General features: G+C 39.6%; 1 protein-coding gene and 1 long non-coding RNA gene across 13 annotated transcripts; one reads left to right on the top strand and one right to left on the bottom strand.

The window, feature by feature from the left end:
- Positions 1-10,041: 10,041 nt before the first annotated feature.
- LOC106030738 (uncharacterized) lies at positions 10,042-52,207 on the bottom strand. Of its 7 annotated transcripts, none has more exons than XR_010830635.1 (13): positions 50,429-52,207; positions 44,830-44,903; positions 39,977-40,099; positions 36,528-36,665; positions 35,405-35,511; positions 34,458-34,594; positions 32,964-33,212; positions 29,723-29,812; positions 25,642-25,802; positions 22,284-22,498; positions 19,501-21,929; positions 18,256-18,345; positions 10,042-14,151 (listed from the first exon to the last, which is right to left on the bottom strand). It is a non-coding gene; the product is annotated as an uncharacterized lncRNA (long non-coding RNA). The 7 variants fall into 7 exon arrangements; XR_001203922.3 differs by lacking the exon at positions 10,042-14,151 and having other exon boundaries at positions 19,501-19,557; positions 21,801-21,929; XR_010830634.1 differs by lacking the exon at positions 10,042-14,151 and having other exon boundaries at positions 19,501-19,760; positions 21,801-21,929.
- A 1,400-nt stretch (positions 52,208-53,607) lies between these two features.
- Positions 53,608-59,724, top strand: MYCN (MYCN proto-oncogene, bHLH transcription factor). 6 transcript variants are annotated; one of them, XM_048052953.2, is made up of 3 exons: positions 53,608-53,744; positions 56,241-57,082; positions 58,211-59,724. In XM_048052953.2, the coding sequence occupies exons 2-3, from the start codon at positions 56,344-56,346 to the stop codon at positions 58,807-58,809; spliced, it is 1,338 nt and encodes a 445-aa protein (XP_047908910.2). In that variant the 5' UTR covers positions 53,608-53,744; positions 56,241-56,343; the 3' UTR covers positions 58,810-59,724. The 6 variants fall into 6 exon arrangements, with proteins under 6 accessions (XP_047908910.2, XP_047908914.2, XP_047908912.2 ...); XM_048052957.2 differs by lacking the exon at positions 53,608-53,744 and adding an exon at positions 54,651-54,724; XM_048052955.2 differs by lacking the exon at positions 53,608-53,744 and adding an exon at positions 54,735-54,956.
- The last annotated feature ends 12,365 nt before the right edge of the window (positions 59,725-72,089 follow it).

The raw sequence follows: 72,089 nt of genomic DNA on the forward strand, positions 1-72,089 counted from the left end.
ATAGTTTTGGCTGGAAAAACAACAACTTTGAGATGTTACATTAACAAAACTGCTGGATAAGGAATCAGCTACCTTTCATCTGTTGGTTTTGAAGCTCTCCCAACTTTAATTCTCTGGATTTCCTCTTTTTGAGGGATGCTGAATGCACATCTCGACAGACGGCTGTAATACGTAACATCTTGCAGTGTGTTCTCCGGGGCAGCGTTCCAGGCTAGTCCCCGGACCCAGCCTCATACACAAAGCATTCTTGTTGACTCAGAGCATATTTAAATACTTAATGGAAAAGGAATCTGCTTCAACAGGTGGGACTGAGGAAAAACCAGGTCAAAACTAAGTACAACCAGGTGGCAGAGAGCTCCATATTGGAGGGGGAAATGTGAGGTCAAGATCCCTCAGTGAGAGAAGGACCACATCCTGTTTAGTCAGCCCAGGACAGCTTTGAGGTTTTAATCTTTGGCTTTTGCTTGTCTTTTTGGAATATTAATTGATAAAAACAAGTTCAATAATTCTGTTAAACGTGAGATTATTCCAAGGCTGTTAATTGTTAATTACCTAGTTTAAACACATTCCCTACACCATATAAGAACAGTTATGACTTAACCCGTATACAAGAAATGATTTTGCTGCTTAGTCAGCAGTGCATGCCTACCACAGAATCCGTATGAAAAACGTCCATATAGGGCTGGACCTGAGATTCATACTATACAGCAGGTTAACATGACATAATTTTTCTCCCAACTGACTAACAATAATCTGTTTGGGCTGCTTTGGTTCATGCCCTGTATTTTCCTGGGACTTTCCATTTCCTCATTTAAATTAAAAAAAAATTCTGTTGCTTCTGAAAAAGTCAGACATCACCATTGGATAGAGCAGCATTTTTCTTTGTACCTTGCTTGTTAATACTTAGGCAGGATCATCAAAGTTCTGTTTCCCTGTTTACAGTGTAAAGGAAAACAACTTCTTCAGTACAGGATTTGAAAGATCCATGTCTCACTAATTAATATATTGGTTAAATTCTAAGTTAATAAATTTTGTATCCGTTTGGCAGGAGCCTGGCATCTTCTTCTGCTCCCTATGATTATTTGTTTCTTTTCATATATCGGTATTAAAGTTTTACTATGGTAAACTCCAGAATTTTAATTATTTTCCTGCAGAACAATAATATGATTCTTTCTTTTCCTGAAAACACCTGGAAAAAAAAAAAAAAAAAAAGCTCTACACTTTGGGACTAACCAAAATATCACGACTGAAGACCCGCAGCCCATTGCTTCTCCTGTCCGCATCCATCTACTTTCTGTTGTTCTATGTAGGCATTTCATGATCTTTTGTTTCTGTTTGTACAGCATCTTACTGAACCAAGCTCTTCTCTGAGCTTGACATGTTACATTATGACTTCACTGATAAAATGGACAAAGAGCATCAAAGGCCATGCTCCAGCATGCTCCAGTTGTGTTCACAATGTGCAGACCTTGGCCCTAAGTCTTCTCAGAGCCCCGAGAACTGATCCTGTATCTAGAGTGCCTGTTTTTCAATTGAGAGTACCTGAAATAATGTGGACATATGCTGGTTTTGTACCATGAAACCAATATTTGTTTTACACAAACTCGATGAAGCATGGTGGCATGTAGGGGTGTTTAAGGATGCAAAGTCTGCCTGAATAGTCCCGCATGACAGTGTAAGGTGGAAAGAGAAAAATCTGGAGTTCCTATAGTGACTTGAAGGGCTGTCTTGAAGAGAACTTTTGGCATGGGCCAAGCTATGCCAGCATGTGTGCTGAGTTGGCGGTGGAACAGCAGGAAAGATGACTTCTCCACTTCTGGAACTTGTTTTTTGGTCATGCTTTATTTAGAAGTAAGATGCAGCATTAGGTACTTACATTTTAATAAATATTATTATTAATTTTCCATCTTATGATTTCTAATCTCCATCTCCCGTTGCTATATTCTCCAAGGAGTTTGAAATCAGTTGTATTTTGGTACTGATTCTACTTCTACCTCATCTACTTGAAATGACTTGAGAATGCATCTTTGTTCCAGGATGAAAATGACCTCAGCTGTTTCCAAGTGTTGTTAGTTTGAGACATCAAAGAATTGTCTGATGGAATATCTAAGCACTATATGAAGATAGCCAAAACTATCCTTTGTCATCACTTTAATAGACATTGTTAACTCTTTCATGTCCTTCAGGCCTTGACTTACAGAAGTTGAAGTACACGCCTGGAATTAAGGAGGCAGATAGACCCACTCACCTCAGCGGAGCTGCTGAGGGCTTAAAGATAAGCATGAATCTTATTTAACCAGGGCCTTAAGATGCTCTTCTGGGCCAGTGAAAAGCATTCTAAACCTTCAAGGTAGCCCTGTTCTATCTTACAAACAGATAGCTCTCTAACTCTCTCTAACCTCACTAAAATGGTTTAGTAAATGGTTTTGTGTCTACTTACCTCAGAATAATTTGGAGTGTTGTGCTCCCTGTCCAGTCAGTCAGGGGTCTGGGTGTCTGTCTTCAGTTTGAATGCAGCTGTGCACTGCTGTCAACCACTGAGTTGGATGAGCAGTGAAGTGTCTTCGGAAAAGATCTGTAGCTGTGTCTGCACAGAACTGCGTGGCCATGATTCAGCCTGGTCAGTTCGTGTAGCATTTTTTTGAGAACTATAGTCCTACTGACTTAGGTCAGCAACACTTGAGGTGCTTCCAAGACTGTCATGCAGTGTACTTTTCTCTGCAAGCAACATGTTCCTGTGTGCCAAACCTCTGCTCATAGGCCCAGAGGAAACCTGGAGCCCCAGGGCAGGAACATGCCCATAGCCTTGTTTCTTACTAGCACAGAGTAACTCAGTGCTGGTCCCACTGGAAGGGATGGGGTGGTCCCACTATCTGGGATTTGTGTGGGGCTTCCCCTTTTCCATTTTTACAGTAAAGACTCAGTGAGCAAGTCTGAGTCATTGTGGCAGCCAGTAACCACTGTTCTTCTTAGCATCAAAGCCCAAGCGCATGGAGCACTCTGCCAAGAAGTGCAGACCTGGTTTCAATGCCCTCCTCATCCTGAGGACATTTTAGTCCCCAAAGCTGAGGATTTTGAGAACGATATAACCAGGCAGGTACATGTCAGTCTGGAAAGCTCTCTGAAAATAGTTTAGCTGTCAATCAAAAAGTGTCAGACTGAGCTGTTTCATCTCCTTCATTCATTTTCTCACTTAATTTTATTTAATTTTTTGTATTAAACATTTTTAATATTTATGTAGTAATTTCTAGCATTGCTTTGTCTCTATGAAAAGACTTCTTGCCCTTTGGAGCAAACCATTGACATTTTTTCAATGGCAAATAGTTACATAAATAAACTACTTGGAAATATATATTTTTTTTCAATTTTCTTTACTGGAATTTCCAAATTGCAAACAAGTAGAAATCACAGATATTGTTCCAATTTCAAAATATATATATCTATATATAAATTATTTTTTTTTTTGCCTCGGTAGAGTTTAGAATTCCATGGGGCTTTTTTAAGGAGCAATCCAAGCTGGGCTGAACAAACCATTCTGCTCAGCGGTGAACTCAAATAGCGCTTAAATCCCCATGGTGCAATGAGCTGTGTTGTGCCATTTGCATGTGGAGCAGCCACAGCATCTGATAGCTCCTTCAAGGATGTGTGGAAGAGCACCCTTTAAGATGAGAGGATAAGGTTTACATGTGTCCTGCATATAAATAATTTTAACAACAACTTTTCCCTGCACGTTTTTTTTTAATATATATATCAAAGACAATGATCAGAGCCTGGGAAGCACAATATTAACTTCTGCTTTTAATAAAAGGTAAATACAGAAACAAAATGCAAATGAAAAAAAATTGGTAAATCTGCCACAAATGTTCTGAGATCTGGTAAACATTTCATTTCTGGATTGTATAAAAATACAACAGCTGACAAAGATGTTCATTATGGGGAAGACTGAGTGTGGAGGGCTGAGCAAAAATGTAACTGAAAGGTTTTTATAAAGACTCCCAGTTTGAAAGCCTGTTGAACAAAACAAAATAGCATGGATGTCTCCACTTTGAAGTGAACTAAACAGTGTAAGTGCATTTTTTTTGTCCAGGTATCTAGAATTTTACCTAATTCTTAAACAGCTGCTTTGTTTGTTTGTTTGTTTGTTTGTTTGTTTGTTTCCTATCAGGTTCGGAAATAATCCCTGCCTTCAAAAATTCTAGGTCTAAAGGGAAGAATTCCCTTTTTTGCCTATATCCCAGCTTTGTTTGGCAGCACTGTCATTCAGCATCCTCTGATGATACTTGTGGAAGGGGGAGGGCTGCATCATTTAATGCCTCCTGCTGGGGTTGCTGTTTATATTACAGTGTACTGGAGCAGATCAGCTAAGTTTTGTCCATGAGAAAGGCTACACATGGCATGACAGAGCTAGCTAGGTACTGTGCGATGCACATAGCAACTGATCCAGAAAAGCGAATAAACCAATGTGCAAATGAATGCACATGGGCATGAGGCATGGGAGCAGTCCCCACTGCAGCTTAAGGAGCAATTTTTGTGCCTAAAAAGCACACAGAGTGTATGTTTAGTGAACCATGTCACATTCTTGTTACAGGCTTAAAATTCCAAAGTAAAATGTGTAGACAAGCCTTGTGCGGGAGCCTATTTAAGGAAATTGTCTCTGAGTCCTGGAGCCATCTGTGATATAAAAGTGTACTGCACGGACTCCTTGAATAAAAGGATTCACTGCCAGGGCTTGTTGGAAGTCTCAGTCAGAGATGCTTTTCATACAGCAGGCATATAGATCTTTCACATGATGAATCAGATTTACTAAGACCGTCTGCTGTTTGGAAGTGATTTCAGGCCTGAAGAATGTCTCAGTGGAGGCCTGATTTGATTCGGGGAGGGGAGCGGGGGTCACATGCTGCTGAAGTGGACTATATGTTCTTCTGGGCCGACCTCTAGAAATAATAACAAGGAAGAACCAGTTCAAGGGCTGTAGGCTAGTGCCACTCGGAAACTAATTGCAGCTCTGTTGTGCACAGCACTGAGGTTTCCCTCTTAGGCTGCAGCACTGATTTAGCTGGTATGTTAATACGGAAGTCTAAATTAAATCAGGCTTGTGTCAGTGCTATCGAAGAGGCACATTCACTTAGCCCTGCAGTTTTATAAAATGCAAAGAAAGAAAACCATATGGCAGATTAGGGCAAATTGCTTTAAAATTGTGGCTGAGAGCCAACGCAGAGAGAGCGAGCCTGAGAGAGTGTTCACGTCTGTTTGAAATATGCCCACTTTCACTCTGCTGCTTTACACGCTTGAAAGTGGAAGGCTCATTTCCCTGTGACTTGAAATGTATTAAATACTCCTCATGTCCTAATGAAAGTAATGTGTCCAGTGTTTGTGGAAGTTACAATCAAAACTTGTTTTTTCTTTTTAAATTGGGATTGCACTGCCTTGTACTGCTGAAGGCTGAATAAAAGAACTTCGTGCAAACCCAGGAGCATCAAGGGGTGAATGGACACATGTAATAAGCAACACTTAGTAGACAGTCCTGGCTATTACTACTGCATATATAGTGCAACAGTGACTACAAGATTTATGTAGGAACTGAGATCATGTAGCACTATAAATATAATAATGATCCCTGTCCCAAAGAGCTTTCAATGAAGTTATATTATCTGAACCATATGAAACTGTAACAAGGAAATGAAACAGGATGGACAATAAAGAAATAAATGGCACTTTGAAAATATCTTTAATTTAAATAACCTAAAACAATGTCCTATAATTTGCTTATTCAGAATAAGAAGAAAAAAAAAAAACACTTTGCATTTTCTTTGTAAGAGTTTGGCTTTCTTCCACAGTTCTCTCAGTCAGTGGGTTGACTTTCTGTGGACTCCCCATGGATGCCAGGAACCAGGACAAGGTAGGCTCCTGAGGAGCTAACACTGCAATGTATATCAGTGCATGAGTACTGAAATGCACAGTGATCACAGAGAGAGCATCTGAGACACCAGCAGTGCTCACCGCAGTGGCCAGCATTACCCTCCAAGTTGCCAGGATGGCTTTCCTGTCTTCACCAGGATCCTCTGCATGAAAAGGCTCCTCTCTATCCCATGGGTCCTAAACCCTTCTCCCCCAGCAGCTTCAGGGGCTATGAGTCTGGACCAGTGCAGATAATTTTTCTGAAGCCTCCTCTCCTTGAAGTGCAGTCAGGACTGTCCAGCCTGTGGCCACGAGGGCTATTACACCCATCCCTGGACAGTGAGGGTTCACCTTGCACCAGCTCCATGAGTGACTCCACCAGCTGCCCCCCTACTTTCACAACACAGTGTGGCCACCCTACAAGCCTCCCCCAAACCCGCACACAGCTCTGTTCTCTGAGCTTCAAAAAACTCTTGGTCTAACTGCTGAAATGCTCTTAGAGGCCTACGTCGTGTGCACTAGGCCGTACCGGGCTGAGCTGCCAGTGTGGAGCACCCAGCAGAGCGCCGTTGTTTCCATAGCAACCCTCTGTGCACATTGATAGTCTCTTACTTACTTACAGCCTTCATTAGATTTAACATTCAAAGAGACGTTGATTAAAACATGACATTCCTAACACACCGAAAAAAATACATTTTCTACAAAACCCTATTATAGGGCATAGATAAACTCGTTGATGTCCAAATTAGTTAATAGAACTTTTCAGATGACATTGGAACAGACCACAAAAAGGATAAATTCACATAAAGATTAATGTCTAAGTGAATCTCTCACAAACACAGCAGTGCAAACTGGACAAGTGTGGTACATGGGTCTATCAGGGACATCTCAGGTAAAGCAAGTCTGCTGAACCTAAATTTAACCTGAAATGATCTCATTTAAACCTTTCCCAGTACTGGTCTTAAAAAGTACCAAGGTACAATAGAACAAAGATGTTTCTGTATCTGGGGAGGCAGCAGTATCTTGGAGGACCAAGGGTGTCTCTTTACCCTGAAAAATTTCAATTCCTCAGCTACCTGGATCTTGCTGGGGACTAGGACCTTTATATGGTGGACTTAATTCTATGATAGAAATTGCTGTGCAAAAAGGCTCTGAGTTTCCAGCTTTGATTCCCTGCTCCTGCAAAATGTCTGTTCACCAGCTGCAATTCCACGACTTTCTGCTCTTCACCTATTATCCTACAGTACAAGGACTGTTTTCATTCTTCATTCTTACCTTTGGGCTAAAAAGCTCCACTAGTTATCTCCCTGATCCTGGACTCTGCTCCATAGAGACCCTATGGAAGTAAGACTGCCCTAGTCTGGGAGGGGACAGAGCTGTGCATGAGAAACTCAAGGCAATAGCACAGAATGGGTTCACAGAATGATACGACTAGCATCTTGGTACCATAGCTGAAAAAAGTAATAAAATGTACTGTTATAGTACAATATATACCTAGAATAAGCAGAAGTATCATGGTACCGGTGCATTGTTAATTTCTAGTTCAACCCCATAATTATATTTATTTCCATCTACCTCCTGCTTCTGCCTATGTGTAAGTACAGGTGAGAAATACATGGATTTTACAAAATTGTAAAACCATCTCCCACCCAAGGTAATGCATTTGCACAGCCTTTAAAGCAGAACACAGTCATAAGTCTGGCTGGACTCTAAGGGGTCATCTAGCCCACTGTTCCTCAACTCTTTTTAACCCTACTTCCAGATAACCTGTTTGAAATTATGCCAAGGATCATCTAGTACAGTACTGCCATGATGGTTTTCATTTATATGTGAATAAAATACCGCTACCCTGGGAAGAGTCTACAGTGACTTTTATTTTTCCCCATTTTGTTTTCTTACTTGCATGCCTGGAAATATATGTATGTGCATTTATATTTAAAAGCTTTTGAAGTTGCTTCAAAACAATTGTGAAATCACCTTGTGATGTCTTACAGATCACCAAATGGTCCACAGATCGCAGTCTAAAAAACATTCAGCTACATTTGATGTCTATATTGGAAGGAGATGAATTGCACCTTAAGGCTATCTCTACTCTAACAAATTAAACATGGCCAGGAAACAGTCTGGGCATTGGCCCTCAATCACCCCTACCATAAAATTGCTAGAGCAGTTTCTGGTGCAGCTTTGGCTTGCACCAAACATCGCTTTACCAAATAACTGCTGAACACAGCTCAGGGGGCAGCATGGATGAGGAGCCATCCCCAGTACTAAGTTTCCAGGTGGTTGTTCTGGTTTGGAGGATAAGGGGAACTGTAGGCATTGACCTAGTCAGAATGATCCAGTTTGGCCTCATTGTGAGGGAATAAACCTGGTACAGTTTCTTTTCAGAAACATAGAATCATAATCATATGGGTTGGAAGGGAGCTCTGGAGATGATCAAGTCCAACCTCCTGCAAAGAGCAGGTTCCCTACAGTAGGTTGAACAGGAAAGTGTCCAGCCATGTCTTGAATGTCTCCAGAGAAGGAAACTCCACAATCTCCCTGGGCAGCCTGTTCCAGTGCTCTGTGACCCTCACTGTAAAGCAGTTCTTAAGCATGTTTGTGTGGAACTTCCTGTGTTCCAGTTTTTGACCATTGCCCCTTGTCCTATTGCTGCATACCACTGACAAGAGCCTGGCCCTGTCCATTTGCCTCCCACACTTTAGATATTTATAACATTTATCTCATATTTTAATTGACATGGTAGACAATTAAACATGGTCAGATGCTATACTATCTGCCCATTGTTAGAAGGTGCCACCACATTTTATCCTGTCACCTGCCACTACAGAATCAGAAAATTTCGTTAACAGCTAAATCTCAGTGGTAATGTCTCCACCAGATACCATGGCCTCCATCTGTCATATTGTTTCCATTAGACATCATCTTCCCTTCCTTCAGTAGGTTTAACTAAACATTTCTTTCATGAGATTTAGGAGTTGATGGGTGTACCAGAAAAGTTAGTAAGACCTTTATGGGAATTCATTTTAGGTCTATTAAACAAACAAACAAACAAACAAACAAAAACCATGATAGTCTAGGCTACTAACACAGGAACACAGGCTTTCAGTGTACTCATGGAGGGTGGTGATCTCCTCCAGTGATTCCTGCCAGATGAAGTAGACATTTGTGAGATACAGAAATATTCACTCTAAGGAGCAACAGACACTCCCAGTTGTCACAAATGGACACAAAGCCATATTTTCAGGTGAAATAAATTTCAATCATGTAGTATACATTTCAAATAGAAATAGTCAAAAGGAATTTCAGAGAGGAAGTGAATAACTGAAACAGAACAGAATATTTAAGAAAGCAATGCTATCAAGGCTGCAATGATTTTCCCCATACATATTTGGCTTTGATTTAAGCTAAAAGCTGTACGATTTATCTCCATAGCAATGAAAGATAAACTTATTTAAAAGACTGAGAAAAAAAATGGATTTGAATCATAACTGTCTTCAGCATTCTCATAAAAAAGGGGATGATAACAACATTTACATCTTTCTACACTTTGAGCAATTCACTCTTTCCAGCATTAGTTGTTTACAGCAAGGAGTCTGTCTATGTATTTGTTCACTGGACAGTGCAATAGTGTCTTCATGGTTGGCTGTTCCCCAAGGTGCTACCATAAACAGCTACAAATAAATAACAACCTGTGCTTTGTCTCTCTGTGTTTTGCTTAGCTAACAATACCTTAACTTAGATTTTTCCTTAGGAAGATTTTCTATGATCACACAAAACTCACAGGGGAAAAAAAAGAAAGTCCGTAACTCAATACTTGCTCAGATTTCCATCTGCTCCCAAATCACTGCTTTATATCTTGAATACATCTCCTGTGTTGCCTTTATTTTGTAATTGAGCAGAAACAAGATTTATCCAATTGCCAGATTAGTCCTGTGCATAGCATGCACATAGTTCAAGAGCCCTTATCAAGTTTTGGAGCAGTTTATCTCGGAGAGTTCAAATGGTTACCATTCATTATGCTGCATCTGTATTCTCCCAGAATACAAAGGACTCATGAGTTTCAGTACAAACCAACACACAATCTTTCTTGGTTAAGAAAAAATGTACTTTTTGTTGATATTTTCCAATGGAACTGAATGAGGAAAAGAAAACAGGACTTGGGCAGATGGTCGGGACAGGCTGAATGCTGCTTATTCTGCTTCAGAACATCCGTCAGACACATTGCCAGGAGCAGTCCTTGCTGAGAAATGGTGTTTCTGTGCTATTTCTCAAACATTATTTTCAAATCTTAGAATTCTTGATCTAACCTGTGAAAATGCCAAAGTCTGAGCTTGGTAAGGCTTCTCACCCTCAGTGACACTCAGTGGCTGGAGGCTGGGCTGCCTTACCATAGACATGGGCAGCAGAGAGGCCATGGCCAAGAGCAGGAGCTCTGTTCAGTGGCAAGTGAGCTCATTCAGCATGCCAGCTGATCCAGTCCTAGAGACTTGATGCTTGCAGCCTTTCTTTTGCACCGAACCCAAAAGCAGTGCAGGCATGAGTGAGCTCTGCCCAGGGCAGGAGGGTTGTGAAAATGGGCTCAGCTGTGAAGTACCAACTCTCTGATATTGCAATGAATGTCACCAGGGGGAAATCATCATTGCAGGAGTCTGTAAGCCATGTCCCTCCATTATATCTGGTTTGAATATATTTGAATAATTTTAGAAAGCAATTCATTTCAGCAGTAGACAGTACAACATAGTCAATAAACAATAACACTATGCTTTTCAGACCTATTAATTGTACTCAGAGACTGAAATAAAACACAAGGATTGCCAGTTCTAGCAGTGCTGAGCTGTTTCCATTTTCACAGGGCCAGCTCATATATATAAAGGTGATGGACACGCTGTTGAACCCAGCACTCACCTTTTCCCCTCCCAGTTTCTCTCTGGGAGCGATCACTTGCTTTTTCTTTTTGCATTCCCACTCTTTCTTTTATGCCTGCCGCAGGCTGTCAGTGAGGCACTTGACCTCCCTCCAAGGGCACAGGTATATGTGGTTTCCTGTGCAGCTGGTGCCAACACTGCTGCTTCGTGGATCACTTGACAGGGGAAATCCCGAGAGCTGGCCAGCTGGCACCATCTTTGCTGAAAACGAAAACTGTCGTCTCAAACTTTTAAGCCCCTATCTGGAGACTCGTAAATGCTACGCTCTTGTGCCGGCTAAGATAGCATGCGTAACAACATGCAGCTTGCTTGAGTTCACTTGGCGAGAGAAGGGGCAAATGCTTTCCAGGGAAGTGTGCCACAGATGTAAAAGGCTGTGCATAATGTATTTTCATTGAAGCAACCTGGATTTACCAGTAACATTTCTGTCTGAACTAGTTTTGCATGTGGTTGTTATGAGAAAAAAATTACTTTAAAAGGAAGAGATTTGAGAAAATAAAATATTGTTTTTCTGTTTATTTCAGCCTGTTTATTTCCTGAATTTGGCAGCTTTTTCTATATCGTCAGCAATGTAGTTTCCTAAATCCTCACAGGATTATTTTCTCCTATTGTCTGTTTGAGTCTTTCACATAGAAACAGGAAAGAGAAAAATGTTTTTATTTCTTAAAAAAAAAATGTTCAAAGCTTGCAAAATACAAACAGCAAATTGTTGTTATTCTTGTCCTTCTTCCTCTCCTTCCTATAACCTATTACATTTTTATCACATTACATCTGCAGACTTTGTCTACATTTTATCCGCCATGCTGATATAGCTGTCTAGGTGAAGCTATGCTAGTATAATCCCCAGTGTAAACAGCTTTGCTCTACTTTAAGCATGGCTTTTCAATTTAACTTAAACCTCTTCTTAAGAGGCATAAACAGACCAAAAAAGCCACTCTGATATTGGATTAAGACTGATCACTTTGAGGTTTATTTGTATCCTACTCTCAAAACCTTTTGCATATAGACCAGACCATATCTGAAGCTCTTTGAGAGAAACCGTGTAAGTTTATACCACCTTCTTTGGCCAAGTATAAGCTTGCATTTGTCCATTTTCTGAGAAGAAACTATCTAACCATATTATATGATGTTTAGCCCAAGCTAATAAACATCACTGAGGCACAGAGCTTAATTGATTGTAAGTGTGAAAGCAGATATATATATTTTTCTAATCCTCTTGGAGTAAACACAATTAATGCTATTCATGATATAAAATATAGACATACCTGAAATCCCTAATTGATAGCTACAACAATCTTTAAAGGAACATCATCAGAGCAGAAAACTCTATGAGTTATAGCAGAAGATCCTTATGTCTAGCAGTAATTTATATCTCCTTGGAAATTGTGGACATAAAGCCATAGCATACAAGCACAGGACTCTGTACTGGACCTGATTCGAGTTCAGTGCACGTTGGATGCATCTGACTTCTTGGATTTGCTGTGCTCAAGTGCAACTGTCTACTAAGTCCAGTGTGGCTTACAAAAGACCTGATGCTTTTGAAGTAGCTAATGTTGCAACTCAGGCTGCACAGACCTGCTCCTGGGATGCTGGCAGCTTTGGGTAATTGGCTGAAATGTACCGGCTCTGGCTTCTGCTGCTCTCCACTCCTATTTTGCTCAAGTGTAAGTAACTACATAAACATATAAACAGTTCTGTTGGCCAGATTCACTAGAAAACTGTGCCGACTTCATGCTGTTCCGGAATAAAAGGATATAGAACATACCCATGATATCTGAGCTGCAGGTACACCTCTAATTATTGGTGAAAATAGGTCCAGAAAACATAGCAGAACCAAGTCATATACTCACTGTTTCTTTTGTATCCTAGCAAAATTCTTTTTTTTTTTTCTCAATAACATCCTGAACTGCCACATTTATTTATTCATTTATTTATTTATTTATTTATTTATTTATTTATTTATTTTATTTTTGGCCTGAAAGCAGCAGGCCACTGTTTAAGTAACTGGGTAACTTAAGAGCTTGTCTCCTTGAAGGACCTGCAAGGACAAGCTACTGACTGTTTTCTGCCTGCTGCAAATGTACTTATTTACAAGTCACTCACCCCTGGCTTTTGTTTGACATCCCCGATAGAGTGGGACAACAGTTCTTGGAAAAGAAGTAGACTGCTGAATATATTCCAAATATTAAAGGTGGAAGAAGTTTTATTTCTCCTCAGTCAAGACTACCAGGGAATTTGAACACAGAAAGTAAAACATAGCAAAGATCATAGCTTCTCTGCATGTGACCATGTGACAAAGCCTGGAAACTGAAACACAACCAATGTCTAGCTGTGGATATATACATTAAAATACATACTTGCTATACATGAAAATCTACATGTGATTCTGTGTGTTTTTACATGTATGTGTATAATTTTTAATATGCATTGTAGCTAGAGACGAAATTGGCTTTCAAAGCTGGGCTTAGAGCTGGCTAGCTAATCCAATATGTTAGGGTACGATGTTTGTATGAAAGGTCTCTTCGCACGGAGCTGCCCTCCTAGTTCACAGGCTGTTTAGCCTTGATGACTTGGAAGAAATATGTTGTCGGCTGGATGCCTTGTCCTGTGCACAGCAGACGAAGCATTCTTCAGTTGTATCAAGGCTGCTTTTCTCCGCTGGGATTTAACAAGCTCGCGTGTTCACCCCAGGCATGAGTGAATAACCTGATTTTCAACCTATATGTTGTGTTGTATGTCAGGACGGTTCTTCCTTACAGATCTGCTCCTTCTTTCATTCACAGAAAACTTTCATTAATTTCAGCAGGACTGGGCTATGCTTTCAGTCCTGTGAGATAACTAAAATGACAATAAGGTAGCTTACTGCTGAAGTGTAATTACCATATCTATGACAAACGTTTTTAGCATATGACCCAGCATACCATATTTGGGCCTTGAGACAAAAACAGTGATCAGTTCTTTATAATGCATTATCTAACAGGGAGTAGAGATATGATAGATTTTAGGCACCAATGATATGGAGAGGTAACAACCTTTAATTAGGCTTCCCTTTGTTCACCTCATGTTTAACGAAGCAGCAAATTCACAGTTCAGTAGCAAATGAGAGCTAATCAAAAGAATAATACTCATTTGTTTAACTTGTGCTCATGTCTTTTTCAGATGAAAATCTTTTATTATTATTTGCTTTTCACTTCTTTCACAAGAAGAAGAATAGATCTCGTAGATAAAAAGCCCCAAAACAAGTGTTCAGAACTGGCACCCTCTCAAAGCTTTCAGACTGAGAAAATCTTGTCTAAGATGTTGGAACCTCTTTGGTCTTTGTTTTCTGTGAGAAAAAGAAAGGGCCATTACCTTGTCCGATTATAAATCAACTGTTTTATTCCCTTAAAACAACTGGTTTGTATGCCATCTCCAGTGCAAGGTGACATAAAGAGGAAATATCTCTTCATGTGGCCAAGTGTCCCCTGCATGCTAGGGACCCAGCTGACAGCAAGCGTAAGCAACGCTGTTAGGAGAAAGAAAGCCACTACCTTCTCTCTCACAAAACACAACTTTCCTGCATCCTGGAAATATCAAAATGCTTTAACGGTCTCTCAGGACGATAACAGTGAGCCTACAAGAGCACTGCATATGGCATTCAGACATTCTGGGAATTTCTTTGGCATTCAGGTGGTACTAAACTAAACCACAAAATGACTTTTTTCCTATTCTAATGTTGCCCCTAACTACAGCTGAATATATGGATGAGGGCTTTTCACAACTTTGTATATGTTTCAGCAACCAGTTCTTTCAATTGCTGATTCTTACTAAGTATGCCCTTTTACCTTCTCTGTAAGAAATGAGAAGAATGCTATTTAGGATATTCTTATGTATAGAGTATCTAGTTACCTCAATAGCTCAAGCTCATTTTCAACTTTGGGATGTCTTACTTAACCCTCTCCACATTTGGTAAATATTCCACCAAACTATGTGTTTGTGTATGCAAAACCATGGTAAATCAAGTTAAATTTGTGGGATGTTTATGGTGGTATAACTGAAAAATAGAATCTATTCCTTCACGTGTAAGTAACACTGTTAAAAGAAAAAAAATCGTGAAAATTGCTTAGAAATTGCTTTCTGACTTAAAATATCTATCATGGAGTTGCTTCTTGTTGCTTCTTGTTCAACACTGTAATATTCACAGCACAAAGGAAATGTATGGGAAGCAAAAGAGAACAGAAGAGTGGTTTACAGGAGCTGCTTTCAAAGCAGTTCTTACTATGTGCATCACCAGAGAAAGTTGCTGTTTTGAGTCAGCTCTGCATACTTTTAAGTGGTGATTGTATAGTTTTCTGAGCTCCATAGGTCTCTTTGAGCATAAATATCCTTTCTTAGGGACTAAACATGTGCATGTGCTCTTCTTGGCTCATTAGGCTGAGTTCTTGACTGGGGAAAAATATTCAGTGATGGCATCATTTAAATACCGTAGGCTGGAGAGCTTTGAAATGAGAATTCACTCAGAGTAGACAACACAGATTTGTAACCTTCCTTATCCCCTTTTTATGGAAATGAAGCACAATGGTGACTCAAAATAATTAACACTAGAAAGTGAGGACTGATTTCCAGTTAAGAAGCATGTGTTGATTCAGACCCGCTATTTTTTTTCTTTGGGATTTCTTAGATTCACATTTATATTGTTGTAACTGCTATACTTAAGCTATACTCTTTGTGGCCTTGTTTCCTAAAGGTGGACATTTTCTTAAAATAAATAAAGAAATAGATAAGAGATTTCTAAGAACATGATTGCAGCTTAAGAGATATATTTCCCTTTAATGGTAATTGAATTTAAGCTCTGAGTATATAAGTGTTTAACTGAATTTGGGGAAATGGCACATACATCTGGAGAAGCTTCTTATCTATGAGGGTTGTGCTTGAATTATAGTAAAAGTTGTAAGCTTGTGACATTTAACTGTATTGGGTTTATGTGGCAAGGGTTTGGTAGCAGGGGGCTGCAGGGGTGGCCTCTCTGAGCACAGCCCAGCAGCTGCCCCATGTCAGATCAGAGCCAGCTCCACACAGCTCCAAAAGGGACCTGCTGCTGCCCAGAGCCAAGCCAGGGAGCGACGCTGGTTGGGCCTCTGGGAGAGCAGACTGAAGAAAGGGGAAAAAACTGCTGCACAACAGCAGCTGGGAGAGAGGAGTGAGAAAGTGTGAGAGACCCAGCCCTGCAGGACCCCAAGGTCAGTGCAGCAGGAGGGCAGGAGGTGCTCCAGGCACGCAGCAGCAGTTCCCCTGCGGCCTGTGGAGAGGCCCCTGGTGGAGCAGGCTGTCCCCCTGCAGCCCAGGGGTCCCACACGGAGCAGATCACGCTGCAGCCCGTGGAGGAGCCCCCGGTGGGGCAGGTGGATGTGGCCTGGAGGAGGCTGCGGCCCATGGAGAGCCCCCGCAGGAGCAGGCCCCGGGCCGGAGCTGCAGCCCGTGGAGAGGAGCCCACGCAGGAGCAGGGGGTCTGGGGGGAGCTGCCGCCCGTGGGGGACCCGTGCTGGAGCAGTTTGCTCCTGGGGGATGGACCCCGTGGTACGGAGCTATGTGGGAGCAGTTCTTGAAGAGCTGCTGCCTGTGGGCAGCTCCCTCAGGCTCAGTTCGGGAAGGACGGCATCCCGTGGGAGGGACCCCACGTGGAGCAGGGGCAGAGAGTGACCGTGAAGAAGCGTCAGAGGCCCACCACAGCCCCCATCCCCCCATTCCCTGTGACGCTGGGGGCAAGGAGGTGGAAGAGAGTGAATGGGGGAAAGGTGGTTTTAGTTTGCTTTTAGTTTAGAAACTACCACATTAATGTAAGACCAGCCAATATTACAGAAAACACATGGGAGAGGTGATCGTTACATTTTAGATGACTTAACAGACCTCTTCCACTCCTGCTGTCTATGATTCCATTATTTTTAGTATTCCCGTGAAATAGCTATAGTACTAGAAAGCTATTCTCCGCCTCAGCCTTTCTTTAAAATATTCCCTCAGGACACAATTCTCTCTGCCAAGAGGGACGAGGGCTTGCAGTATCAGTGCTACCAGGGGCAAACAGAGTGACAAGACACATTTAAGCTCACCAACCTGGCAAGCAAGAACCCAGACCTCATTAACGACATGGCATTGGCACATCTGAAAACAAGCCACTGCATTACTGATCACTGAGCCAACCCCTGACTGTTCAGACCCATAAGCCCTACTGCCTCCATACAGAAGCGCTTAAAGTCTTCATTACTGTGGTACCCCTGTACCATGAGTTATGTTCATTTCCTGATACTGTGCAAGGGTATTATGAACATCAGTTTGAGCCAGTTTTACTATCTTCAAATATTATTTAATCTAAGTCTTGAAAAAATGTATATTTAAGATAATACATATGCCACAAAGTTCCCTCTGAAAAAACAGCAGTTTGTTTTCATGCCACAGCCTAAAAGGGAAACACTATCTCTCCCCGCCCCCAACCCCAACCCCAAACTCATTTCATTGCATTTTATGTCCTTTGTGCTGCTTTAGGGCAGGTTCTTGTAGAAAGAAACTATTGAACTGTTATGTTTCTAGACAGTAACTTCCCATTGCCACAGCCTGCCTGGTCCATCAACCAGACCATAGGGAGTGTGATGAGCAGGGCAAGACAGGACAGAGCTCCTGCTGTAGAGCTCCTGTTGTGTTTCTGATAGAGAACAGAAGATGGCCTGAGTCATGTAATTCAAAGTGGAGAGTCCATAGCTAACATTCCCATGTCCCTTTTGCACCCCACATACAATGGAGCCACAGTTTATCCTGTGATGAATATAAAAACTGGAATAAACAGGTCAATCTTGTTTATAAAGTATTTGAGGACATTGCAAGGGGAAAGTGTGACAAAATGGAAAAGAGCAGAATCTGTTTCATCCTGTATGTGTGCATAAATGTGAAGATGCATCAGAGGACTGACAATGTTGGTGTTAACAAACATTAGATTAGATTAGCATACAAAGACTTATGTCTTTCTTCTGGCCAGCAGAACAAGATCCCGTAAAGACAGGAAAACACAGTGACAGAAGGCTGCATAAACCTCTGCCAGGTGTTCTTCCTACACCCAGGTACCTGTGGAATGCTTTTTTTCCACTTTCACAATGCCACCCTCAGTAATCCTTCTTCCCATTAGCCCTCTGTAAGGGTGGCAGTACAGAGATGCAAGCCAGCCCCAGACAGCACTGCTAGCATGACTTACTGCAGATGACAATAAAACATAGACCTATAGACTTGGGCAGAGAATTATACCACAGAGATTTCCCAACCTTGCACACCCAAATTACACCTTTTTCCCCTAGAACTGAGAGAAAATTGCTTTGAAACAGCAGAATGACTTGGAAGGGTTAGCTCTTTTCTTAACTGCAATTTGCTTTGTCAAACCTCCTGCTTTGCAGCAGGATTGTCATACCAGGCACTGTCATAACAAGTTGAGTTTGAAATGTGAGGTTTCTTCTAGGCCAGGTGTGTAGCTGAAGAGATGTTTGCCCTGAAGACAAATCTGAAGACAGAAAAGGAAAAAGTCAACCAAGCAGATCCATTTTCTTATGAATAATCAATTTTAAAAGCCGTTTATTAATTAATGTAATGAAAAAATCATTTAAAAAACTGGTTGTTTCTTATTTCAACCACTTCTACAATTAAAAAGGTGAAAACAGTAATTATATGGATATTTCATTTATTAACTAAAAATATGCAGCTCATGCCAATCACCCATCTCTACCTAACTCTCAATATTGCAAGCAAGCCATGCCTGACAGCCATTTGTAACTGAGCTGTCTTTATTTGCAGTTCCACATATATTGCTACGGAATTAGCCAGGCTACAGAATTTCCAGGCTTAAATTTCAGCAATTAAACACCCAAGCTTTACCTGAATCTACTCAGCTTCTGAATTTAAAAGGTATCGGCTTTTATTGCAAAGATCATAAATGTCGGATTCCACCAATACCGTTTTTGCTTAGAGACCTCCTGGCCCAGTACCGACCCCCTGTAACCCCAGCTGGCTGGCACACTTTCATAACATCATGAGCTGAGTTTAGCACATCTGCTGGCACAGGGGGTTACCATAAAACTGCTGCCAGACCCTTTCTGAGAGCTACCCACACAACAAAGTGTCATGTTAGCGTGTGACCAAAGGGAGGATGTGGCAGTATTAACTACACAAATACCTCCTTAATGAAATAAAACCTGAAATCTGTCACCAGTTTCTGAGAATTAAGCTTTCAAGGAAAACCTCTTAGCAGGTTCATTTCAAGACATCTACTCACAGCAAAAGGACATTGATAGTATCTCCTCGAACTAAGAGTGAGTGTTTCCATATACACTCTTATCATATCAAAAGTACATCATGATACATACTGGGTCATGTGGTCAGCCAGCAACTCATGTAAAAGGAGCTATGAGGAGGTATGACCAAGTTCACAAGTGAAATGCCTTTGCTTTCATTATCACAAATGTAATAATGCAACTATCCAATTTAAAAAAAAAAAAAAAAGAAAAAGAAAAAACAAAGCAACATTTGATGCAACAGGAAAAGATTTATCTAATCAAATATTTAATCTGCACACATCAAAGTATTACACGCATGCACTACGCTTCTTATATTCTGTAATCATTTATGCTCTGTAAAACTTGACATTTAGAAAATAACTAACCTCTGTTATCCAGCCACAGGCACTTCACCAGTCATGAAAGGAGGAAGTTCACCAAGACTGAAATTAGTGAGACCAGGAGCAATACATGTGACAGGAAATGTATTAATGGCCAGAGATCTGGATAAATTTCAGTTTTACAAGTATCACTACATTTCCATTATGATGCCTTCAATGCCGTAGTCACATCAGCAGATAAAACATAATTAAGCATGGCACAAGGTTTAAATTTGAAACAATTCATACTTCTTCCTTGGACTGTCCTAAACAGGCATGAAAAACAATAAAATGCATGCTGTCCTTTTGCACTTCTTAAAAAATTGTAAGCTTCATTTTCATGAATAACATCTCAGCTTTTCCATGGGACACTTTTGTATTATGTTACATTTACTTGGGTAATAAGTTCCATATCTAGCACTACTCACACTTGGATTCCTGGTCTATGAGTTAGTATTTATTTTGAAGTGAATGCATTTTAGTTCCTCTGTTGCTCGTTAACTTCTTCATTTGGGGAAAACTGTTTTCACTAGACCTGTTCTTTGCATAGGCAGCTCTCTCAGTCACAGTAAGCTTGCTTTGACTTCATTTAGCACAAAGGACTTCAGCTATGGAGCTGAAGCTTAACTTCTCATAATGTATCTTTATTAGTTTTGTTCCAAATAGGAGTTACTGTCATCTGCAGGCTAAGTGCTTACGAAAAATGTTTTCTTTGGAAGCATTTTTTAATGGATCACAATATTTTTCCTATACTTGGTTTATATTTCTACTCTCTCTAGAATGGGCTATGTATCTTACGGCCTGTCATAAGAAATCCAGTAATAACTCTTCGTGTGACTGACTGATTGCAAAAGACTCGCAAAGCACAGTAATAATATAGAAAGTAATAATATAGAAAATAAATTTACGAACCTAGATGAATTGAAGGTAATAAAGAACAAAAAGAGTAAGATTATTTGACAAACTCAGCTGACATTCTACAATGCAATGTTGCTGTTCTGCTGTTCTGCTGTACTTTTATTTTTATTTCACAGTTGTCTTCATTCTCCTGTTATTTGTGGATCAGGCACATGGTAAGATGGCTGCTAGCGATCATATGTCTAATTTTCAGTATTATATTCTCACAGATTGCAGGATAAGAATTTGCAAACTGAGCTGTTTGTCTTTAAAAGCGTCCCTAGTTACAGGTTATTTAGTGTGATGATAGCTTCAGCCTACTTGTAGCCTCTGTCGGCATACGTTCCTGACTAGCGGCAGATTATGTTATGCTCTGCATTATGCTACGGCAGAAGAGCTACCTAATTTTCCCCTCCTGCTCTCCCTCCACAGCTGTCCGATCTATATAAAAATGATGAGGAAACAATGACCCAGTTGCAGTCTTCTCACGGTGTGACCAGCAGTGCTGGCAGAAAGAAAATCCTGAGTATGGAACCTACTGACAGAGGGTACAATTTGTTTTGTAATATGGCCAATTTGCTGTCAGCCTTTGCATTAGGAATCTGTTTCTGAATATCTGGGTATAGTTGCCTGCTCGTCAGAAACTAAAAATAATTGCTTTAGGAGAGGGAACAGAATTTGCAAATATTTCTCCTTGACATCTGTGGTCTCGGATGCTACTGTAGCCAAATGGGGACTGTCAATCACCATTTGAAAAGATCCAGAAAATAACAGAGTTAAACCAACTCTTTTTTTTTTTTTTTTTTCATTCTGAAAAGCAGTATCATAGCTGGCTAAATAAGGTCTATACTGAAGGAGAGGGGAGGGGAAGAGGGAGCATGTGCTTGTGTTGTAACATGACTCCTTACTCATCAGATGGCACCCATCATCATCACAACCACAGCCTTTCAGTGTGCTGGAATAAACTAATTATCTCACTGACAACTCAGGTTTTAATCCCCATTTGTAAGCATTTGTCATGAGCCTTGGTCAGCCAGTTTTTAAAGATTGCCATGAATTATATATTGCTCCCTTTTTAAGGCTGCCTAAATAAGGACAATTACAATGCCCTGGAATGGGTTTCAATAAACACATTTGTGCTGGCTGCTGCCAGACAATGCGAATAGGACAAAGCTTTTTACAGTGCTAATTGTAGACTTCTAATATTCACTTCTTTTAGAGCTGAAGACTTTATTCAATGCCCATGAAAATATGCAGGGAAAGATCCTCATCGTAATGTGAATCAATGGAGCCACACTTTTGAAAGGGTAAGATACTGGCCCCATGGAATTTATTGACTTCAGTAGAGTGCATCCAAGTTTACATCTCCCTTCATTCTTCTGCTCTGAATGTGCATTATATACACTTACTGGAGAGCAAATGAAAGCCAGGCTTCATCCTCCTTATCTCCAGGCACTTAACTGGGATGTTTCTAGGACCCTGGCTAGGACCCTTCAGTATCCTCAGTAAGGGAGTAGGTGATATTTGTCCTCAAAGACCTGGACAGGTGGAACAAAGGGCAGAACCAGTGGTAATGAATAAGATTGAAGGAGAATTAAAAGAAAAAAGAAAAGAAAAAGGGAAAATATCTTTGCAGTAAAAATTACTGTGGAATATGTGCCTGATGGAGTGATGTCTATGCTATCCAATAGTTACAGTCATTACATGATGCAGGGCATCATGGCAAAGAAAAAAAATATCTTATAATTAAGTAACTAAATGAAACAGTCCAAAATTCCCTCATTTTTCTAGTATCTGCTCAGATTGCACTGTACTATATGCTGTTAACAAATCAGTGAGGCAGTTTTCTTTATGGTATGCTTTGATACTTAATATATATCTTCGGGAAATACCTTCAGGAAAAGAGCTATTTTCTCCCTTGTCCACATTGTTTTGCAAATTAACAGCTTGAGCCAGATTCATCACTGGTGAAATTTTATTCACTTCAGGTGCATTAAATGGAGATACAATGCAAAGCAATTGGCTTAGGGGCTTTACATTCCAGATCTTCAGCAATCTTTCCATGTAGCACATGCTTTCTATGTGTTTAACACATATTTTTAGACACCTGGAAGGATAAACAAATAGTAGGCACAAGCTGCAGGTAAAGGCTGCAGCAGATTAAAGTGACATTAATTATCTGGGCATTACTTCCAACAAATCATCAATGTTCAGAAACAAAGGCTGTTCTGTATTTATACACTAATTTTGCATGACTGTTTCAGTGTTAAAAGTACCATTGCTTTTCTGGTTGCCTACCCAAGCTATCTATGTGACACTAAGTACTTTTAGTGAAAAAATATTCTAGTATATACAAAGCAGAAACAGTTAAACAAAAAAGAAGCGAATATCTTAACACTCCTTGCCATTCTAACATTTTTTCAGGTTGGAACAGGTTCTTCCTATTCACCTCTTAGCTGCTGTCAAGGGTAAGTGTTCTTTTCATTCAGTATCAGGTAACATGAAGGTATTTACATGTTTTTTATCCAGTCAGCTTTGATAAACAGACTATTTTATGGTATTCTCTTCTGTCCTTGAATATTTTTACAGTTATTTTCTATACTGCTTCCAGTTGTTCCTCATCTCTTTTGAAAATGTACACATCAAAAGTCTATCTACTTCATTTTTTTTTTCCTCAGAGGGAAAAGAAATTGGGGGGTAGTTACATCTATTGATCAGGGTCATTTGCAGAGATGTCAAGTCCCTGAAAAGGAAGTCCCTGTCTGTAGTCCCTGGTTACCTATTCACACATCTTTCTAAAAGTTCATGTTTAACCATATGTTAGTTACAGTCTATAAATCTGTTTCATGCTTTCTATGATACAGCTCTCCCTGTGCTCTCAATGCCTTCCCCATTCCAAGTTACACTTCAAATTCCCTACTCCCAGATGATTTTATTCTTATTATTCATGATTTAAGTTGTTAATACTCATACTGTGAGTGTAAGTTGAGTTGGGTTACTGATGCATCTAGACAGATAGATGCTTGAGGGAGAGTGTAGAGTTGAAGGGGATGTTCAGAGTGTCATTCTATGTGACTGGCAAAGATGGTAGAGATCAGGAAAGGTAGTATCTGTGAGGATTTATTTGTTAGGAGTGGTGATGGCGGGCAGGGAAATACATGTTTTGCTTCGTCCGTACTGAATGTGATTTGTCAGAGGAGTACACATTAAAAAATGTGAGAGAGAAGGCAAAATTTCAATTTGCACAGAAAGGTTGTATCTGCAGTAATGCATAATGCAGGCACAGTTCAGTACCTGGAACTCATCCGCCCACAATGTCAACTGGCTCAGCAGTTGCTGCCAGGATTTTGACCTTGCCACTACTCCAGAAAATGGCCTGGGAACTAGCAGAGGTCAGGGACCACTCCCAAAGAGCATTTTAGATGAAACCATCCTGGCCTGAAAGGAAATTTAACATCATGGAAGTGGCTGATGACAGCTGGCCTTAAAAATAGTGTATTTTGTTTGTTGGTTTGTTTTTACAGATATAGCTAAGGAATTGTGTTTGGAGTAGACTGGTGCATTTATGAATACAGAGAACTTATAAGACATTTGGCAGCCAAAAGGCAGCCAAACCTCCCTGAGTCAATGAAATTATCCAACAATGAGATGCAGGGTGACCAGAGAAACCAAAGAGAGACAAGAAAATCTTCAGAGATCTTCAGACTGAATACTGACATTAGAAACATTTTAGCATGGGACAGCCTTCTAAGCAGTTTCCACAAGTTTGCATGACTGTACTCTTCACATCAGTAGTTTTCAGGGCACCCTTTATTTTGCTAGATGGAAATCTCGTCAGTAGTGATTTTGTCAGCTTCCAAGACATTGATGGAAATGTTGAAAAGCAGGATATATAAAGCAGAAATAGACACCTGTATGACTATTCTCTATTGACAGCTATTTTTGTGATCTGTCAGTTAGCCATCTCTTAATCTGCCATTATGCTTTACTGTTATTGTATGGTACTGTGTACTTTGAATAAGTGTCAAGCAACATGAAGCCATTCACCCTACACGGGTCCAAATAAAGCTACACAACTGTTTTCTCAAACAATCATAGTCTTCTCGAAGTATCACTTCAAATTCTTTGAGAAAAACTACTTTTCAGAAAACGATCTTCACCAACTATAGTCCTTATCTTTCACTCTTTTCCAGCTGAATCTTATGTCAGCGGTGTCACTCCCTCTCACCCAGGATTTGTATCACTATCCAGCCTGTGGTTACTCAAGTATTCCTACTTGCCTTTAATAAATAGTAGTATTACACTAACACTTTAATAGTTTCATGAAGTTGTAGCAGTTTTTCTGGAAGTTACAAGGAAAAAGCATCACGCAAGATATATGAGGAACCAATTATTCAAGAACTCTTTGATGTAAGAAAAAAAAATATCAAAAAGACTACCCCTAGAATATGTTGTTTGATACTCTTTTTGGTTTCCATTTGGCTGGTGGGTGAATAAAGGACTTAATCTTTCTTAAATGATTCAGACTCATGGTTCACCTTTCCAAATTTAGAAAAGAAGTATATACAGAGCAATTCTGCATTTTCTTTATCATTAATACTTTGATCATGTCCAAGTGCTTTAGCATTTGAAATTCCAGTTCTTACTGCTTTTCATCCAGGTTGCTAGTTTTACTACACAATGGTTGGTCTCCTCCTTATCACATCAATATATTTTGGTCATATCTCCTTCAATTTGACTCTACGTTGTATTTGTATTCTAATGAGATTTGACACCCTAGTTGTGACTTGAAGAGCATCCTGTTTTTACAACTCTTTCCCACTGGAAAATCATCCAGCACTCTAAACTGAAAACTTCTATCGCACAAGCAAAGTTTTCTGCCTCCTCCCTCTACTTGTTCACTTTCCAAGGTCCCAGCAGCATTGCACTGTATTTTTTACAGATTAAAAATCTTGAGATAATCCACTGTCAGAAACACATGAAAAGGTCAGAATTATTAGAAAAGCAACTATGTGATGGTTTGAAGCAAAAGACAGAACAGATGCTGATCTACAGAGGTAAAAACCTTCAAAAGTAAATATTAGATACTTAAGTAGTGACCCTAAGACACGTTCATTACACAATTAGATTGCATGCATGGTATCTGAATAGCAGAATGTGCAATCTAATTGGTATAGACCGGAATTACATTGCTCTTTCATGTTTAAGAAACATGCCAGGTAAGCAGAAAACACTAGCTCCCTTTTTTACCTTTGTTTTGGTTAGCAGATTCATTGACATTTTCCTAAATGGGAAATGGACCAGGGTTGTATTTGAACACATGGTTTCCTTTCTGGTTGTGAGTACTATCGCCATGACCAAGCTCATTCAGCTTTTTGCAGCTGTGAGAAAATTGTAAAAAAACATTTTTCCTATAGGAAAACAAAACAAAATAAGAACAACATTAAAAAAAAGCACCCTAGTTCATTGCTGAATAACAAGGAGATAGATCTCCATGCTGTGCTAATGTTTTGACTTCCCTGGTATCTGAAATACTTCTGAAAATGTTTTCAGGAATCTGACATGAGGTGCCAGCAAAACTGGCTCTGCCAGCGGTTGTGTTTATAATCGACGAAAGTCAGCAAGATTGCATGAGTTTCAATGATTGGAGAATAAAACTTCACATATATATCATGAGTGCTCAAAAGTTACAGAACATTTAAAATCCATTAGCTACAATTATCTTACTTGATAATTTCTACATGCATAAACAGAAAGTAAATATTTTTAAGGATTTTTTTTTTCTTTCTGATTGTCTTAATGTTGCAAAATTTAAAATCTGTAATTGTTGGTGGGGGGGGTGCTGATACATTCCAGACTGTGAGCTGTTGTTGCCCCCAAAGGCAAAGTTCTTCTATAAGCTTCAGCATCTCTAGGACCTTTTTTCCCCCCAAACAAAAATGCCAGAGACATCGAAGTGAGATACCATAAAGGTGACAAATTTGATGTTATCTGAATTGCTAGGAAACTGTTCAGAATGCAAAAATCTTCACAAGGTATACGTTTCAGCCCTTACATTTCTATACTTGTTGCATGAATTGTTAGGATATAAGATGATAATAAGCTAATTTAAAAGCTTATCCGAACACAGTATCTTGATCCTGAAAGTTAGCTGCATGTCTCATCAAATTTCCTCTGCCTTCTTTTCCAAAATTATTGAAATGAGAATAGTATATTGTAATATGTTGAACATCTGATCACAGCAGATTACCTCATATTAAGAGAAGCACAAAACAACATTTTTTTTTCTGCTTGGGAGGGCTTTTTTAATGCTTGTATTTTGCCTAGGTCCAAGACTTAATTAGATCTGGAAAATAGCACTTATATTTTCCTTTAATTATGCCTATGCCACCCATCCCTATTTTTTTCCCCTGTGTTATAAATACCTATGATGATCTGATCAGTCAATTTGCAGAACTAAAATGTCTGCAAAGGACCAGAATCACTCACAGCCACACAACTCTATTTCCAACACCGGACAGCAGGGTGAGTGCAAGCATTTGGCATGTAAACAAGACCTCTGTGTTTATACACATACTGTAAGTATTAGGTGCTAGTGAGCTGTTTCTAGCAGACATAGAACATCCGGATACTATTATATGTGGGAAAAAAATCGGGTTGATGGCTTACTTGGAATTAATGGTCACCCCTTCTCATCTATACAGGATGATGCAAACGTCTTGTAGCTTTTGTAGTTTTGAGGTCGCTAAGACTATTTCAAAGCCATAAGAAAGATCATACAACTTCACAAACAAAGGAATATGAAGCCAAAGAGGTCCACTGACCAAATGCACCTCAGGCTTCATATAGGCACAGACATATATTTCTATACAAAGTCAGCATACAAATGTTGCCTTTGAATTGTGAGGAAAAAATTGGGGAGCTATCTGAACTTTAGAAGTGTCATCCCTTGTTTAAAAATAGCAATTCATTGATATCATAAAATAATTCTTTAGACACTTTGGACATGAAATGAACTTCAACATGAACTTCAACACTTGTACTTTTGATCTTTTCTGATTTAGCTCATAATGGCTACTGTGGAAGAAAGGATATTGACTGGTCTGGAAACCCACTGTTCTGAGCACCTTCTCTACAAAACAGAAAAAGTATTCCTTATTAGTAACTGAATTCAGCACAGTTTTATCAACTGGCATATCTCTAGAGCCAGACAAATAAAAGACAACAAAGAAATAATGAAGAAATACACTTATGAAGTTCTTAGAAAATGAAACTTCTATGTACTAGCCTTGCCTGCTTCATCTATATTGCAGTAAGTGTCGAAGTATGCTTCTAACATACTATCTACATAACTGTTATAACTCAGAAAGGCTATAAAAGGAAACAGATAATGTATGCCTTTCCATCATCATTTTATTTAGATAAAGCTAACCTGGTTTTATTACATTTTGTTTTAAATGACCCATTTTTTTTGTCAGGGTGACCACTACCATTTATGTTTTAGAATAATCACCCCTGTGACTTCACTGGCACTTTATTGTTAATACCCAGGTAAAATGCAGTCATCTTTGACACAGAAAAGGCCGGCTACCTTCCAAAAAATCTCTGCTGAGAATGTCCAGACTAATCTGTACAGTAGCTCCAACAGCAGCCAGCAAATTCAGAATAAAACCAGGCAAGATAGCTGGAAACCAGCCAGGTGGCAGTCCTAATTTACACATAAGCAGCAGCTCTTACATTTAATAAACCAGCATAGCTCCATGGCCCTGTGCCGACATACATTAGGTGAAAGCCCACACATCCATTTTTTTTCAGTGTTAGCTCTCTTTTTCAGGTCTACTGGCTTCCAGAGAGCATATGCGGTGCCCACCAGCTTGACGAAAGCACGCCTTATCCACAAACAGCCAGCAATGCTGCCCTGCTCATTGCACAGCAATGTACGCCATTCGTAATGGGGTCACTTGGCTTCTCCACGCCGTAAAGACAGATTTCACAGTAGTACTGCGATGCTCTGTTGCTCTCTGAAGAAGCATCCATTTAGGAGCTAACGGTTCTAATCCCAAACTCACTCACAGATTAAGCAGCTGAGTCTTTCCCCATAAAGGCCTCAGACTTATAATTTTATGTTTAAAAAAGGTGAACTGCTGTACTAGAAATAAAAAAAAAAAAAAACGATATTACAATATTACTGTTCGAGGTCATCATAGACTAAATAAGTCATAGAACATGCCACAAATAATAGAACAACACCATATGCAAAGCTATGATTTGGACTTTTCCTGGAGTTAGGAAAAAAAATAATTAAATTGATTTCCATTGTCTTCTAGAACACTACCAGGATGCTGCTCAGATGCATCTTATGTTTTCATGTCTGCTATTTTCTCCTATTGCTGCTCTCAAAAAAGAAACCAACAGCAATAGGTAAAACAAAGCAAAACAAAAAAATATGAATGACTAAGACACTGAGTGGCAAATATTATTTCACATTTTCTAAAGGTTTCTTTTGTGGACATAATACATTTATTCAGCTATATCTAGATAAACTAAGGTTAAATGAATAATGAGCATTTGTTCTCTCTCCAGCAGGAAATGCTAAAGAAACAATTTGCTAGAAGACAATTACCGGGGTGATGCTAGGTGTCCTCTTCTTGTCATGACAGAAGAGATAAGAAAACAAGAGTTACATTTTATGGATTTTTTTCTAAGCATTCTTCACATTCCTCTACCTGCCACTGACAATGACATTAGTAGGCTGATCAGCATTCCTTTAATGAGCAAACAGATGGCTGGCTTTTAAAAATCTCAACCCTTCTGTGTTTGGATCAGGATCAGATTCAGTGCTGACACAGTGATTTCAATGGTCACTAAGATAATGGAAACGTGGAAAACATTTTCTAATAGTACCATTTCTTTTCTGAAAGGCTGTGCCTCTTTAAGTAGTCACAATGTTTGACATCCAAAGTTGTCACACAATGGTAATGAGCTTAGATTTAATTATCATTAAAGTGCTATGGCTCTGGGAAACATCTCCTGTGTTGGTCTCTGGAAGACCAAACAATTGTATAATTATGACTGTGCCATGCCTCATTCACAAACAGTAGGATTGTATCTTGTGAATAATCCAATCAGTGTATTTACTCACAGGGTAAACCACTACCATTTGTTTATCGTATGTATGTAGATGAGTTACTGACACCAAGAAATAGCAATAGTACATAGTAAAAAATATGTGGATGTTTAACCTGTGGCAGTTTATGGCTAAAATTACACATTTAAATGCTGCTTCAAGACATGACCATTGTCCCCATTTCCCTTTTGTAATTTAGCTGACCTGAAGTCCACATTCACAGAGGAGTACTGTTACATAGATCTCCTAGAATAAAATGGTCCATTCACTCCTCCCTCTGGCCTTCTGGGAGTGCTAAAAAATAAAGAGAAATACATTTATTCTAATGTAAGTAACTATGGCTGCAGTCTATTTGGACAATAATGATGGGCTGATATCAAAGACTTTAGGTCCATTCTAGCAGTTGTCAGGCATATGGAGATTCATGCAGATCAGACCAGACACTTTACACCACTCCCTCTGCAGAACTACTAGACTGAAAAACCCCTAACACATTTTGTGTTTTCTACACAGGTTGCTTATTACTCTATTGAGAGTGAACAGAAAAACAAGTTTCTTTTGTCTCTTTCCTTTTTTTGTTTTGTTTTGTTTTGTTTTGTTTTGTTTGTTTGTTCCTACTTTTGTTCCTTGTCTCAACACACTCAGACCCCTGATTCTTTGATTCTGGGCTGAACTGAGCTCTGTATGGACTGTGGTAATTTAAGGTTTCTTCAGATGTTCAACCTAAAGCTAAATTCTAAGGCTGTAGAACATTTCAAATGAAACACGGAGTCTACATAAATACTGACCAACTCAACCCATCTACAGATTTGATTCTAGCAGGAGACATTTACTCCACCAGTACAAGGGAGCTTTCATGTTCAGATGGTGGATTTGCTGATCTTTGGACTATGTGTAAAGCCAAAAAACATCTGCAACAGATTTGTGCTTGTAATGCCAATTACACTATCTCTAATATTGTTTTAGGTTAAGTCTGAAGATGGAATGGGTGAAGAATACACTATTTTTGTAGTTGGGCTCATTTCTCAGGCACCTTCATGAACCAAAGCCACACATTCATACAGGTAAGTTTAAAGATAAATAGGTTATTCTAAATTATTGATTAAATATTGTTCATTTATAAAATATATACAACTGTCCATCTGACAGTCATAGTTAGGAAATCACTGGCTCTTCTTGCTGTCTCATGACACTTACTTTTTACATATTAAAGTCCAGATGAATAAGTAAACAAAATGTTATAAAACTCTGTGTGCTCTATTGGAGAGGAAACACTAATACATTACTGTTTGAGGACCAAAAACTTGTACTAGTAGGTTTCTTGTTTGTAAGTGAAATAATTTTTTAATGTTGTATTGGTCCATGTTAATCTGAAATAGAATATAATAATATCTACCTGAATCTGAAATAGAAAATCATGAATAGATTATTACAAGACCCACACACCATTTCAGCATTATTTAATACAAAGTTCTACAGTATATCCATGGACTCATTCCTCTTGCCCTTGTATAGACTAAATGGCAACCATAATCAAAGTAAGTTAAGTAAATGATGATGAAATCAGACCCCAAATGTTTGTTCATTTTATGAGAAAAAAAGTGAATAAAATGTCCTGAAACACTATAAAATATGGATTTGTTATTCAAGTCATAGAAATGATTTTGAAGAAAGTCTTTTAGTGTCCCAAGTAAATGTATAATTAGGCAGTTTATATTTACCCAAGGGATAAGAACAGGTTGAAGAAACTGTTAAGGTTCTTTGATAACTTACACAAACTTTTCTGTCTACTATCAGTCTACTTTGGAAATAACTCTGTGTAGTGCTGGTAGAAGTACTACATAACAGTAACTTCAGTTACAATGGTATGCAGATCAAAAGGTAACCTGAAAGGCCTTTTTATCTGCCAAAATCTTACCTGAACTTGATATGCCCTAATTTAGAAATCTGTTATACATGTGGTCTTAAAGTTCTTTTTGTTGTTCACAACCTACTATTTTCCAAGACAGGTAGATAATAGGGGCTGATATAGCTATAAACACTGAGGCAATTCTTTTGTAACTCTGGTCTGATTTCACAATAAATTCTGCAAATTCAGTTTTCAGCAGCAATGTAAGTTTTACAGGAGCACTAAACTAAGCAGAGTGTTACTCTGGGATACTACACCTTTTTAAGAAAACCATGCTTTCCCAGGGTGTATAGTTCATCTCAAATGTCACCTTGCAATTAAGTTGTTTTATGAGTCCGTTAATCAAGTGATCAGGTCCATTGATCACTTGTGATTTGGGCTTTCCTATCTTTTGTTTACATTTATAGTTCAAGTTGGCTAGAATAGAGTCAATTTGTCTTTTCTTTTTGTTGTACAGAACCTATTTCCGTCAGGCTGTGGGTTACATCTGGGGCTTCCAGAATCTTTGACAAGAGAAATAATAAACATTAACATCAATTAACTCAACCTTTAGTGCCTGTGATGTATCTATCTGCTAGTTATTTCAAAATACAAAACAAATCCTATTAAAAATAATCCAGATGACGCATTCTACCAGACATAGCCTGGTAGATAGCAGCAAGAGCAGAACTGGTCCAGAAGAGAGATAAGCCAGGAGCTGAGGGTGCCACAGCACAGGTAGGGCAGTGACCAGCCTGACCAGGATATAGTCCTGCAGCATTTGACCAGGACCAGGTTGGTGACAGTGACAGGTCCCATCAGTAGTCCCAGACAAGGTGAGGAAACAAGCTATATCTGGGGTCCATTCAGTCAGGAACAGCAGGAGACAAGGCCAGAGACAGGACTGGAGACATGGCAAACTACAGCACAGGTCCAGGGTCCATCCAGCAAGTCCAGTCAGTAAGTCAGGACACCAGGAGACAGGGCTGGGCATAGGTTGTTCTGAATATTCACTATTCGTAAGGAAAACTGGCCATTTATTCCTCTGTGGGATGATTTTGCTCCCCAGCTGATGTCTTTCAACTTACAAATTGGCCCTAGGACACCTCTCTGAACCCTGTTAGGATGAATATACACAGCCATATGTACACACACACACAGCCATACATACACACCTATTCAGGCACATTATTAATCAGTCCTGCAAATGACCAAGTGGCATAATCACTCTCTTTTTAAGATCTTTTGTACCAAGAACTTGTTCAGCAGTTACTCTGACATATATTGCTTTCAAATCAGTTCAGAGTAAATCAGCATATTCAGATGTCAGATTGCAATGAGCATCTTCTCTAACTACCACTTACCACAAGCACTGATGTAAAACAGTCCCTTTCTTTTTTTCTGTATGAATTTGCAGACTGAGACTCACCATTCTTTGACAATTAACTTCCCCTGAGATTCTGAACTGTCAGCTAGTATTATAATATCCTGGGCAAACTTAGTTTCCTTTAATCTCTGCATCTGAGATTGCTGCCATCTGAGAAACGGTATACCCACTTTTGGCCCCGGGCATGGTGTCTCCAAATAGCAAGACATCTGTATGACCACCTCCAGGTCTCGGCCGGCTTTCAGTAGCACATTCAAGCAATCCATTAGGTAACTTTGTTCTAAATCCAATTTGTTCTTTAATAAAGTGTTGTACTGTTATCCATCAATATTGTGTCTGGTGACTTTCCACAGACAATAAAAGCCTATAGAAAGATCTTTGGTGGATATCAGGAAATATCTAACAGCCTTCAAGTGTTCCTAGAAATGAAACAGCAGAGCACAGAATCTTTAGCAACTAGAATAGAGGTATGTACGTCTAAGTACAAAACACAGTGAAGAATTAAAATGCTCAAGTATCTTGTCTATTAGTAGATGTTTCCAATGTTTAAAATCAAGTTTTGAATTAAAAATAACAATAACTTAGTAAGAGAGGGAAATGATGGCAGGATAAAGACTTTTTTTCTTTACTTCTAAATGTTTCTTAAGGTAATTTATGTTTCTAGCTCACAGATTATACTTGGAAAGCTGCACTTATTTGATTCAGTAGAGTGTAACTGCAAATGCAGCTGTTGAAAACTGAATTGTTTATTCTATTGCTATGCGTTCCTGGCTGTGACCAGATGCAACCAGCTGTTAACCAGTTGCTTCTCTCTGCTTATCTCCTGGCAACCAGATGATCAACAAGCCCTACAAAATGGTTATAATTGACTAGAAATAGGAAACAGTTTAGACGTTTACCTCCCATCCAATGATAAAGTGATTAATTATTTCTTTAATTTAGGATTACAAGTCCTTTGTGTGACTTTGTGTGTTCATAGACTGATTTTAGAAAGACTAATTCTGTGTTTAAAATTATACTGTGCTTAAATATGAGCTTAAACACATGCTTAGCTAAGCATCTCTGAAAGAAAAGCACAGGCAAAAGATCCAGATAGTATTCTGGTGTTTAATCTTGTAAATGCTTCAGGGTATGACCAAAAAAGTTGAAGGCATTGATTACACTCACAAAAGTAAAGCGATATTTGTCACATTGATCTCCTCTGTTCTCTACACAACTTAGTTTCCCTAGCCTGTATTGAATATGCGCATTATTTAAACACTGAACTATTATGAGTTCCTCCTAAGCTTTTCGATACCGTGATAGTCCCTCAACACTTTACAAAAGGCAATGAATTTATCTTCACAACCCTTCTGTGAGTAAAAATTGTTACTAAAAAAATTGAAAAAGTGCCAAAGCAATCAAAATGTTAGTTCTGGAAGTCCATTCTTTACATATGCGCCCTCCTTTTTGTAATATTTCACATGGTACAACCACAGACCCCTGTTGCAGTTTTAGTGCTTAAAATTCTTTAAGTCAAGGCCCAAAAATGTCATGGCACCCTGAAAAAAAAAAACAACAACATGCAACTCCTCACCAAATTTGAAAATCTGGTTAAAAATAACTTGCCAAACAGAAGGAGGACAGGCATAAAATTTTTTTTTGTAGGACATTTTCTTACTTACTTGATCTTGAGATCTTTCTTTCTCTTTCTGCAATATTCTGCCTCATTCAACTTCTGCAACCCCTCTGAGTGCAACATTTTGCACTTTATAACACTGATACAGGTTCTGGAGGAGGACAGCCTTTGCGCTGTGGGATTCTAGAGTAAAAATAGGATGCGTTGCCATCAAGAGACTGTAACATGAACAGACAACAGCTGAACTAGGGATGCACGGTTATTTTTAAATGCGAAGTTTCCTTATAAATTTAATGTTCCTTATAAATTTAATGATTTGGCGGCATGAGAGATTGAATTTTCAATTATCATACAACATTGATATTGACACATAGTTTATTTCTTAGAAGAAATTCAGTACAAGTAAAAGATATGAAAGTAAGCAGAAAAATGGATTCAGGACCAACTGAGGAACTCCAGAGATAATTCCATATGACCCCTCTTTAAGTTTACACTTCATGGTGAGATAGATGCCAGCACAAACTAAACTTAGAAATCACCAGCCTAAAACATCTTCTCCACCTATTCACGTTTTTACCAATTCACAAAAGAGGCCTTTTCCACAACAGTAACAAACAGGGCTTTCAAGAAAGATTTTTTTTTAATCCTTCAAGCCCAAACTAGTTTGACTAGCAATGAAGAAGTCAGTTAAGGTTAACTCTTTGCAATCCTTCACAATTTCTACCCAACCAAAAAGCACATCAAATTTCTCCTTCCGTATAAGTTCGTTCAGAACCTACCTAAACCACATTAATGTTCATCTAAGTGAAGCTAAGAAAGTAGACCTAGCATATGCTTGATTCATACCAAGACTGAAAATACCTTAGTAGTACTAGAAATGGTCTACTACAAGTGGACAGGATGCAGACACTGTTTCATTGTAGATCTCTTTCCAGCTTAACTTTGTCAACCACAGAATTTGCTTGCCTTATACTGAAGAAATGGCATACTTACCACCATGTATAAGAGGCTTCTGGTCTTCTCTGGAAAGACATACCCAACAGTAGTGGTAGGGAAGTATCTCATTGCTAGGATCGCATCTTTCTCTGGTTGTTCCAGCACTTCACATGCAACAACAACATCAAACAACAAACTTAGTGTCAGCAACAAATAGATAATAAGCAGCTGTAACTTTTCTCTGGAATATTATTATCAAAATACCCCGGTACTTGGATAAAATCTGTTAAAAGGTAAAGAATAGTAGACTGAAACTGAACCTCAGACAGACAAGACGTATAATGATGGAAAGCATTTCATTTCAAAGGGAAACTTTTCAGAGTTTATAGCTAAATTAAAGGGGTTTTATTGGTAATATATATGCCCAACTAATGAACTAAATCTGCAGCATGAGAATGCATGCTATCATCTCTGATTGGATAGGATAGTTTTTTTTTTGGCTAAGTATGAGCTATGTCAGTCATTTTAATACCAATCACAAAACCCAGGCATCTTTTTGTTTGCTTGGTTGTGTTTTTGTTTTTTGTTTTTCCTGAACATAAGAGGCCTAAACATGGGAATCTAAATTTATCATGCTGTGGACTGAATTAACCTGCACATCATTTTCCAGTTTACCAAGGTCTGGAACCTCTGACCTAGTCCTAACAATAGCAAAGTAGGCATCAGCACTCAGTGAACTCTAGCAAATGAATAACTTGTGTTGTATGTTTTGAGAAGCAAGACCAGAGAGCTCACATATGTATCAACATTTCAAAGACTAATTTCAGAAATCTAAAGATGACTCATGATGCTTAAATGTTTAGAAGCAGCAATAGTGATGTGACAATTACTGTGCCACATTTATTATATCAAATGCATTAATTGTTTTTACTTAGATTCCACTTCCATAGCTCATTTGCAATAAATGAGGAGTCTGCATGGCTCTCTGGGCTGGTTCCCACACAAAAGTGTTCTGATTCCTACAGATGGAAAGTCACATTCTATTTTTTTATTTTAACCCAAGACAGTCTATGTTCAAGGCATTCCATTTCCTGGATGGATTAAATATTTTGGATTAAGAATGCAATTAGCAAATAGGCTCTTACACAGTGAAAATTCTCAAAATAAGGGCATCACTTACTTCTATAAGAAACTCTGTTCTGTTAGAATTTCCTTGGAAGATGGTCTGAATGTCAACATACCCCTTTAGGAATTAATTTCTCAGCATCCTTATACAGTACTTTCTGAGCTGTCTTTTATAGTAGAAATATAAACTCAACTGTATATGAAAAAGGACAAAAGACACAAACTTAAACTTTGCCAAAACAGGACATTTCACTGCACATGAATTTTTTCAGTGTAGAATTTCAGATTCCAAAGATAGTCAAAAAATATTTTAGGGACTGTAAAAACTGTATCACAGAAAAGCATTTACCACAGTATTATGAAGTCTATGGACTTTCACGATACTTTGTAATCTGCTTAAAATTCACGCTTCTAACAACTTCTGACTATTTGTAAATCTTAGCATCAGTTTCTTGATCTTGATGGAAAGCTTAGAAAATGCACCTCAACGAGCAAAATAAGCAAATAAAAGCCAAATATTTTAGGATATTTCATGACTTTGTTGGGACTTGACTCATATTTAAATGTCTAGCATTACTAACAGTGGTATTCCTCTACATGGAAGTTAAGATAATTGCTTTTATCTCCATTCTATTTTTCATAGTCCAATGCCAAAGCACAATGTTATTCTTTTGCATCTGGCATTTGTAAGCCTCATTGTTGGGATATACACCACTGAAATAATTCTTCGCTTTCTGAAGCAAATGCTTTTTCTAAAGATTCAGAAGCCACATTATTAATTTCCTGATTTATTTTTGGTATGCTCATAAAGAAGGACTTCTATATGTCTGCAAATACTGAATACAAGAAGAGGCCCTGAAACACGATAATGATAGCTAATAAAATATGAAAGCTTTGCTTTGCATACACAGTAATAAAACTACTTCTCTGGTAGGATATAAAGTTAACATCTCTTTCTAAATTGCTTCAGCACTTGTGCTCACAAATGTTATGCTACTAAGCCTAAAGGAACATAAACATTATTTTATGGTATAGTATATACTTAGCATAGAAATAGTGTACTGTTAAAGAGAGAGGCTCTCTAACACTTTTGAAGACCATAGTTCCCATTTGATTGATGAGTTAGAAGATCATAGGGAGCATTGTCACATACAAAAAGTCAGGGCTGATAAGCCTACAGGACATATATTTAATCCTCAGGAGGAAAAAAGGAAAACTAACAGAGCAATACTGAAATGCAAAAGGCAAGAAGCAGCTGGCTTTAAATTAATACCTATTTAAATGGTGTAGATGGAAATAGGCCAACTTTGAAAGCAATTTAGAGGAATCCTATTTTTACCATATCACTAATCACTGAACTTTATGAATTAGTTCTATTCTTTTTAAAACTCCATTAGTCATATCTACTTAAGAAAAAAGTAACCATACATTAGTTCTTCAACACAGCGAATCATACTACAGTTGTATTTCAGGGTGGGATGTCATCATTATGAAGCTTATAAGTTATAAAGCTCTACAAGAAACTTGTGAAAAAGAGCAACTGCTCTTCTATAAGAGGAATTTCAATTTGATTGTACTAAGAGTGCAACTCAACACGAGTGCCGTTAATTATTACAGAATCTCCACATAGCAATGGAACTGTATTCCCTCCTCAAGTGCTTTTCTCAGCCTTCCTCTGTAAGGAAGGAGGAGGCAGGTATGAGTTGCATAGGATGTATAAGAACAGCTGCACTAAACCAGTTGTAAATTGGTTTCCAACTTTAGCTTCAAACTATACAAGGGGTTGCTAATGTTGCATAACTCACAAATCCTGCATGGTACTCTAGGAAATGAAACTGCAGTTACCATTCAGACGGAACTCACTGATACATTTCCACATTTGCACTCCTTTGTTTGAGAAAATCAAAATCTGAATCATGCTGCTCGGCTACAATTGCTTATATAAACATACTGCCCCACCAAAAAACATGCTGGCCTGCCAATGGTTTGCATGCACATTCTTTCAATACTTGAAGTATTGGTTGTCCACCAGAAAAGCTGCTGGATAATGCAGTTTAGCCAAAACCCAAATCATTACTACTTATTTGAACTGCAGCAGTTCTTAGAAATTCCACCTGATATCAGCATCAGATTGTGCTATGCACTTTACAGACACACAAAAGTTTAGGACATCACTAGAGAGTCTATTAGCTGAATACAGCAAAACCAAGACACAGGAATAATTGGATCAAGGCTGCACAACAAAGCTCTGGCAAAATTTACTGGAGAAGCTAGATATCTTAATACAATGTTTTAAATATTAGATCATGAACACTTAAGCAAACAACAACAAAGTATAAAAAATAAACCACAAAACTTTCAGACACAATAATTAAAGAATAAATATTCTTTTTAGAATAAAAGTTTCAGTGCTTTCTTTTCCTGTGACAGAACCCAGAATCCTTTTAACTAATTTGTTGAGGAAATATGCCACAGTGGAATTTAGTATGACTGATTAAACTATGTTAATACATTTTCCAGCTTTGGGTCCCAAGTCCCATTGCCCTATCTATGACCTTTCTAACTCAGGAATTATGTTACTTGTTCTACTAACAAGCATCCATCCATGCCACAGGATATCATGGTTGAACAGAAATTATTTGAAGTGCAAGCACAAAACAAAGACTATATGACATATGAAGCATACGCGTATATCTGATGGTATTACAGTTGCTACATAAAATCACTATTAAAAGTAACTTTTAGATTGATCCCTCTCATTTTGATTAAGTATAACCTGTAAATCAACCCAGGACACATCACAATCCCCGTATCTTATCTAGCAAGGCATTCCCATGCAAAGGTGCTTATGTGGGGAAAATTAGCAGCTGGGAAAATCAGTCACCTTTTTAAGTTACTTTCATGGAAAACTCAGTGCTTTACTTCTCACCTTTGTTACTTCTCAAATATATCTTACTACCACAAAACCACAAATGCATGACAGAAGTAACGTATACACACTCTGCTTGGTGAGTTTTTTTTGTGACTCCTGGGAACTGTTTCTAACGGTCTGACCAAGATTCAATTCATCTGGTTGTTGGAGGATGGTGAGCTGAACATTAGATCTTGAAAGTACCAGCGATCATCTATGCCTTTCTTCTTTAGACTGACACTCGTAAGCTCTGATTCAGAGTCTACAGCACAGAAATACAGCAATGGACTAGAAAATTAGTCTAGGCAGCTGCACTGGGAATCTCTTTACCAGATTCAAGCCTCAGGTACCAATCCAGCAAAACTTGTAAGCACATAAAATAGCTAAACCCGTGAGTGACAGTGGGACAAAACAATCTTAATATACATCAGCATGTGGTGATACAGTTTGTTGGTTTTTAAATCTAATTCCCATTGAAGCCTGTTCATTCTTGTTGCATTATATATAGCTTTAGTAAGAATATACACCAATAAATATGTATTTCTCTTTACAGTGCCGTTATCTCTTCCCTTTCTCATCCCTTGAACACTTACTTGATTCTGTCTTCCATTCATAAAATCTTGCGAAACCGCACCACCTCAGCAGCATCCTCCAAGCTGCCCTCGGTACCCATCACAACGAGGAAAATGGAGTTGTCTAGCCACCGTCTCTTGATCCTGTGGGAGTAATTGTGTTAATTATCAAAACATAGAGGAAATGATTCCCATTTTCACTTGTTTTAAGGCCCCTTCAAGGCTACAGCAGAGTGAGCTGACTCAGTGTAAATACAGCTCATTAAGTTTAATGCAGTTGAGGCCTGATGATGTCTGGCCAGTGCTAGTGCAAGGAAAAGTTTTTCTTGCCCTTTCAGTACTATTTCTACTGCAGAGTTTTCTACTTACTTCCTGTGACTAAGGTAATTTTTAGCTATTTATGGACAACTCACGCAGTCTTAACCTGGACTGGGAAGCAAGGGGCATGAAAGATCTGCTGTCCTATCCATTCTCATTCTTATTGCTATGGGCAAAGAATTCTGAAGGGGGAGGGGAGGGAAATCTACTTTTTTTTCATCACATTTTTTTTTGCATTACATCAGACAAACTGTACTGAAAAAAGGGTAGAATTTCTACTGTAAGTGTCTGTGATAACAAGAGGCTTTTCCATTCAAAATGTAAATGCTGGTAGTATCAACATCTGGAGGACTGTAGCCTTAGGCAACATTACAAGAAGCAAGAGATCTGGACAGGATACATTCAATCTTGCTTTAATGGTATGATGTTCTGCCAAGATAAACTTCTAGGCTTTGACATATTTTATTTTGAAAAATGTTATCGTCAGGTGTAAAGGAAATTCCTCTTCACTGAGGAGAGTTTTGTAGCAGCGTATTTGATGACATAATTACTATGTGACTACATATTTAATGAACATCTTTCCTGACCTGAATAAACAAGAAGCAACAAACATTTTTTCTGATGACATCCCCATGTCCCAGCAAATTTAAATGACAATAAAAAGAAAGGACTCACATTCTCACTAAAGGTTTAGGTAGAATTACAGGAAGCATACAAAATGCCAAAATTTCCAAAGGTGCTACAGAATCACCAGAGTGACCCAGGTACTGCTAAATTCAGTTCAGCAACGACTAATTACTCGGCATCCTCAAATTAGGCTGTATGTTGCTGAATACTGTTACTTAGGAGTGAACATCTGTGGCTGAATCTACTTCCAAAGAGACCTGAAACCACTTTTCTCAGGACTTTGGAGCTCTCAGTCCCAAAGAGTTTACAGTACAGAAGCAAACTTCAAAGTGAGTAATACTGTGATGATTGCAGAAAAGACTGTCAGCTGGTTTAAATCAGTACAAGTTTACTGAAATCAACCAGCTAAAAGTCTACTACAGGGATGTGAATTGAAATCGTAGAATCATGTTCAAGTAGCAGTGCTTTATGGTAAATCCATCGGAAACACTAGTAAACCCCCCTTTCTTTGGACTAAAGAAACGTTATCATGAAGAAAAATTGGACATTTCACTGATAATCACGCTGCACTCCTCACAATGCTGTGTACTCAACTGCAGCTGTTTTTGGAATGCCGTTCCAAAACCTGCATTTCAGCAGCTCAGACACATAGCTTCAGCTTTGTTGGGTCATCTTTGCCTCCATGATCCACATGCACCACAGATGTAAAAAAAAAAAAAATCGTATCTTTTATATCTAATTCAGTTTGTACTTTTTCACTGTAGCATTAATGTAACACAACATGAGTATTTCCCAGGAGAAGTATTTGTCATTGTAACACAGGGCTCAATTCATTCACTAAAGCAAAAGTTTGCAGAGCTCCTGGAAGTGGCCAGCTTCAGATAACGAGACCATTGGATTAAATATAGGTTTAGACTTCTTTTTTTAATCTTTCCCTTTATCTCCATCCAAATCCCCACTCCCTTTTGGCTGCTGTCACTACAGCACTTCAGATTCTGGCACAGAACCAGTAAAGGAGGTATTTCAAGAGATGGTAAATCAACTTATTCAATGCTCTCTCTGGCTTCCTTTCTCAGAGGTCAAATATGTTTTCAAACCAGTAAAAGAAGTGAAAGTTCTTTCAAGTCTCACTTCTCACAAGGCAGGACAAGCAGAGGGGGGTTTCCAATACTCGCCGCTAACGGCATGCAGTTCTCAGAAGAGCCTCTTTTCTTCTCTGATCCATAGGATATGCACAAAGGCTTACTCATTATCTTTTCATATTTTCTCCAAAATACCAAATACAGAGCTATCAGCATAATGGGTCAAAGAATGTGCACATACACCACATTTCATTATCCAGCTTTATTTTTAACTTGGACTCCCAATTCAGCTCCAAGAAAAAAATGCCAACATTACGTTGTATATAGAAACTCTCTCAGTGATCATTTCATGAGAACAAGCTTGCACAAACAGCACACTATTAACATGTAGTTACTCTTTACTGCTGTTATATATGTGTTGTATATAACAACATCCCAGTTTCAAAGAGGTCGAAACACATTTTTGTAAACATAGTGAAAAGTCTTGTATTCACATTACTGACAACAAATAAATGACAGCAATGGCAAGATTCAGAGACCAGGTAGAAATGTCAGTGCATCTCAGAAGGAGCTGCAGAAACAGCACACATTTTTATAACCTTATTTAACAGTGACACATCTTTCTATGCAAATATACCAACTTGCGGTCAAATCCAAACGTACTGCACTCAAAGTAATATTGCAAAACACATATACAACCATCCTGACAGCTGGACAAGCCAGACTAATCTATTTGTCAAAAGACTAATCACCACTTCAGCATTTCACTGCTTCATGCCAAACTTACCTTTCATTTTTTATAGCAGTTGCTGACCAACACTCAGCACTTGCTATTTTTAAACAGGATGATATTATTTGAGAAGAGGTTTCAACTATTTATATACTTCATTAACTCTTTTTGAAGGTTAACATAAAATACGGGAGGAAAGGAAAAAGGAAAACAAAAATAATAGTATCACCACTAAAAATACTGATTTTTGTTCAAATTAGTCTCAGAACTAATTTACAACTTTATGAAAGTGATGCTTTAGTTTAACAAAGCAATCGGAGCCAACTCAGAGCAGCTGGAGGTACTTCTATGGCAGGAGGTAAGATTAAATTATGTAATGAACGTTGCTTGTTAGGCATTATTCATCTCCTGTTAAAACAGACTAAAACAAGTCAAACAGATTGTGGCTAGTAATCTCTATTGACTAGAAAGGCAGCCTGTAATGTCTACCATGGACGTACATGTCTGCATTGCAGCCATCCCTTAAGGTGAAATGAATTCCTCTCTCTGTTTCTTTTCAGTATTTAGTCTTTCTAGACAGTAGAGCAATCCTATCTTCATTGCAGAGTATTGTTCCACCACCACAACAGCAGAAACATGGTGCAAACTGAAAACCTTTTTAACAAGCTTACTTAGGTTTTTACAGGCTTACTTAGCAACATTCAATTTTCCAGTTCTCAAAACACTTGACAGAGGTGCTAACCGTCATTATCCCTGTTTCACAAGTGAGGAAAATTGAAAGTTAACATGGAAGTTAACATGACCTTGCCCAAATGAAAACATTTCCACATTTCACCCTACCTTAGAATTACCATCACCTACTGTGAATCCAGCTCTGCTACACACTATTCAACAAATTCATAGGTCTGAAAAGTGAGTATAAAGATTAATAAGAAAAGTATTAAATGAACAAGATAAAATATTTTTTCTCTTTTAACAACTTAAGACAAATGCTATCCCTGTGTATCAGACAGTATGTCCAGCCAGCACGCTGCAGCATGATGCAGTTGCCCAGCTGGCACTGCTTAAGCTAGCGCCAGAATGAAACACACCGTAGCACTTTCAAAATTATTAGCCAAAGTTATTAGCCTTGTGAAGTGACATAATCTACTGTCTTGAGCAGCAGGCCAGGCAAGTACAATTTATATATCTGCTAGTACTTGAGCTATCACCAATATACTATGCTGCACTTTACCAGCCCAATCTAGGTGAGCTGGGGACTGTTTTCATCATGCTCTACTGCCTCACGTAGACATGTTCTAAATTTTCTGTAAGGGCATCTAATTAAAACAGTATTGTGGATTGTCATATAGAAAAGAAAAGTAGTGTAGACAAGGTTTCAACATCTTTTTTTTCAGAAACAGGAAAACAGTTTTGACCATTTACTCCTATATGGTAAGCTGGAGTATAAAAGCACACATTTTTACACACACAGACACACATGCATGTACATGAACATATACACAGACACATGCTTCTATATAAATACAATACTCTGCTCCCACTGGTATTTTCACCTAGCACCTTTGCTACTATTTGCCCTAAGTACATTTAACTACAAAAGCATGATTTTTTCTTAATTACCCACACACACACAAAGGAGTACTTTGAATATTTTTTTCCAGAGTAGGAAGAAAACTCATCCTCCACACCACGATGCACTTGGAAGGAGGATGCCTTCCAACCTTGTATTTGCACTGCCATCCTGCCAAGAACAAGTCTTTACCAATACTCTGAAACTCTGGCACACAAGCTTGGATTTCTGCACTGATCAGTGCCGATCTAGCTGCCTGTACCCAAAATACAAGTCAAAGGAGAGGGAACGCCAGCACAGTACTGGTGTATCTGAGGCACCAATCTTGCCAAAACACGACATATCTAGCACTCTAGAACTGATGTAATGAAAATTGTTGTTAGAAGACCTGAGTAACATCAATATGAAAACAAAATATATCTTCAACATTTAGTTATTTTCTGTCTTTAACATAGATTTCAGCTCTTTCGAGATAATGTACATTTCTGTATTCCTTTACTAATATGGCCCATCTATTGTAAACCCAGATATTACAGAAAATTACCTTTGTGGATATCAGGAATATTTCAGTAGCTGACATGTTAAACTGAAGTTTTTATAAACAATGGAATTATGTCACTGGAAAACAAAATATATGCATTATTAGCATAGAAAACCTCTAGCTAAGCCTCAACACTGTAATAGCTCATAAATATTTGATGACTGGTAAACAAGACATTTAACATATAATGTATTATCACATAAATATAGCTATGTACTACCAAAATAGAGTTACAGCTGTGGATATTTTGGATTACAATAAAACAAGGAAGTCCCTCCTGAACAATGATCAAAAGAGAACTTAACAAGCAACAAAGAAAAAAATCAAGAATATGCTTGTCAATTAGTGGAAACAATGCTAAATGTAAGCTTTTTGTTTTCCTCGTCTCAAAATTAAATAGCGACATTTTCAAACTATTTCAACTATTAAGCATTGCAAGGACATTCTGTCTTGAATTGCTTCTTCTGCCATAACAATTCAAGTTACCCAGATCAAAATAATTAATTCTGATAGAAGCAAAAACAAAACAAGTGAGCAGATTTAAATGAAAATTGAATTATTTTATTATAATGCTTTATAGTATCATTCAGCCAAAATTGCATGCAACTTTTTCTTCTCTCATTGATACCTTCTTCTGGATGGCTACAAGACCAACACACTGCCCTGACTCCTGTCTTGTACTTTCCCCTGTCTGACTGCACCTTGGCTTCCCATATATTGGATACACCTTGTTCAGGTTTTCTCTCCTCTTTCCCCTATCACTTTAGGTCCTAAGGAGTTAGGCAGCAGAACTGCTTTTAAAATTAATGAGAAACAGGTATAGAGGGAAGCTGGCAGGTCTAGATATTCCAGCATATATTCAGAAACTTCAGTAAAATGTGTCAATGCAAAATCTTAAGATACACAGACAACCAAGGCAGAAGTTACAATGCTGATGAGCTCCAAAACATTCAAGCAACACTGCAAGCAACAGGAACAGGTCATATATGATCAGTACAATAAACAGTTTATTACTGATCGAGGAGAAAAAAATTGAATTCATAAACCACATTTGCTGTGGCACTTTGCTTCCAAAATTCTCCACTTTTGAAAGTTTGTCAAACAATTTTACAATAATTACGTACAATGTACAATGATCAGAACTAGACAAAATTTTGCAAAACCTTTTGCAAAATCTTTTTCAGCCTCCTGACTTACAGAGTAACTGTGGTTCATATAAAACACTTGCATTTGACAGGAAAAACATATGAATATGTTAAAAATATGAATACTTTGTAGGAGTTGCTGAAACAGATCCAAACCTGCATCTACTGAGTCTGGTTTCTCACCTCTAGCATTCATTTATTAGTTTATGCAGACAGTGAATTCCTTTTTGAAAACCCTCGTGTCTATAATTTGGTAAAGGGGTGAGAGTTTCAAAGAAGCCTATGAGAATTAGCCCCAGTGACATGAAAGACATGCCCATGTCCCTCTGGGAGAGCGCACAAAACATGTGCAGAAGGAAGAGGGAATGGTAAGACATCTAAGGACCATGACATCACCCTTCATACATTTCTACTTACAGCCAGAGAAGCACCAACAATTTCTGTGACACGTAAACAAACAAAAGTTTGACACACTGATTTACTAAAGCAGGAATGGCAATAATAATAAACCCATCAATACTCCATAAAGGACTTTAATGTGTCTGAAGATATTTTCATTACTGCAGTAAGTGTTAAGCGTTTCCTTTGCTGTTAACAGTTTTTATGGCAAAGCTTTGAAGAATGTCCCACAGGTTATCAGCAAAAGCTCTATCTGTTGCATATAAAATAAGAACACACTAAACAATCCAGAAAACTACTTTCAAGTTGTGGCCCAAGACTAAAGTTGGAACCATGACAGGACAGATCTTTTGCTGGTGTAATGTGGCACGGTTCCAGTGGAAGGAAGCCATATCAATTGACACCAGCTGAGAATATAGCTTGATGCATCGCCTTATTCACTCCTTACATCTGAATTTTTCTTTTTCTTCCCACTTTTTTTTTCTTTTATGTTCTAGTCTCCAACACCATTCTGGCCAGTCTCTAATAGTCCTTAAAGGCTAATCTTCCTGTTAGCTTGCATTTAAAAATGAATCTCAGATGCAGGAAATGAAAGCCTTCCTCTTAAACATAAAGCAGATTCCAATTGAAAACTAAAGAATTCACGCTTCAAAACACTCTCCGAGGATGTCTGTCTCTATTGGTAACATTTGGAGATGTTTGAAAGGGAGCTAATGAAGACAGGTTTATGTGACTGGTTATAATTTTACCTTCCCAACTGCACATTTCAGATTTGTCTCAGTGAATTATCTGGTAAAATATTTCATAGTAATGAATTCTTTAAAAAAGTTTGCAACCAGTGAAACATTTTGAGCTAAAGTTTCAAAAACAGCCAGTAATGTGAGCTTGCATAATAATGCACAAATGGCTAATTGCTCAAAAAGAAGTTAAAGCATTTAAGTACAAATAAACTGTTTTAATGCTTCAAACCACCAAATGACTGAAAATATGTGGAGGGGGGCAGGTAGAAAAGGAACTGAGTAAGACTCAGGGACAAACCACATAAGCAGCGCATTTTACAAGCAGCATGAACAACCACCAGAGATCTTCCAGAGTTCACTGCCCGCTCTTTCTCACTGTGCCATTAACAAGACTTTAACTAAACTAAGCTTTTCAGAGAATTTAGCTGAACAAGGCTGCCTGATAATGTGGCATTACTGCATCACCATGGTCCTTTGTGAGGAGAAAAACCTGCTTCGTGAAGCTGTCAAAAATCACCAGCCCCCTTCCCACCTATTACCTGCAGGAGGTCAACAGAAGCAATGAGCCACTTTTTGCTTACACACTGCAGAACATAGGCGTGACTATCCTGGGCTCGCCTAAACTCTTTTTCTAAAGAGTTTTTCTCTAGCTCAAACAGGCAATTGCATGGGCATTGACTGCATAGGCTTGACTTTCAAATAAAATCTGAAGATCAGCAATGAGATTATTTTATAAAGACAGAGGTCTACCAGACTTGCTGTGGCTGAAGGACACTGGATAAATTTGCATGGTTGATATCTCCAGAATTACTGGTAGATGGCAGTTACACTTTATTTGTAACATGGTAATACGGATTAATGCCTCAGCGTGCTGGACATGAATTACATTCACCATAATTAAAAAAAAAAAAAAAAAAGTGAAAAGGAAATGCACTGATCTGCAGTATAGCTGATTCTGACCAAAGAAACAAGTTTTCACAGAACTTTTATCATTCTTCTGATCAAGCCATTTTTAACGGGCCTAATCGCCTGTTACAAACGAAGTATTTTGCCACTGCTGTCGTCCTGCAATACATGAATACATGTACATACTGAATGTATTTATTGTGTCACATGTTTATGAAAACAGGAATATACCACGAGAACAATCCAACTCTACTGTTATGTCAATGATGCTACATGGCACTAAGCAGCAAACACTTCTACTAGGATTATGTTCAGGAAAGTTGTATCTTCCTCCTCCTGAAGGAATATATGCAAGAACTATAAATGCTTGGAAGTGACTTTACAATTCGGATGTATCTTCATGTACTATATATGCATTTAGGAGGAAGCAATTATTGTAATAGCGTGTGTGTGTGTGGGGGGGGTGTTACAATAATGAATTTATCCACAGCTTTTGTATTAATAATGTTTCTTGTGGCTGTTTAAGAGGAAGAGTAAGGTTCCTTCATATTTTTTTTCTTTTTGGTGCACAAACTGATTACTTGAGCTCTAAAATTTAATAAATTTGTGATTTGTACTGTCCCTTTTTAAAATTCAGGTACTTGATTACCTCTTGGCCTAGTTTCCTAAGAAAGCACATTTAACACAGTCATTCCCTAAAGTGAATTCTGAACTCACTAGGAAGTTTCAATCAAACTTTACTGAGGGGGAGAGGTCTAAAAAAATCTTAAAACTCTGACTTTTTTTTATTGGAAACTGGAGAGAGAAAAGAGATCCTATTAATATTTTAATCAAGAAAAGTTAATAAGCTCATTCTTTATTAGACATCAAGAATTCTCATAAAAGAGAGACATCAGAAACCAGGCTCTCAAAATTCCTTGTTCCTATTACATTTCATGCATTGGTCTTATCCGTAACTATTTGAAGTTCTTTTTGTTTTGTTTTGCTTTAGAATACATCTGTAAGATACCAAATGCTTAGATGTTTATCTAGCCATATAGAGGGTTTGAAAAATCTGTTGCAAGTAGGATGTTTTCCTGAGCAACTGCTATCAGCTTCTGCCAAATCTAAAAAATACATCTCTAGTCCTTCTGGTTTTAATGAAAATCCCCCAGTGCTCTCCGAGCAGCTGAAGCACGCTGAGGGAGAAGACTAGTACACAAATGCCTGTTGGACCAATCACTTTTGAAGAAACTTGATGTACACGATGCACAGAAGGAAGAAAGCTCTTCTGCTTTTTACCATCATGAAAGATGGTAAGGTTTATGATATACCTAGGAGCATTCAGAGGTGAAGCATTCAGCCACAGTTATTCAGTTAAATCCAGTTTCTCCTCCTTTCTTAGCAGCCAGAGTGATGTCTAATTATCAGAATATTTCTTATAGATAATGCGACCTCAAAATTAGTGTTAATTAAATAGAATTAGTCCTCTGATTACTAGGTACTCCTCAAAATGTTCCTGAATGCACAGATGAGAATGACAGGTGATCTCCACAGTGACTGTGAGAGAAATAACTCAGTGTGTTTCTGCAATGTCTAGGCCAGGTGAATCGTGATACAAGGCCCAGGTACTACGGTTGGTATTTGAAAGTTTTCATGTCACATGACATCTGTGAATGTAGCACTGAAAACAGCATTCTTTGCAGAGATGACATACAATGGATTTGAGAGGCTGCAGTATTCTTTCATCTTAATAGATGATGATGATGCACTCGGCACTAACTTGTGGGAAAGCAATTGCTACCTCACGCTGTTAACAATTAGCATACTGGGGAAATCTGCTTCAATTTCCATATGTGATGTTGGGCAAGTCCCTTACCCTGTCTCATCCGAATGAGGGTAAAAGTAATACCAGACTCTACCTTCAGGGAGAGTAGCAAGATAAATATTTTAGATTATATGCACTCAGCAGCTACACAGCAGGGATTGGTAAAACTACCTTGCAAGTTTACTGAAGGTAGGCAGGAATAAATCCATTGCTCTAAATCTGGTAGCTTTATGACTGCTATGTTAACTTTTTCTTTTATAGCTCCCTCCAAATACTTTTTCCATCTGAAAATGTTGCCACTGCTATCTAATAGGTATTGTATCAGATCCTTAAGGAAAAAAAGAATTACACCTAAGGTTTTGAGTATTCGTACATCCTTCCTAGTTCTATACAGAAAGTTTCACATCTCATTGCTGTTGATTGAGACAGAACCCGGTAAATTATTCAAATTCTGGCATGTTTTTGTCAAATACACCTAGGAGACATCCCTCATCCCCAATTAAAGAAAACCATTGTAAAAAAACTTCTTTCGATTTAAGATGGAGTCATGGGAGTACATACATTACTACTGACTAGCAAAGAAAATTCAGATGACTGAAACATACCAAAGTCTCTGAGGAAGACAACTCCACACATACCAAGTAATACTCTTCTGTTTCTTTTGATCTGCTGGGGTAGTTGCTGGCCATAAGGGTGAGAGAAACACACATGTTGTCACATACAGTTTCCCTTACACAGGCTTTCTTAATGAATCAATAGCAATGAAAAGGAGAATGTTCCATAGCTCTGAACACCAGTAACTAACGAACACATTACACCCAGGTGTGTATGTCTCAGCCCTCAGCACAATGGTTTGCAGACTTGTTTAACCCAAATTAAAGACTGCAGGATCTCCTTGGATTCTTACCACTGTGTAAGCAAAATTATCTTTTAGCCCTCTATACACAATGTCTTTTTCTACCTTCGCAAAGGTGGAAGGTGAAACTAAAGGTCTGCAGAGCAATAGCCTCACTGGGCCTGTAGAGAACCTTACAGAAATCTCCAAGTAACAAGCCTAGAAGAAATCCAGACTACTGCAAAGAAAACTACTCACAAAATATGCAATTAAGAATGCTTTCACAAGTTCACTGTCAGCTCTCAGAACTTTTTATGCTCCCAGCTTCCCCTGTTGAATCTGGAAGGTGCTTAGTTAGACTTCAAACACTCCCAAGAATATAGTCAATCTTCTTACAACGCCTTAAAATATTTGCTACCCAACTGGTATGACCCTATTGGCATCTGTGATCTCACTGGCATCACGGAGATGTGGTGGGACAGCTCCCATGACTGGAGAGTTGGAATGGAAGGCTACAGGAAGGCTTTTTTCCATTTTTTCCAAAAACAGAAAAAAGAAAGAGACAGAAGACTACAGGCTAGTATGTCTCACTTCTGGTGAGGATGATCAGAGGGCTGGAGCACCTCCCCTATGAAAACAGGCTGAGAGAGTTGGGGTTGTTCAGTCTTGTGAAGAGAAGGCTCTGTGGAGACCTCATAGCGTCCTTCCAGTACCTAGAGGGGGCCTAAAAGAGCATATAGTGGTAGGACAAGGCGTAATGGCTTTAAAGTGAGAGAGGGTAGATTTCGAGTAGATATAAGGAAGAAATTCTTCCCTGTGAGGGTAGTGAAGCAGTGGAGTTCTCAGGTTGCCCAGAGAAGCTGTGGATGCCCCGAGCCTGGAAGTGTTCCAAGGCCAGGTTGGATGGGGCTTTGAGCAACCTGGTCTGGTGGGAAGTGTCCCTGCCCATGGCAACAAGGTTGGAACTGGATGATCTTTAAGATCCCTTCCATCCAAAACATTCTATGATTCAGTGGTCTGTATTGGGACACAGTTCTAAAATCAGTACATCTCAACTCCCAAATTGTTTCAATGAAGTGATTATAAATTCAGAGTAACCACAAGTAATTTCAGGTTTCCACTTGCCTAGAGGCTTCTTGATACATGCCGTTTCAGAGACAGAAGGGATCACAGTATCATAGAAACAGAAAAAGAAAAGCAAGTGTTGATAAAATAGCCAGAAGTGTAAAGAAAAAAAAAAAGAAAAAAAAAAGGGACGTGTGTAGTCATTCCAAAGCTTTGCACAATTTTTTATGTCTTTCTCAACTGTGCAAAACAAAGCAAGAGACCTGGGTTTAACAACTTTTTTTTTGCCTAAACAGAATTAGTGCTTATAAACAGCCATGTTTCCATGTTTCTTTGTGTACTGCTTTTTACTTCCTCTTTTTTTCCCCCCCACAATGAAAATTATTTCAAATGTTTTGTCTTCAGCACTGTCTTTCATTAATGCACACACTGAGGTACAAAATAGATCACACTACGCATCACAGTAGAGCTTTCCTAAAAGTTGATAGTTAGGTTTGTTTCTGCACAAAAATATGGAGAAAAAAAAAAAAAGAAAAAAAAAGAATATGTAAAAAGGCTGCTGAGAGAATCTAGGTGAGAATTTTAGAATGAATAAATACTAGACCAGACAACAGTGCGTATCCAGCTCGAAGGTGTGGACATATCAGTGTTTACATGTATACCAACACTAAATGAAAAGTGGAAGACAATGACTTTAAAGGAACAAATCAAAAATAATTGAAAATAATTGTATAAACTGAGGAAGATCCTCAAATGATGAGTGTAAATAAATTGTTTGCATATCTGGTGAAACAAAAACTAACATGCTGCAACCTTTTAAAGGCTACTGAAATGTGAAGAAAATTAAATAAACACCACCCACACTTTTTTGTCCAACTAAATCATAGAAACAAATTCATAAAGCTCAGTGCTTTCATAAGACTTCAAATCTTCGAAGTGCGAAACACACATTGACTAATCAATGAAATCAGCCATCTTGAACCCAAAGTGCATTTTGGAAATGGAGGCCAAATCATGAAGTCCAGGCAAGCCAGACCTCAAACTTCTCACCAGCTTACTGCCACGGGGGCCAGTAGAGATCCGGCACTCCTCTATTTTAGGTTGCATGACCCCTTCCATAACCATCCCCAGCCAACTGCCACCTCCCAGATGAGACTTAATTCACAACAGGGTACCCAAAGTAACCGGCAGCACCCTGTGCTTGAACAGCATGCACCCTCGAGTTTGAAGGACTTGCTTTCTAGGGGCCCTTTTTACACTCAACCAGAGCCCGCTGAGGGCTCCTCAGAAAGGCAAGTGCTCAGCCACTCCCATACCGAAGGGCAAAAAGCGGGCAGGGGCAAGCTGAGGGGGTCTGGCAGGACTCGCCGCCTGGCTAGTGGCCATTTTGGAGTGGCTGGCGACCACTGCTGGCGCTGCCACCCTTGCTCTTGTGCCCGTAATGGCTGGGTCCCCACAGGTGAGGCGGGCGAGACAGCAACCGCCATCTTGCCTCCCCTGGCGACCCCGCGCTGCTGCTGCCCGTTTTCGGTTCCCCGCCGGGCACCCCAACAAGAGTGCAAATGCTTAATGCATCCCTTCCCTGAGGGGCCGCGAGGCCTCACAGCTTTGGCCGCTGAAACACAACATGGAGGCGAGGGGGCATCGCCACGCGGGAGGGCGCAGCCCGAAGGCTGCGATCCGGGGGGCGGGGGACGTGATGAAGGGGCCAGCTTGGAAGACCCCAGGCTCACCCCCACCACCGGGCAAGGAGGGAGGGAGGGAAGGAGGCGGCGCAGCCCCCTCCGCACACAAAGCGGCCGCCCGCCGGCAGCCATCCTGCGAGCAACGCCCCGCAGTCCCCGCCTCAACCTGCAGCCTATGAGCGAGGAGGCGCCACCCCGCAGCGGCCACCGGATCGCGATCGCTCGCCACCGGGCTCGCCCCCCTCCGCCAAGCTCCGCCGACGAGACAGCGCCGCGCTGCCGGCCCCGCCGCCCTCCCGGCCCCGCCGCGCCCGCGGGGAACGAGCCGAGAGAGCGGTGGGTGCCCGGCGGCCGGGGGGGGGAAGATGAGGTGGGAGCCGTGCCGAGCTCCGCCGGCCCTCCGCAAGGTGTCGCCGTCCGCAGCGGAAAGCCGGGGCCCGCGGCGGCTCCGCCGAGTGTTCACGTCCCGGGCGGCGGGGAGGGAGAGAGGGGGGCGCGGGGCGGGGAGGGGGCCCGGGGGGGGGGGATGCGGGCAAACCCCGCTCGTCTGAGGGAGGTGCTCGTTCCGGCAGGATGGTTATTAACGATTTACAAAGCCCCCAGTCGGAGCCACTCCGTATTCCAGCCACTTCTTTATTCCTCTTTTTTTATTATTATTTTTTCTTTTTTTTTTTTTTTTTTTCCTCGCCCTGGGTGTCGCCGCGGCTTGGGGGATGCCGCTCCTCCCGTGAGCGTTCCCCCCTTGCTGCGGGGACGAGGGGAGGGGGCGACCCGAGAGGGACGGAGCTCGGGTACGGCTCGGCTCGGGGCAGCCGGCCCCCCCCCCCCCCCGCGTGCAGCGGGACCGGGCCCTCGCCCTGCCCCGCATAAAGAGCAAATGGGGCTTTTGGCGCCAAACGCCAGGCGCCTCCCTGCCGTATGGAAATCAGGAGGTGGGGTTTTGCTGCTCTCGTTTCACCCCCCCCCTTAATTTTTTTTTTTTTTTAATGCCTCCCCGGGTGTGTCAGCTTTTGCTGCCCTTTTTTTTTTTTTTTTGCTTTTTTTTTTTGCTTTTTTTTTTTTTTTTTTGGTGTGTGTGGGGAAATAATAGCTAGGAGCTTCAAAGCCTGCCAGTGACAGTCATCTGTCTGCAAGCAAAGGGTGGTTGTGGAGGCTTGGGTTAGCCTCGGGGGCTGCGCGGGCTCAGTAAAGTGCAACATACAAGATCATCTGCTTTTTTTTTTTCCTTTTTCTTCCCCCCCCACCCCCTTTCTCCCCTTCCCCCCCACCCCCCGCCACTCCTCCCCCTTGCAACACCCACGACCATCACCAAGGAGGTAAGAAGAGGAAGCTGCAGGGTCTGGGCTGTAATAAGCAGGAGGACAAAAACCCAATGAAATAAATACAATTCCCCATCGCGTTTGAGTCGCGAAACCAGGGAGGATGGGAAGGGAGAGGAAGTGCAGGGGCATTGCAGTGCGTGAATGGGTTTTTCATTGAGCAGAAGAAAATCCCGGCGGATATTTTGGTTTTGTTTTGGAGCTGTCGCGCTGAGCTCGCCTGGGTTTTGTAGGTGCCTCTTTAGTGCTTTGCATTTTTTTAACGGTTTAATATATTTCAGGAGCAGAAAAATGTACAATACTGGAAGTGATCAGGGGGCGGGGCAGGGGGAGAGCAGCTGAGCCGGGCTCGTTTCTTTGCATTTCATCATAAGGCTTTTAATGGATTTTTTTTTTCCCCCCTTTTTGGTTGCCGTTTAAGCGTCAGCTGTTCTCAACCCAGCCAAACGCTTTCCCTTCGCGTCACGTTAACCGAGGCGAAGGGAGAGACGCTGAAGGGCTCCTTGGGACTTAAAAGTCATCTTTTATTTTTCTGTTAAATGTCTGATGCAACCCAGCTCTTGGAAGAGGAATGGGGTGCGGGTGACTGGTCGTGGCTAGCGAGTGGGGGGTCCGGCCGAGGTAAGGGGGCGCGCGTTTTCCGCGGGGGAGATGGGGAAAAGTGCTGTTTGCAGGAGGCTTTGAGTGCACCAAGGGGCAAAATCTGCAAAGTTGTCGCCCTCGCAGCCTCTCCGTTTGCTCCCGTCTTGAGCTGGAAGAGAGGGGGGACAGAAACTTCTGTACCTTCTTGGCAAATCACAAGGCTTTGTTGGTGGTGTCGGGGTGGCTTTAGTGCTTTTTTTTTTTTTTTTAACGTGTGTGTATGTGAGATTATTACATAAGGTCGATAATTCCTCTTGCTGCTGAATTTCTCCTCCTCCTCCCCCCTTGTGTTTTGTGCGGATTTTTCTCTGGCTCGCTTTGAGTGAATGAACTGGCGATTTGCGAAGTTGCGAAGAGCCCCCTCCGCCCCCTTTTTTGCATCCCCCTCGCTCTTTGCGCTGCTCTGCAGATGACAAAAGGAGTAAACTTCCTCTACTTTTGCTGGCATATTAAGAGGGCTTTCTGGAGAGATTACGGTATCAAAGCCTTGCATCTGTCTACAGTTACTCTGCTGCTTTGAGCATTTGAAGCAGTTCGGGGAGTGCTCTGTGCAGGAGCGCAGAGGTGCCTTGCATCCCTGCCGTACCTTGCTGGGTGTCCTCCCGGAGAGCGCCCTGCACGCCGGAGCTCTGCCTGGCCCTTTTCCTTTCATGCCCGAGTCGGGAGGAAAGGTGTGCGATGCATTTTTGCTCGACTTGCCAAAGGTTCCCGGCTTCTTGCTGTTGATGATGGAATTACCGTGTTTTGGTTTTGTTCTGTTTCGTGGCTTTTTCACTTAAGAGGAAGGGAGTTACAGTCGCGTCTGTTCGTTTCTTCGTGTTGTAATTAGTTTTTGGTTTTTTTAATCATCATTTTTTTATTTTTGGTTTAGTTTCAGGTCTTGGGCGGACCTCTCTTTCCCCTTGGTGGAAATACCATAAAACCTGCCTCTAAAACAATTGCCCGACCCGGGAAGCCGCAAGAAGACCCCCGTAATGCCAGGAATGGTCAGCAAAAACCCCGACCTCGAGTTTGACTCTTTGCAGCCCTGTTTCTACCCGGACGAAGATGACTTTTATTTGTGCGGCCCGGACTCTGCCCCCCCCGGCGAGGACATCTGGAAAAAGTTTGAGCTGCTGCCCACCCCTCCCCTGTCTCCCAGCCGGGCCGGGCTCCAGGAGCACCCCCCGGGGGGGGGCCCGGTGCCCTGGGGAGGGGCAGCACTGGGGGGCTGCCGCCCCACCGACCACCTGGACTGGGCGTCCGAGCTTCTCCTGCTGCCCCCGGAGGCCGACCTGTGGGGCGGCACGGACGGGGGGGACTTGTTCGAGTCGGGGCTTGGCGTGACCAACAACCTCAACTCCATCATCATCCAGGACTGCATGTGGAGCGGCTTCTCGGCCCGCGAGAAGCTGGAGCGGGCGGTCAGCGAGAAGCTGCAGGGCAAGCCGCCCGCCGCCGCCACCACCGCCGCCACGCCACCGCCCCCCCCGGCTGCTTCCACCACCGCCCTTGTCACCACCGCCACCGTCCCCGCCGTGGCCACGGCTGAGTGCGTGGACCCGGCCGTTGTCTTCCCCTTCCCCGTCACCAAAAGGGAGGCGACGGTGACGGGAACGGGCCGAGGGGCGGTGGGCGGCGGGGGGGCCCCGCGGGGCGCTCGGTCGCCACGTCCCGCTGGGGACAGCCGGGCCAGCAGCAGCAGCTCCGGGGACGACACCCTCAGTGACTCGGGTGAGCGCATGCGGGGCGGTGGTGGCCTCGAAAGGGAGGAAGGGGCTGGGCGGGGGGTGTGTGGGGTGCGGGTCGGCCAGCAGGCGGCAGCAGGCACGGTAGGGATGGGGATGGGGACAGCGGCCCCATGGGGAAGGCATGGGCAAGGGTCCGGGGCTGGTGGCCCGGCAGGAGATGGCCCTGAGGGACAGCAGGACCCTGGCATGGTGCTGTGAAGCTTCCGTAGCTCCTTCTGCCCCCTTATCCTGTGTCCGCCATCTCCGAGGGCGTTGTGGGGATGAGTGGGGTGGCGGTGTCACGCTGAACACACGTTTCGGGGAGGGTGGTGGATGTGTCCATAAGTGTCACACTGGGAGGCTGGAGCAGGCTAAGTAGCCTCACAGAGGGCTCCTTGTTTTTGCACGGACAGAACCTAAAATGCCCACAGACGTCTCCTGTCTGTGCCTGCACAGAAGTCCAGTTCTGTTGAAAAGTGGTTCCGCTTGTGCCCGTGAGCCGGTCCATATGACCATCAGGGTAAGCTTGGTGATCCATCCCGGGCTGCAGAGCCTGCTGTCCCTTTAATGTCTGGTTTGACAGCTTTGGGTGAGGAAGCACTTCCAACAGCTGTCTTCTTGGCAGAGCACCAAACACCGGCTTAAAGGGTCCCCGGCGGGAGCAGCTTCACCTTCTGCATTAGAACAAACCCAGCAATTGTTTTGTTTTCCGGCTGCTTTTCCACCAAGCAAGGGCTGTGTTGTGACTCTGTGCATGCATTTTGCACCCCAGCTCCACAGATGTATTAAAAATTCATACGTTCTGTATGAGAACTCTTTCTGCCACCGAGATTACTTGGGTGGGAGCCCCACTTTTATTGAAAATTAGAAGCGGTTTAAAAAACAAACAAACATGAAGTTCTTAAACTTTCAGAAATCACTTTTCCTTAGTTATTTTGTACATATTTTATACTTTTCTGGAGCCATAGCTGATTCTAGCTGGTGGGCACACCCTATTTTTTACCATCAGTTATTTCATTGCTGCTTTTAATGTACATGTTTTGTCAATAAATACATCTGGTTTAATACTTGTTCAGAGTATTTTCTGAAGGAATAACATCTATTTTCTTTTTTTACTTTCTGTCACCAAAAGATGATGAAGACGAGGAGGAAGAGGATGAAGAAGAAGAAATAGATGTTGTGACAGTGGAGAAAAGACGCTCCTCCTCCAACAAGGCTGTTACGACTCTTACTATTACAGTGCGTCCTAAAAATACCACTTTTCCATCAGTCAGGACACAGCAGAATGAACTGATCTTAAAGCGTTGTGCACCAATTCACCAGCAGCATAATTATGCCGCTCCTTCTCCATACATGGAGAGTGAAGATGCTCCACCACAGAAAAAGTTAAAAACCGAGGTGCCCCGTCCAGTAAAACCCATGATCCAACCAAAGTCTAAGAGTTCAAGTCCTCGAAACTCAGATTCAGAGGATAGTGAACGTCGACGTAACCACAATATCCTGGAGCGTCAAAGGCGTAATGATCTACGGTCAAGTTTCCTCACATTAAGGGACCATGTTCCAGAACTGGTTAAAAATGAGAAAGCTGCAAAAGTTGTGATCTTGAAAAAAGCCACTGAATATGTTCATTCTCTTCAGGCAGAGGAGCAGAAGTTATTGCTAGAAAAGGAGAAATTGCAAGCCAGGCAACAACAGCTGGTAAAGAAAATAGAATTCAAGCGGACTTGCTAAGCTTTTTTTTTTTCTTTTTTTTTTTTTTTTGGCTGACCAGGACAGTCATTGCCACTTTGCACATTTTTGATTCTTTAAAAAAATTGTGTTTTTTGACGTTAAGAATGTTGGTTTTACTTTCAATCCAGTCCCTGAAATAATTGACAAACTATATTATCCGGGTACGGAGCAAATGTATGTTCTTGCAAGGAGTTCATTGCAAGACTACCAAACAACAATGGACTGCCTTTGTTTTTTTTTTTTTCCTTAAGAACTGTAGATGGTGGGGATTTTTTTTTTTTAATTGTTGTGAGCATTTGGAGCTGCTGATGACATATAGTTGAGTTTAAAACATTCATTCCTAATTTTTATGGTGCTTATGTTCTAACAGATGTTACTTTAGGGGTTGGCATTTGTACCCCTGTGGGAATTTTCTGTAAATACCATCTACACACTTGCCTTTTGTACATGTCTTGGGTTATGAGAGGTGGCTTTTGCTACCAGTATTAGACTGGAAGTTCATACCTAAGTACTGTAATACCTCAATGTTTGAGGAGCATGTTTTTGTATACAAATATATTGTTAATCTCTGTTATGTACTGTACTAATTCTTACATTGCCTGTATACTTTAGTATGATGCTGATACATAACTAAATTTGATACTTATATTTTCGTATGAAAATGAGTTGTGAAAGTTTTGAGTAGATATTACTTTATCACTTTTTTGAACTAAGAAACTTTTGTAAAGAAATTTACTATATATGCCTTTTCCTAGCCTGTTTCTTCCAGTTAATGTATTTGTTAATGTTTGGTGCATAGAACTGGGTAACTGCAAAGTTCTGTGTTTAATTTCTTCCAACGATGTACATTTAGTGCTGCGTCTTATAGCACTTTGAAATACCTCATGTTTATGAAAATAAATAGCAATTACATGATATGCCATGTACTATTTTTCTTTTTAAATTAAGTTCTTTGAAATAAAATCTTTATCTTTGCAATGTTCATGCAATACAAAAACATGGTCCCGTATCATGGGCGTTTAAGCTCTCAAACTACAGGTGATGCTCTATGAAAAGTCAGCTAGCCAGGACATTTCCATATCTGAAAACTGTAAGAACAGTTTTCCAATTCTTTCACACTTCAGATATCTCTTGTGATGTCAGGATCATTGCAGGGGACTGGACATACCACATTTAACAGAAAGACTCCAGTGTCATGAAGACTTCTGGAATACGGACCTGTATGTGGAGAAGTGTAAAGCGGGCTGCTCAGGGAATGGTCACATGGAGCAGACAGGTGAAAAGTAAATGGTGATGGTAGACTTTACTACAGAAAACACCCAGAAAATGAAATATTTGTAGTAAACCAAGATCTTACTGGGCAATTCTTATTTGCATTACAAAAGGCATATCCTTAAAGCTGTCCATCATTGCACAGAAGGATTAATGTTCTTGTCTAGCCAAAGATCCTGTTTGTTACTATTGTGCTAAGTTACTGCAAATTAAAAATCGCAGGGAAGTTACAGTTCTGAGGTACAGAGAGCTGTAAGGCGTGCATCAAGTGGCATGTAGTCTGAACAACATTTGGCAGGTGGTTTTCTCAAAGTGGTGTGATGGCATTTTGTGTGACAGGAGCAAGACTTGCAAGTCTGTGAAATACATTTGGTTGTATTTTCGTCGGCTTCTTAAGACAAAGGAGATCTTTTATTTTCTGGTCTGCACAGGTATTTCTGATGCTGTCTTTTCCCTACACTGAACCTGAAAAATAAGGTGTGGATCACTGAACAGTGGCCAGTAAGTGCTGTAAGGATAAACTTGCAAGGAGCTAATCTGGAACATCTCACCTTTGAGTTATGATACACGGGATGTAGGTTGCTTGGTGTTGGAGCTACTGAACATCTCATTTGCCATGAGGTAACAGAGTAAGACCAGTATGGGAGCAAAATCACCACAGTAGTATATGTGCCATATATCCATGCCCTACAGTAGCTTGTTTGTGTACCCACAGCCTGTGCATTCTTGGGCCCCAGCCAGCTTCTGTACCGAGAACATTTGGAGTTGAACTTCTGTTTCAGCGCAGCAAACCCAGATCCTCAACTGGCACAAATTTCTACAATGCTGTTTGAATTCAGTTTTGCCATTGGAAGATTTGGCCTGAATATGTAGACTTAATATATCAAAGCAATATATTCTCAAATATTCTCAAAGCAGACTTGAGAACCACAATCGTTCCATAAATAGAATCTTTTTCCCTTCCCTTCCCTTCCCTTCCCTTCCCTTCCCTTCCCTTCCCTTCCCTTCCCTTCCCTTCCCTTCCCTTCCCTTCCCTTCCCTTCCCTTCCCTTCCCTTCCCTTCCCTTCCCTTCCCTTCCCTTCCCTTCCCTTCCCTTCCCTTCCTTTCCCTTCCCTTCCCGGAGGACAACTGGTCCAAATCCTCCACTCAAATAAAGGGCAAATTCTATGTGAGATCAGGGTGCTCAGAGTCATATGCGGCCAAGTTTTGAATGTCCTCAAGGATGGAGATTCAATAGCTAGACAACACGTTTCAATTTTTGACTGCTATGAACATTTTTCTAATATTTATTTGGAATGTTTCTTGTTGCTATTTCAGTCCATTGCCTCCCATCTTCCTTGTGTTTAACCTCGGAGAAGAGTCTGGCTCCACCTTTTCTGTAACCTCCCATTAGGTAGTTGAAGACGGCAATTACATCTCCTTTCTTGAGACTGAAACCAGTCCTGTCCTGTATTGTTGTGTTATCCAAGCATTTAGAGTATAATAAAGGTGTCAAATACTCAAGTCTGTTTGGAAGTTGAGCACAAGATCCCATTCTGAAAGCCTCCTTTTTTTCAGTGGGCGATCCTTTTGAATTCAGTGATAAACGTCTGATTGATGTCAGTGGAGATAGGATCTGGCCCCATACATTTCAGAAATGCTTCCATATGCTGTAGTGTTTGCTGCTATGGGTGGGTTTATCTTTTCTTTGTCTCTTTTTTTTTTTTTTTTCCCTTCTCTTTATAAGTTTCAGGGGTTAATAGGTTTGTTTTCACATTGTTGATGTAGGGAGCAAGTTGTCAAGGGCAAACGTTTCTGTAAACAAAAATCTCGGATGTAGGATGTTATTAAATTGCAATTGTTAAATAGAAGATAGTGGTTTTAGATTCTTTTCTATTTACAAGAAAAAAAAAAGAAAAGGAGAGGTGTCGTAAGATAGCTTTTGAAAAGAAGAGATAAACAATGCATTTAATAATATTTTCAGAAGAATCATTACCTACAAGGGTACATAGAGAAGTACACAGAGACATGGTAACAACAGGAACAAAAGATCCTGCTTCATGCATATCCAGAGTGAAGAGTCCATAAGGACTGTGAAGTATCGAATGGAGAAACTATTCCATTTGGTGTGGTTTTTGTTGTTGGTTTGGTTTGGTTTCTGTTTTTCATAGACATACCTAGCTTGCATAAAAAATGCATACATATCTGTATGCATTAGAAGCTGTTAGAAAATTTGGCAAGTGCCTAAAAACTGCTTATTAAAAGAGGGTATTGCCTATTCCTGAAGGGAAAATCGAATTAGATTAATCAGAATCTTATCTGATCGCTATAAAAACTCCCAAATTCTTTTTCACACAAGACAGAATCTGCTGATATAATCAAATGATTTTGTCCCAAATCACATCCCAGAGGACAATCTCTTTCCACTTTTTTTTTTTCTTTTTCCTTAAAAATACCACTAAGAACACAAGGGACTTCAAACATCAAAATTAAATGATTCCCCCATAAACCAGTATAAGTAAAACACCAGCGGGAGAGCTTAAAAAGGTGAAATGTGTTAATGATGTCATTATCACCAGGTCACCTGTTACCATGAGTGTGAAGGAAAGTGCACTTCTCAACCCCCAAGCTGCTGTTATAGCAACTTATCACCAGCTCTTGGCAGAACTTCTTGGATTTTCATGATGTGTATAATTTGCAGAGGTCACATTTGCTCCTGGTAAATATGCTGATAAACCAAGCTAGAAAAAAAATGACTTTAAAAGTATCCCATTCTTAAGGCTGAGTTTCCTGACTTGGGGCTACTTTAAATCAGAAGATTAATTTTATTTAAAGCTTTAAGTTTGGGATCATGAATTTAACTACTTTTTAATGTAGCATATTGCTTATCACACTCTTGGCGATTGCTTCATGATTTATACCTGGCTTCCTTCTTCTTCCTTGCCTCCTCCTTTCCTTTCCCCCTTTCCCCTTTATGCTAGAAATGGGGATTTTCTCTCAGGACCCCAAAGCTATCAAAAGGGCATCACATCACCCCTTTAAATTAAGCAGGGATTTCGGTAGAAGCATGAGATGCACAATGCTTCCAGAAGGCTCACAGAAAAATAATGGCCAGGCTGACTGTAGGGCCAGCACAGTGGGCTTTGCCATAGCCCTTCTGGCTAGTGCTGTAGCACCGATAGGCAGGGTGGCAGCTTGCCCCAGCAGCCTGCCTGAATCCTGAGCCCTCATCTGTGCCCAGATGCTCTTCTGCTGGGCTACCTAAACACAGGCTAGTTTTTGCTTTCTGTTTGTGCGGACCCTGCAGGAAGGCTTGGCCAGAGGGAAATGGGCATGTTGGGGTCAGGTTGTGTGTGATTTCCATTCAGCTTTGTGCCTCTGCTGGCCAGATTCTTCCTTCAATTAGATTACCTATATATGTATCTGAGCAACAGTCAACCCAAAGAAGATAAAATGAATTCTCAATCTGTGAGCTAGGAAAAGCCCTTGTATATGTACTATATGTATAGATTAAAATGTATGCTATATGTACCCAAGGAATTCCATAAGTGTCAGTTCATGAACCCTGCTAAATAAAGCCAAGTCTGTATTTTAACTGGGTAAGTAACAAGACTGGCCAGTTGGTCCTTTGAAGAAAAAGCAAGCAAACAAATGTATTTTGTTTCCTGTATTTATGATCATTGTGTGACACTCCTAAATAATGCAAAACTGGAAAAATTAAACATATCCACAAAATAAGTACAATTAATAGCCAGTATTTTTAAACACCCAAGTGAAATGGATGGGTGTGTAGCATGCATCAGGCATAACTGAATTAGACCTATTTGTTACTCATCTCTGAACTCTGAACTGTTTAATTTGCATAATCATTGTTAGGTTTCATGTATACTATTACAGCTGCTCAGTTTGTGACCTATACCATTTCCCATGATATAGATTTTCCATCTGATATTGCTTAGATAAATTTAAATATTTAAATTTTACAGTAAAATAAGATTATTTCTTTTTCATATTTGTGCTCCCAATTTCCCAACCTCATTTGTCTGCTTTAAATGTTTACTGCTTTCTGTGTTATGCTGCATGCATTTAGCAGATGAACTGTATTCTGTTATGTCTGAAACAGGTGAGATTGTAGTCCTGTGAATTGCTACATTAATCATTACACAATTATGTCCAGAAAAACAGTGTCTAACATCTAAATATAGTCTAGTCTAATGTTAGAGGTAGCATGAATCATGTTTTTGACTTCTTTTAGTTACATCTTTTAATCTGCAGGCATTACAAGCATGGCACTGTTTCAAGCACCTCGCTGCTTAGCTTCCTAATTCTCCTTAAGTCACCAGCAGAGAGACAGGTTCGTCCCAGAGGACAGTTCAGAGCATATATTGGGCTTTTACTGGAATGGGACCATACATTGCTCTGTATCACGGAGGAAAAGTGATTGCAATGTGAAAGAGGCAGTTATGGGAACTATGTTAAGGGCTTCTTTATTGCTGTTGGGTATCATCAATGAGTAATTTGACCTGTAGCTGACATTACTTACCAAATGAAATTTAAAGCAATGGTTTGAGTTGCGGGTTAATAGATGAATTTATTGCAATAAAATAGTGTATGGATGGATGTAGAAGTATGTATGAAGTTAATTAATTAACACAGTTAATTTAATTGGCATATTTCAGTTGCAGTTAAATAAAATATTTCAATGGCAGCTACCCTATTTTGTTTTCGAATACTGTCAAAATTAAGTATGTAGTGTTTTAGCATTCCAAATAATTCCCTTCCTCATAGAACAAAGCAGCATATATGTTTAGCAAGTTAGAATATTATTTGGATTGATACTTATAGAATCGAAATACCATTTTTTGTGTGCAATATATGGATCTATTACTTTTAGGCATAACCTTGTTTCAGCAGTATGACAGGTTTAATAATAATAATGTTCTAAGTAATATTGTATTTAATTTAATTTTATATGCAATTAATATTGCAATTAATTATGTAGGAAATGGGGGAACTATCCAATATCATCAGAGTTTGGTAGTGGCAAGTACTCATCAAACAATTTTTAATCACTTATATAATTTCTTTCTTTTAAACTCTTCAAATCTTAAATCTTAAATAACCTTAAAATATTGTTATGGATTTGCTTTTTAGTAACTGCTAATCAAAGATCCTTCCTGACAAAATTCTCTTTGTCTTATAAAATTAGATCACATTGGTCACTTTGTTTATATTATTTTTTCAGCCACTGTTTTTGAAGGAGCAATGTAAAAGAAGGGAAATTCTGTATTCAAAGAGTAAAGATTTGAAGATCAAATATCTTTGATATTCATATCCTTCGCATTACATGCCTGTGACTTTAAGGTAAAATTTTGTTTCTGGACTGCATGTGGAGTTGTGAGAAAAATGTTGATTTGGTATGAGGAATGTGAAAAAGGAAAAGGAAAAGGAAAAAAGTGCAAGTGATAAAGACTTCATTATTTTCCCTACAAATGTAAAGTAATCAGTCATACAAAAGGGGGTAAAATCAGACCTACTAGCCAATGGTGATGCTTGAGAGTATTCTTGCAGGATTTATTTTAGTGTTCCACAGCAAGAATAAAAACTGGATACTTTATCTCCAAAATGAGTGTCCTAGAAAGCAGCATGTACAATTTCCTTTTTTTAATTTTTTTGTGTGTGTGTGTGTGTGTGTGTGTGGGAGCATCATAGAGTCCTTCAACCCATCAGCTATTTCTAGCTGTAGTGTGGAGAGACGCATCAAGTGTTAATGTCTTGGGCATGATCAGAGCATGCCTACATGATTTTGCACTACTGGTGAGATGGGTGTTCTCTGTCTCATTTCAAGAATATCACAAAACTTTAGCTTCCACTAAGTAAGTCTCTGAGCAGTTCATTAAGTTCAGAGCAGTATTTTGCCCACTTTACACATATGACCAGTGGAATTCAGGAGGCTCAGGAGTTAGCAGTTGAGGACAGGACTAGAGAAGGTCAGTTATTTAAACATAGATATAGATGTCACAGCACATAAATCTCAAATCTACAAAGTTTCCTAACACCAAATTATTTGCATAAATGTTTGTCCTATGAAACTGAAGGGTGTTTAGTCACCTTTACAGGGTCTGTGAATGCGGCCCTAAAGGACAAGGAATAGAATAGCACAGAATGAATTGCAACGGAACGGAACGGAACAGAACAGAACAGAATAGAATAGAATAGGTCAAATTGGAAGGGGCCTTCAAAGATTATCCAGTCCAACTGCCTAACCACTCCAGGACTAACCAAAAGTTAAAGAATGTTATTAAGGGCATTATCCAAATGCTGCTTGAACAATGACAGGCATCAACCACCTCGTAGGAAGCCCATTCCAGTGTTTGGCCAACCTCATGGTAAATAATTTTTTTCCTCATGTCCACTCTAAACTAAACCTTCCTGGCACAGCTTTGTGCCAGCTTTGTGTGCAGGTTTTAGATTGCTGAAGTAGGTGCTAAACAGTGAACAACACAGAACTGCCAACAGGCTTTAATAAATAAGCCTTTCCCTGAAAGTTGCAATGCTTCATTTATTTATTCATTCATTCTTCATTTGTTTATTTTAGGAAAAGTTTAGAAACACATGCTTTATATTCCTCCATCCTAAGAAATTGGGAATGTTAGGTTTCTCCCTTTAGAACTGCACGAGCTTTTAAGTAAGAATTAGAAAATCCTTATTGTTTAAAAAAAATATATATATAAATAAATAAACAAAAAAAAACCACACAAAAATGTAACAGAAATGTGTTTTTTTTTCTCTGTTTTATCTACAAACCTGCTCATCAAAAGTATACTGTAAACTGTTTCTAAGGGCTTTTTGTTTCTCATATTTTCCTACAAGCATTAGTTTTGGTCAGGGTTCCCAGGCACCACTCCTGAGTCACATCCTCAATATTTATAATTAGAATTGTAGCTTTTCTCTAAAAGCTCTACTTCAGGCCAAAAGAGCCTGGGTAGAACATCACGTGCTTCAGCTCCAATGTGTTATTTGTTCGGTATGTACATATAAGGATTTCTTGCATGAGTAGAATAGGAACATAGGTATACAAGATAGCATTCGAAATATAGTGTTGTGAATCTATATGAACCTGTCTTCCTTCAGGCTTACATTAATGTTGCTAATGAAGCTATGTAATGATGTAATATGCTACAGTATTTAACCTTTAAATATTTTTATGCTGATTTGATTTATGACTTCTGGTCTTGCTTTTTTGCCTCCCTCAGCTAAGTAACCATGCACGAGGCAAGGGGTATTCATCTGACCAGATAGATACCAACTCTTTTCTGCCAATAAAGAAAACATGCATTTTTAGCACACAATTAATTTAATCTTTAAATATTTTAAATAACACAAATTAATCTCACCCTAGAGGTACCCATTTTTTCTTTGTTGATTATAGTGGAGCCTTGGATGACCAGATACATATACCAACACTGTAGATGTCTAACATGGGGTTCACCATAAGAGACCTAGATCTGTATGTGTTCGTACAGATATCTAACTGAAAGCTTGATGTCTAGGTCCTGTTCAGGTCAGTGGAGTCTGGAGAGTGTTTAAGCATAGATGTCTATTTCAGGATGAACTGAGTTAGTTCTCTAGTGCACAGGTAAACACCGATGTATTAACAACTAATTTCAAGTGCCTTGAATTACAAATTGAGTCCTACTACTTGTGTCTTCAACACATTTTCTTTCACTCATTTTAAGGTTTTTCTTAAGTTAGTCAAGTGATCTTAAACCCCATTCCATCTAGGTCGTCTTTTCTGCAGCACTCAAGCAAAAAATAGATATTTTGCTTTGGTTCTCTATAATAATATCTCCATAACTTTTGTACCTTTATATTTCTTTTGTCTTTTCATATATCCTGCTTATCATCATTGTATAGCAGTATTCATCACTGCCAGAAAATTGTCTGCATTATTGATAAAATTTCCTAAAATATCTCTTAGGTTACTGTATTGCATGGTGGGCAGGACCTTATTTTCTCCTTTTCAGAACCTACACAAAGCTCAATTACAAGGCATGCTGATATATTTTAGATGTTGATATACTGACAACATTTTAGATTAAATGAAATGATAGCACAACTCACACGCTTTTCATAGAATAAAAAATAAAGCAACAGACAAAAAACAGAGAGCAGATGAATGTTTAGAAAAATCACTATTAACTTTTGCAGCTAGATGTGTTATATGACCTCTTATAGTTCTAAATTTACCAGAGATTCCCTTCAATTGTTTCTACAATCTTACTGCAGTAGTCCTTATAAACCTATTTCTCTGTTCTTTTTAAAAATTTACTTCTTTTCACAGGTCCTGTGGTCTTTGATAACTGTTTCATATCAATCCCTCTTCAATATTGTGCCAATCCCTCCTTTGATTCAAACACTTAAGTGAGTCTCATCTTTTTTGATTTGCAGTCTTGTTCACCCTTGCTAATAGTTATCTTATGTTTTAATGCAATTTTGTTAAGTATAAAACACAGGGTCCCATTCTGTGACCTGCTGAACTCTTGATGAATTGCTGTAACTCTGCTGACCTCAGTAGAAAAGTATGAAGTATGAATCCAAGACATGTAAAGACGTCTAAATGAAAATTATAGGTATACCAACTTACTTTGCATTGTATTTTATATTCTTTCCCTCTTTGGAGTTCCTAGTTTCTCATCGGCATTTGCTTGTGAAAGCCAGTTTATGAAAACGCAAGCATGCAATTAGAATAGAACAGATAGAATAAAGCATAACAAATTAGTATTGTTTCACTTTTGTCAGAGGTAGAAGGGCTTTTAAAGAATAAATTTTGTTCTTCTGGAGCAATTTAAGGATACCCATTCAATCTTAACCTAGGAGCAGTTGAGTTACTTATGAACTCCTTCAGTAGAGAAAATTATATCTTTCTTTTCTGCTGCTGGTGTTGACAATATGCAGTGCTTGGATGCTTAAGTTATGTAATCACCAGTGAAAATAAACAGCAATTAGAAGTGGTCAAGAATAAGGCATTTGGCTGTTGATCCTCTCAATTATTTATTTATTTTTTATGTAATGTTTTTCATCTCTTAAAAAAAAAGAATAGCAATAAAACAAAACAAATCTTGGACACCTACTGTTTTTCTTATCAGAATTCTTTAATCTTGAATCTTCTGGTATCAGTCTAGTAGCAAGCACCAGAGTAAATAAATACTTTTGATACTGATCTGTGTCATTCTACAACTTTGTAAGAGTGTCTACAACTTCAAGAGTGACTATAATGTGTGTGTTATCACTTATATTTTTCTCTCAACTCCTCTTAAACTTTGGGGATCTTGGTCCTGGAAGTACCAACTAAAATTCAGACCATATACTAACAGGCATAAAGAAACAGAAATTAAATGATCACTAATAGTTAGAGAAAAGATTAGCAGCTGCTAAGGACTGATTTATCAATCACTTGGTCTTACTTAATGTGCTATGCACAATGAAGCCTACTTTTTGTGAGAAATTTTAGCTAATATCCACATTAAACCCCAAACCTGGATGATGGTTCAGAGTGTATTTAAATTTTACACCAGAATAGGGGTTCCTAGACCTTCTTACTTTATACAAAAACACATTGCCAACAACATCCAACCATATGTATTTTCAAGAGGATATATTCAGCTGACCACTTTACTATGCTGGAGATGGGATGAGTGCAGTTTGCGAGTCCCAGCCAAGAACATTTAAGCTCATTCCAGAAGAAAAGTCCTTGATTTTTCTTCCATCAACTAGGTAATAATGACCTCCAAAAGATTTTACTTTGCATTTACTGTGCATTTGTTCTGGTTGCCCAGAAAACAGACCTGGTGTAGTGTAGCATTTTGGGAGCCAATGGCATTAGGACAGATTATGCCAGTTGAGGAGCTGGAGTTGAAATAAATTGAGAAGCCTGATTACAACTGTGCCATTGTACATGTGGAAAAGTATTTGAAGTCCTTCAGTGTTTTGTCATGACCACATGTAGATATGATTTTTAATGCCTTAAACCCCCTTAATCAAGATTTTAGTTTTAAAAATTGTTATTAAACACCTTTGCCCAAAGTATATTTGATATACCACAAATGTCGCCTACATCTCAGCAAATATGCACTGTGATTAAAGGGAATAATCTCTCAAGAGAGGTTTATAATCATTTTAATTACCCTGGACTTAATAAAAGGAGTTAAGGGATTTAATAAAAGGGCATTAAGAGATTGCCAAAGGGTTAAATATATATATTTTTATAAGAAAAATTTTAAAGCTTCTGTGGCTTTGAGGTGGGAAGGTGGGAAGTCTTAGTGGGAAAAGAGGAGGAGGTGAGCAAAAGTCAGGATGAGGATTAGTGTCAATTAAGCTTCCCTTTGAACCTCCTAACTTGCATATGCAGAACCTGACACAGCTGAAAATATTTGCAATTTCCTGGGCCACATTGGACCAGAGAGATTGGTACAGCTCTCTGACCTCCAGGAAACTGCAAGGGAGCGAAGAAAAGATAGGAAAACAGCCAATTTCTTCTAGGTCTGTGGTAAGATATTTCAGAGCTAGTTCAGAGGAGAAGATCTGGATTAAATGAGAGTCAGTAGACTCTCAAACAGTTTGTTTGTTTTTGATCTACCTTAGATCAAAACTAAACAAATTCTCTGCCCTATTCCTCATCCTCTGCTCTTAAGTTTCAGATTAGCACAGAATTTAGTTTATTTCTAGTCTTTTGGAATATAATAGTTGTAATTAGAGATGAGAAGATAAAAGTGAACCAACAATCTTCAGACAGGAAATTCTATAGCACTTACAAAACAAGCCAAAATCCAATACACAAACGCCTACAATGTTGCCTCACATCATCCTTACACTGAATCAAATGCAAAGCTGTATCCAAGAAGGTAAGATGGAGATCCAAATGTGGACACATGAACATAAATCAGTACAAGTTTTCTTGAAGGTTTTGTTGGCTGTAAGTAAAATGACTTGCTTAGGTTTTCCAGTTCGGGTTAACACACATTTCGTGCATTTTCCATCTCCAAACACTACGGTCTTTCAATGCTGGGCTGAATCTTTTATCATAGTTGCGGGTGTTCCTTTAAGCCTCAGGGGCAGATATTCTGCAGAAGCAGACACAGAGAAGTGCCTTGGGGCTTATAATGCTTATTTTCTTCTGTACACCAGAAAAGGAATAAGGTAGAAACAGACACCTTAGATAACTTTATATGACCATGTATAATATGCCTCTTCTTATAACCCTTTCCCCTTCCCTTTGTCCCCAGAGACCACTCCTCTGGTATGCAGAGAAACCTGGTGCTGAAGTCAGCATTCAGAAATGAAATTTAAACATGAGAGAAGGCAAGAGAAGCAAATCTGTACCCATCTTTATCATTCAAAATACCAAGAAACCTTCAGATAAATGGGGCAGCACAACATTGTTTAAAAAATCAAGGCTAACAGCTGTTCATACATACGCATGTATGTTTTTTCTCTTCTTTTCCTTTTTCTTTCTTTTTCTTTTTCTTTCTTTCTTTCTTTCTTTCTTTCTTTCTTTCTTTCTTTCTTTCTTTCTGAAATGGAATAGCAGAAGAACTTGAATATTTTAGATAATTGGTATACTTAATCAGGTATTGTAGGAGAAACTATCTAAATATGAATTTTGAGCAGGTCAGTGCAGCCACGCTAGCTTTGTTCTGAATTCCACACAGTTGTAATTCAAACAAACACTACTGAGCAAAATATATGTATTATTCTGTTAGTGAATGAAACCTAGTCATTTTTGACGCTGCTGTTGAAAAAAAAAAAAAAAAAAAGATTGATTCACTGCAGAGCAATTCAAGAGGGTTGTTTCTGCTCTTGGAAAAAACAAGAAAACAAACATTTAAATAAATAAATCCCTAGACAACTAACCTGCAAAACAATTACTATTATTGTTATTATTTTACAGTGGGAGCTTCTCGTAAATAGTAAAGTCAACGTTTTTTTTTTTTTTTCTTCTTTTTTTTCTTTTATTCTTTCAGCTAGA

The sequence above is a fragment of the Anser cygnoides genome, chromosome 3 (genome assembly GCF_040182565.1).
Source record: "Anser cygnoides isolate HZ-2024a breed goose chromosome 3, Taihu_goose_T2T_genome, whole genome shotgun sequence".
Classification (NCBI taxonomy): domain Eukaryota; kingdom Metazoa; phylum Chordata; class Aves; order Anseriformes; family Anatidae; genus Anser; species Anser cygnoides.

What these genes read in the sequence shown, in the direction of transcription:
- MYCN (XM_048052953.2), top strand. Translation starts at nt 56,344, where the DNA reads ATGCCAGGAATGGTCAGCAAAAACCCCGACCTCGAGTTTGACTCTTTG. An exon ending in CGACACCCTCAGTGACTCGG is followed by an intron (nt 57,083 to 58,210) that starts GTGAGCGCATGC and finishes TGTCACCAAAAG; the next exon opens with ATGATGAAGACGAGGAGGAA.